Source organism: Cheilinus undulatus, linkage group 6 (genome assembly GCF_018320785.1).
Source record: "Cheilinus undulatus linkage group 6, ASM1832078v1, whole genome shotgun sequence".
Classification (NCBI taxonomy): domain Eukaryota; kingdom Metazoa; phylum Chordata; class Actinopteri; order Labriformes; family Labridae; genus Cheilinus; species Cheilinus undulatus.
The window spans coordinates 32056058-32128146 of record NC_054870.1 but is presented as its reverse complement, the minus strand read 5'-3'; the positions used below and the strand labels follow the sequence as shown (position 1 = coordinate 32128146).

Sequence of the window (72089 nt, the reverse complement as noted above, 5' to 3'; positions counted from 1 at the left end):
TGGGCACACTATAGCAGTGAGAGAGACCCAAAAAGTAATCATAGGGCGTGACTTTAAAGCAATGAGCTGAAAATCACTAAAATGTTCAAAACAACTGAGGGAAAAATCTGGAAACAAACAATTAAGTTCATTTCAAATAGAATGTGAAAGTAACTTTTAAAACCATAGACACAAAGTAAAGAATTTCCCTTTAAATAGAAAGAAAGAAAAAAATCTAGGCATAAACCTTCTTGTTGACTGTCTTGCATTCCCTTGGGATTTAAATCTCAAACCACGGTTCTTCTGAGGAGATAGATCTCACTCTGTTGTCATGGAAACCGCTCATATGCCATCACAACCTGGATAACTGAGCGAACTCCAACAACTCAAGACTGTGGGATGTGATTAGAAGTCATGTAAAGAGATTGTAGGCGTACCTTGAGTTAGGACTTTTTCAGTGTTAAACACATTTCTGTCCCTCTCGCTTCATTTTTCCAAACATTCAAAGAAGCTTACTATTTATCCAAAGAAAAAACAAATGAAATAGTGCATTCCCTTCACATAAAAGCATTTATAATCAATTTGAATAATTTCAACAACACTACATTTTTACCTTCTAGACTTTCTCTCTGTCAATACTCAGAGCAGCTCCTTTAGTGGTGGTGAGAATCCAAAAGGCTGGTTTATATATAAGCCAAAATGGCAGCAGATCAGGTTTGCACCTACACACTAAACAGCACATACTCAAAGCTCTGCTTCGTGCTCTTTGAAAATCATACATTTTTATTATAGTGGGGTGTTCTGAGTAGATGATGTGGGCTGTTTACTGCAAGGAGGATTTAATTCTTTAGAAGCCATTCCATTAGGTGTCCCAGAATTAAGGGAAGTCAGTCACAAATCTGAAAGTTTACAAGCCAGATATATGTCTTTGCTTGTTTCTGTTATACTTTTTGCAAATTAGTTGAAAATGAAAAAGTAGAATTTAAAAATTGATGAAGTTAAACAGATGGTTTGCTTTAAATAAGCTCTCACTAAATGAAAGTAAAACAAGATTTGTTTGGTGGTAAAAGGGCAGACGCTGAGGTCAAACTGAATTTAAACAATGTTGAAATTGAAAGAGTTTATGAAACTAAGTTTTTGGGAGTAATAATAGATGATAAACTTTGTTGGAAGACCCACATAGAACATGTAAAGCTGAAATTATCCAAATCTATTTCTATTCTTTACAAAACAAGGGATTTACTGAATAAGAACTGCCTTCATTTACTGTACTTTTCACTTGTGATGCCTTATATGACATACTGTGCTGAAATTTGGGGAAGTACATATAAAACTAACTTAGATCCAATAATTAAACAGCAGAAAAGGGCTATTAGGATAAAAAATAAAGTTGGATATCATGATTCTACCAATCAGCATTTTATATGATCATCCACATTAAAATTTCTGGACATTATATATTTAAAAACATTAGAAATTATGTTTCGTGTGGTGAATAAGAGCATTCCTGTTTGTGTTCAAACAGTGTTTTAACTAAGAAAGGGGATTTATAATTTAAGGGGGCTGCTAATGTTTGAAGTGAGAACTAATGTCAAGTACAGATGTGTGTCAGTTTTGGGAGTGAAGTTATGGAATGGAATAAATGATGAACTGAAGATGTGTAATTCTATGTTAGTATTCGAAAAGACTTTAAGATCTAAAATGATCAAAGGTTACAATGTGAACTGAAACTTGATTTAATTTGATTTCCACTTTAAACTATCATGTATTTAGTACTGATGTACTAGTACTGATGTTGTATTCTGATTTACTAGATTAATCCTGTGATAGTACAGGATAGGCAAAAATAAGCCATTGGGCCTATTCCTTTTTGGGTTGCTGTCTGATAAATTATTATGTATAAAATGATTTTATTTTTGTTTTGAAACGGAAATAAAGCATTCATTCATTCATTCATTCATAGAATTTCACATTGACGTAAGTATTCAGACCCTTAACAAAAACACTTCCTCCCATTTCTCGTGATTGTTGCTGAGACATTTCTACACCTTGTTAGGGTCCACCTGTGGAAAACTAAATTGATTGGACATGATTTGGAAAGGCACACAACTCTCTATAGCAGGCCTCACAGCTGACAGTGCATATCAGAGCAAAAACCAAGTCATGAGGTCAAAGGAACCGCCCGCAGAGCTCAGAGACAGGATTGTTGTAAGGCATAGATCTGGGGCAGGCTTCAAAGAAAGACCTGCTCCACTTAAAGTTCCCAAGAGCACAGTGGCCTCCATAAATGGAAGACGTTGGCACAACCAGGACTCTTCCAAGAGCTGGTTGCCAGGCAAAACTGAACAATCAAGTGAGAAGGACCTTAGTAAGAGAGGTGACAAAGAACCCACTGGTCACTCTGACTGTGTTTTGTTGACTTTAGCTAAAGCTAACATAGCTACATTATCTTTAGTGTTATGCAAGCTTTAGCAAACATAGCTAAAGCTAACTTAGCTATGTTAGCTTGGTAGGTGACATAGCTACAAATTTAAGTTAGCCTGAGCAAACATAGCATAAGCTCATATTGCCAGAGTAGCTTTGTTTCCTTTAGCTATATTAGCAACATAGCTATGTTACTTGGATAAAATATGGCTTTATGGGATTTGCAAAAGTGTACTTCAGCTACATCCCCAATGTAGCCTATGTAGCTAATGTAGCTTTGTTAGCTCTACCTTGTAGTGAGGGGAATTATGGCTCTTTTCGGTGATCTGGATCATTTGGCTCGGTTCAGTAAAAAGAGCTGGCTCTTTCAGCTCCCAAATGGCTCTTCATTTGGGCACCAGTTTAGCTTCATCTGACCTGCCTTTTTAGCAATATCATAACATATGAGTGATTTTTGGCGGGTATACTCGAACTATGCTCAATTCTTAAAATTGATGAAAATATCATGTAATTATTTTTCAAAATGTACCGTCTTCCCAAAACACCTAGCGGATCAGGAGGAATCTGCTCACTGGCTGGGCTGAATGACACACCTGAAATAAAACATTAATGTTACACCATCAAACATGAGTCCCTAGTGCATGGTGTACCTGTGGTAGAGGACAAAAGATTCTCCCTACTAATCAATCAAATAAAACACACACACACCGTCTATATAAAAATAAAATTGATAATAGTAATAATGATAAGAAACGGCTCTCAAACAGGATCCAACTCTTATCGTTCATACGTAAAACGTAAAAGGGCAGGCTCTTTGAACCGGCTCATTCACAAACAACCCATCACTACTACCTTGAGGTCCGCTTGCTGCATTAGAGTGTTTTAACCAACAGAGGAAGCTTTTTTCCTGTAAGCAGTCTGTTAACTCTGCTATATTGAACATTTTATAATCAGGTTTCCAGGTCAGTTTTTTTTTTTTTTTTTTTTTTACTTTTTACTTCTGGTATCCTAACCCTTTCTTCAACCCTTATCCTAACCAGAAGTTGAATCTTATTCTGTTTTGAATGTTTTGATGTGTATTTCTGTTCTGACAGAGACAGCATCTCTTCAAAAGAAGTCAGACTGTCTTGTGCAAATGGCAACCTTTGGCTTTGAAAAATTAAGCTTACGTAGAGCAAAAACAGCAGGCCCTTTAAGCGTCCACTTGCAGTTGGCTGAAAAAGCCCTACTAGTTGTAATAACACCTGTGTTAACATGCTCATACTGACAGCAGACAGGTTTACAGCCGAACAAATTTGATCTGAGTGGCTCATTTCTTTATCAGCACACTTTACAGGGTGATGACATCTGTTGTAACTCAACCATTTTATGATAGTAAGACTGAGAGTTATGCATGATTAGGGGCAATAATGATGGTAGTGTTCAGCCTGGAGGCACAAGTCCTGCCTTAGCACCACCTTTTACTGGTTATTAGGCCAACCCATGGTTGATTAGATCTGACCTTGATTGGAAAAGAATAATGAAATTTTTTAAGTATTGTTTTTTTATTGTTATTTCTGTATGGTATCACTGGTGGCATTTTTGGCCACTTACAACCTGAGTGTAAAAAATAATTCAACAATAAATCTTAAAATCTTAAAAGATAACACTGTATAAAAGTCAATGTTGTTGCTCATTATAAACATACTAAGGTCTGTAATAATCCCCTGAAAGGAAATCCAATTTGCATGTAGCTTATAAATAATATTCATTTTTTAACATACAAACATCAGGGTTTTGACATTAACCTGGAATTTGAAGGGTTTAATTCCTCAAAATCTCTTAATATTTGATATTTATAACCAGGTCTAATCTTGGTTGATTATTTTTATTGTTATGTATGTATGCTGAGTTAGCCTGGGACAGTATTTCAGATTTGCTAACCACCATCAATAGGCTTCAAAACTATATTTCAGAGATAAATGGGTGACATCCCTGAGACTCTATCCATGTTGTTTTTAGTCTGTTGAATGCAGGCCATTGAAAAGTAGAAAACACTAAAAATCAGCTCCTCCTGCAGAGGTCTGCTTGAGCTGTTAGAGTATTGCCTGACATCTCTCATAGATAGTTTGTATTTCAGCTGCATCCTTCAGCGCAGCAGGGACGCAGGCAAAGGCAGGAGGAGATAAAAACTGATTTCTTGAGCACCAAGTGGTAGAAGGAGCCAACTTGTAATGGTGTTTTAATCAGCTGTGGAGAGTGAAAGTCAGGTGGAGGCTGAAATAAGGAGGGCTGAGTCCTTGTAGGCTGGGGGCTTGTTGCCTTTTTGGGGATTCAGAAGAGATACGCTCAGTAGCCCCATATCTCTGGGTGAGTTCAATGGCTGACCTTGAAATGAAAGTCATAAAAACTTAAACAGCCTGTTACAGAGAGAAAAAATGTGTTGAACTTCTCTGCACATTATTTCATACCTCATGCCCAAATATTTACATTGTGTTTATAATACCAGCTGTTTGCTTGTATTAATTCTGCCTAAATCCTTGAAGCTAAAACACAAACAACCCAGACGTCAGGCAGCTTCTGTGTTTGGAAAAGAGGAGATTGCCAAATGCTTGACAATCCAAACACTTCCTTCTGTCTGCCTGCAGTCTGTGATCATTTATGCTGCTTTCTCCAGCTGTTAACCGCCATAAGGAAAGACTGCAATGAAAAGAAATTTCCATGTGTTTAAAGTCAGTAAGTATCCTCTTTTCCATATTCAATGTTAAATCAAAGTTTCCTTCTGTTGTCATTGGGACAGTCAGAGGAAGTATTCAGATTTCCATAGAAGTCAGTGTTTGTGTCCTGCAGCTGTTTTTCCCCTTTACTCACTGAGTTTCTCAACTATGATGAACAAGATGGTTTTAGTAAAGGAATTTCTATAGATAAGGTCTTCAAAAGGGAAAAGAAAAACACTGGCTGTGTGTGGCAAAGCAATTAAAGCAGCACCATGGAGCTAAAACAGCAGTAATCATGATTTAGAGTGAGACTTCAGGCCTGATCTGACTTCTGGGGAAAATTTGGAGAACTTCCCAGTTTGGGCTTTTGCTAAAGACAGTCCGGAAATGGCATGCCAGCAGTGATGAGAGCGATGTCTTGGATAAAACCCTGGCAGGATATGCCAGTGAAGCTCATCTGGTGCATCTTTTCCCCTAACTCACAAATCTTTTCACTACAACTTCTAATCCTTGTGCGCAGAAGCTAACACTGGATGCACTGATGTGATTACAGGACCCCTGGCACAGAAGGCAAGTGCTGGATGAAAACAGATTTTCCAAGGAAAAGGCTCTGCGGCTGGGGAAATGAGCATAATATGATTTAATCGTGAGGCAAAATGAGGGGGGATTCCAGACCCTGGAATCCACTTGAACTCTGGTGGTGGGAATTCTGTTCCTTTTTTTTTTTCAGTAAGTCGGATCATTCAGCTCGGCTCAAAAATAGCTCCTCATGATGTGGCTTCTGGATGTGACAGTTCAGTCAAATTTAGCTGTTTTTGACCAGGATTGGTTTGTGTGCATGTCACTTAAACTTAAATCTTAGGATACATTTAATGAGAAAATTTCCTGAATTATACCATAAAACCTGAATAGAATATTGCTAAAATTAAAAAACTCCAATAACTATTAGACTAGAAAACAACTCTACTTAGTTCAGAGTGCCCTGCAAGAAATTTGCATGTGAGGTTCTAAGTTTCTGAGGTATTTACCCCACAGTCTGATGCACAAGATGCACTTTTACTTCCTTTTATTTTACCCAAAAAGTTTGCTTGGACCTATATATCAGTTCAAAATACTGAGACATGCTGTCATTACCATACGTCCTGCCACTGCCTCCCACTGCAAGTTATCTGACACTACAGAAAACTGGCATCCATTCACTGTGAACTGCAAGGAGCTGCTCCACTGCTTAAATCATGCATGGCACCGTTAGCTCAGCTGGCAGAGCAAGGTACCCTCATACACTTTTTCACTTAAAGCACTGAGTAAGACTTACACACTGCCTGGCCAAAATAAAGTCGCCTCCAAAAAAAGGTCACACACACTAATATTTTGTTGGACCGCCTTTAGCTTTGATTACAGCATGCATTCGTTGTGGCATTGTTTCGATAAGCTTCTGCAATGTCACAAGATTTATTTCCATCCAGTGTTGCATTAATTTTTCACCAAGATCTTGTATTGATGATGGGAGAGTCTGACCACTGCGCAAAGCCTTCTCCAGCACATCCCAAAGATTCTCAATGGGGTTAAGATCTGGACTCTGTGGTGGCCAATCCATGTGTGAAAATGATGCCTCACGCTCCCTGAACCACTCTTTTACAATTTGAGCCCGATGAATCCTGGCATTGTCATCTTGGAATATGCCCATGCCATTAGGGAAGAAAAAAATCCTTTGATGGAATAACCTGGTCATTCGGTATATTCAGGTAGTCAGCTGACCTCATTCTTTGGGCACATAATGTTGCTGAACCTAGACCTGACCAACTGCAGCAACCTCCCAGTTAAATCCAGCTGGTGACTTTTTTTTGGCCAGGCAGTGTATTATTCTGCAGCAATATAATCATACTTAGATTTACAGTTTCCAAAACACTATCATTTAGCATACAACATTTTCCATAAAGCCTCCCAATATGGTAATAAATAAATACATGAAAATTTGAATGTCAAACTATCAACGGTCTGCATTGTATTGTTTTTGTAACATTGCATTTGTTACTATAAAGAAATATGTAGGAATCTACATTTTGCATATACAGCACCTATAAAAAGTACTCACTCCCTTGGATAGTTCATCCTTTTATTGGTTTTCTAAATCAATTATGGTGAATACAATTTGACTATTTTTGAACCCCCCCAAAAAATATCAAAGTGAAAACAGATTTCTAAAAAAAAAAAAAAAGTCAATTAAATAAAAATATGTCAAGTAAAATAAGTGACAGCATAAATATTCACTCTTTAAGGTCAAAGTGAAAACAGATTTCTACAAAGTAATGCCAAACAATCCCATCTGGACACAGAAGTTTTACTCCTTTTTACTCTTCTTTGCAAAACTGCTCAAGCTCTGTCAGGTTGCACTGGGATAGGCATAAACATCCCATTTCAAATCCAGCCACAAATTCTCACTTGGATTGAAGTCTAGGCAAAAAAGCCACATTATATTGACCATGATTGATTTATAAAAACAATGAAAGGGTAAAACATTCAAGGGGATGAATATTTTGTATAGACACTGTTATCCAACACAAAATAATAAAAATTATTTTGTATAATCTGCAGAGAAAATGTATTCTTTATTTTTAATATTGTTATTATCTAATAATGCCGTTTATTGTGGAAAAGTAAGGTTAGGTGAACTGATAGATAACATAAGCTCAGAGAAAAAAATGTAAAGAAAAGAATTTGGTGCTCACCCAATGGGGAGCCTGAGATGAGTTGATTCTTAGAGCAGAGTGCTTTCAGGACAGCACTTCACTACTGACAGGAGTGCATTTCCGATCTTCACTTCTAGAAGATGCTTTTCTTCACTCATGTAACGACGGACCTTTTCTCATAAAACCATCCTACTGCGTGATCAGTTTGTGCCAGTGACAGAGACATCATTAGTTAAACCTTCGGCTGAACTCGCAGCATAAAAAGATTCTGTGATAAATTGTGTATGAGCTCTTATATAATGGATTTCTACGAGGATAAATATGAAAAATCCTCAATAATTGATGCCTAAATCTGGATATTGATGGTGCCTCTAAGAAAAGAAGATGCAACAATAGTTTGTCGTGCAATAATTTGTAAAACTTGCTCTCACTGATGATCTCTGTTTGATATTCCCTTCACTTCTCTGCTGCCCAAACAACTGCAGCTTCACCAGATGTGTTGTTTCACTCATCCAAAGGTCAGCAGTGCTAATAACACAGAGGAGGGAAGCGTGCTGCTTAATTACAGTCTGTCTCAAAGTCAAAGACCGCAGTGCTGCAAGAGAGCTCATCCTCCCTCACACACACAAACACACACTCTCACACATCCAAGGCTCCAGCACACTCATTAGAGGGCATTATCTCACAATGGCTGCAGAGTGAACTAACAGCAGTGTAATGAACTCTGTTGCTGCTGTCAGATTTGGAAAAGAGATCCAACAGTCTGCCTGCCTCTCAGCTTTCGTGCAGTGATACTGAAAAGAACAACACTTCATCCAAGGTTAACTATTCAAACCTGGCTGTCTACGTGAGGCGACATCCATGTAGGTGATTCAGCGTCTAAATGCCGGAGAGTTAAAGATGGAGAGTCCAGAGAAGAAAATTTAACAGGATTTAATGAGCCATGTTTCCCTCAAGCATCTCCAATAACTGTATTAAAAGCAACATTTTACCTTATGGAATACTTCCACAGGCTTTTGAAGAAGGTATCACTTTCCAGAGATGGCAGAGGAAGCTTGCAGGCCTCAGCTGAATTGTTGGGCATCTGATTTGTATACAGCTGAAAATTACTTTTCTTCAAGCGGACCTAAGAACAAGAACAGAATTGAGTTCAGTGAAAGGGCATTTAATTACACAGCCTTTGGAAAAAAATTGTTTGTATACTGTTTGTAATTCATCCTCCTAATTTATCCTATGATGATGAATTAGGAGCCAAAAGTAATATAGTTTAAACAGCCTTTTACAAAACTCTTAAGAAAATGTTTGGTCATGATTCTTAGTCAAAGGTCAATCTTGACGCAGCATCAATAAAGAAAGGAAAAAACGTGTTAAAAGTTGCCTTATGCTTATCGATGCAAGAAATCCAAGCATGATTTGCGAGTACAGTGCAAACCAGGAGGGCTACTTTTAAACCGCTTTTCCCCCTCATTTTGTATTATCAGTCATGAAATGAAAACTAAGGATGCACAGAAGCATCAGTTTCACATCAGCCAATATTGGCGATTTCAAAAAAGGCATCAGCTTTCTGCAAATAAAGTGGGCATGAACTGATGTCAGTAGCAGATGCCAGCAGTAGATTTGCTGTGTTGGATCTGTTTAATGCTGGCATGTGGCACATAACGGTTGATTCAGAGAAAAAGCAAAAGATGTGGCCTCTCGGACAAACTCATCTGTATTCATGCTCAAATGTTAACGTAGTAAAAGTTTTATACTAAAACAAGTAATTAAAAAAACCCATTGGCCCTGATTTTCACTGTTCAGTGTACAACTCATGTATTGTAATTTTATTAAAAGACTTCTAGTTATGAGGAAAAAAGACGTGAGCAGCAGAGGGTGGGCAGAACAGCACATTTCTACACTGTAAAACCAACAAGTGGAAAACACTGAGATATTTGTCATAACTGGGGCGCAAATGGCCAAGTGGTTGGATCGTCCCCATCTATATCGGCAGCCCAGGTCCAGCCTGTCTGCTTCAAGAATCGGCATGCCACGTTTGACTGATCTGGATAGGGCCCATGCGATAGGGCAACTTCAAGCTGGTGTTCTGCCAAACCAAGTTGCGGCATTGTTTGGAGTGAACCCTAGTACCGTCTCCAAACTGAAGGCCAAGTTCCATATAAAGGGAATGTCAGAGACAGCCTGCGAAGTGGGTGTCCAAGAAGACGACACTCCAAGAAGACCATTTTCTCACCCTGTCAGCACTTAGGTACTGAAGGCTGTCTTTATAGATTTGCAGTCAAGGTTTGCAGGACGACATGGCCGATGGCTCTCAGCCCAGATAATCCAGAACAGACTGCACGCAGTCAGTCTCTGGTCTGGAAAAACGAGGCTTGTCATCATTGGAGGCAATCTCAATGCAGAGAGATATTGAGATGAGATTCTGCAACGAGTGGCCATCCCATATCTCCAAAGTCTGGGACCGAACTCTATCCTCCAAGATGACAACACTCAACCCCACAGAGCGGGGTTTATCAGAGACTACCTCCAGAATTTGGGGGTGGAGAGGATGGAATGGCCTGCCAGCAGTCCTGACCTTAACCCCATTGAACACTTGTAGGATCAGCTTTGGTGTGCTGTTTGTGCCAGAGTGACCTACACAACCATGTTTGCTGACTTGTGACAAATGCTGGTTGAAGAATGGGATGCCATCCCACAGCAGTGTGTGACCAGGCTGGTGACCAGCATGAGGAGGAGGTGCCAGGCTGTTGTGTATGGTTCTTCCACACGCTACTGAGGCTCCTGTTTGTTAAATAAATAAAAAATTTCAATCATCCAATCCACCAAATAAGGGTCAAAAGTAGAATAAGCTGTTTGGCATTGGCAGAGAAGATTTGGCAAATTTTTCATGGTCGCAACCCACATACTAAGCTCTGCTGCTCATCCCACGAATGCATGTTCCTAACAAATGTGGTAGCATTCAAAAGAGTAATAAACAGGCTTTCCAATGGTATAAGATTTATTGCCATGAAGCATTGTTACAACAAAGAAATAATGTACCAAACACAAATTTCCTTACTTTTTGTGCTAAGTTTATATATAAATGTTAAAGATGACTTACTGAAGTTCAAACCGAGCATCAGAATAGGGAGAAAAGGGGATTTAAGTTACTTTGAACATGGCATGATTGTTGTTGCCAGACAGGCTGGTCTGAGTATTTTGGATCATTATCCAGTGAGCAGCAGCTGTGTGGATAGAAATGCCTTGTTGATGTCAGAGGTCAGAGGAGAACGGGCAGACTGGTTCAAGATGATAGAAGAGCAACAGTAACTCAACCAATCGCAGAAACCAAGGTATGCAGAATACCATCGCTTAAAGAACAACACGCCAAAACTATATTGTGTATTTTTATGTCATAGCCCAAGTGATGTAAAGAAATTTTCAGGAGTGCATAAGTGTAAAATGGCACCAGACTTTGTCTATGGAACATGAATGTCTGAGCTAAATTTAATGACAGACTGGCATTGCTAATAATTCAAACATTTAAAGTAGTTGGTGATTGAATGTGAATTTATCTAATAAAATAAACTGGATTTTAACTGATCAGCAGTGATTCAGGTGACTCTGTGGGGAAATCATTCTTTTAGACTCACTTCTTACACAGCTTGTGCTTCTCTGTGAGATTTGAATAAATCACAAACAATTTAACAGGAATTACCCGCAATTAGACTCAGAGTCTCATGCATATGGAAATGCTCTGAAGGGAAGGCAGTTTATTCAAATGAGACTTTATCTTTATAGAGCAGCATCAGTTTCCACAGGCTGGCTCTTTCACTTGTCACAAATGAACCATCTCATGTCTTATAAGTTGCTACCGGTGGGAGCTCCAAAGATGAACATCGTGGCAGCCTTCAACATTTCATTTCATTCCTCTTATTTTTTGTCTGTTTATTCCCTGCAAGAAACAGATGTCATGACGAATATGGAGGGAGTTGACTTTCGACAACTGAATTAAATTCCTTCCTTTAAAGAGAAGGAAGCGCGCCAGATTCATAGAGTTATAGAGAATGATTTTCTTATGGTGAAAAGTGAACTGAAAGGATTTCATCTCTTAATGATTAGTCTTTTCATGGGGTTGAAATCATCCATGCCAGTTTGGACTGTTACTGACAATAAGTGCCAAGTTGTTGAAAAAATTGTGTTTGTGCTCTGTTTGGACAACATTACAACATCCACAAACTGATCATGTTCCATTTAGAATGAACAAAACTGTTGCAATGGATTTTTTTAAAGGTTAACTACATTTCCAGGTACATGAAACATTTAATTAATGTCAGTCTTTTAAGATCAAAGATGGATAACTTTTAGCATTAATTAGCTGTGTCTCATTTCAGGGGTAGCATTCTTCAAAGGACCCAGCTTAATGAATGACCAAACCATCACAGCTTGTGTAGATTGCTCAGGTTTTTTAACCTCAGTACTTGAAGCTATTTGAGGGAGTGGAAATTAGTTACAAACATTTGAATAAGGGAAGCACAATATTGGATTTTTGCCAATAATATACTGCATATACGAGCCTATACTGATATGGATAACAATAACTACAATGCTGGGAAAAAGTATTCGTCCCCTTCCTGATTTCTTCTGATTTTTTCTTTTCTTTTTGGTTTGTTAGTTTAGTTTAGTTTTTATTTTGCAAAAATGCTTCGTTTTAGTTTCGTTTTTATTAGTTTTAGTGTTAGTTTTTTACAGATAGATGTCGGGGCTGAGGCAGAGTCATACATTTTTAAAAACATATTAAAACAGGCTACTCTTCATTTATCATTTATTTATTTAATGATGATGTTTGAATACAACTCCACACATAAAACTACCACTGGGTGAACTCTTAACCAATCAGATCAGGGAATTTCCTACTCTCCAGACTTGGTTGTCAGTGCCAGTCAGTGTGGTTGTTTCAAAGACTAAAACAAAAGATATTTTGTCTCCATTTTTATTTTATTTTAGTTAGTTTTGTATGTGCATCATACAGTTTTGGTTAGGTTTTTTTTTTGGTAAAGCTTAGTTTTTATTTAGTTTTAGTGAACTAAATTGATTTTTGAATTTTAGTTTTAGTTATTTAGTTAGTTTTAGTCAGCTATGTCAACCTTGAATAGGACAAAGGTTGAACACACATACAGAGAAGAAATGAAGCTTTATAAGGCTTAAAGTGCTGCTATACATTTGTCACACTCACATTTTTCAGATCATCAAACAAATTGTAATAGCAGACAAAGATAACCCGAGTAAATACAAAATGCAGTTATAAAATGATGATTTAGTTTATTAAGGGAAGCCATCTAAACCTTTATGGCTCATTGTTAAAAAGTAGTTGCTCCACCTTGTTATAACACGAATTAACAGTGATTAACCACATTTCTTGTGAAGTTGAGTTCAGTTTCACAAGCCACACCCTGCCTGATGACTGCCAGACCTAAATAGAACCTGTTTGACAAAGTGAAGTAGGCTAAAAGATCTCAATAAGCACCACACCATGCCACAATCCAAATATATTCAAGAACACATGAGAAAAAACTTCATTGACATGTATCAATCTGGAAAGGGTTACAAATTCATTTCCAAGGCTTTGAGATTCCAGTGAGCCATGATGAGAGCCATTACCACAAGTAGAAAAAATTGGAACAGTGGTGAACCTTTCAAGGAGTGGCCGGCCTACTAAAATTACTCCAAGAGCGCATCAATGACTCCTCCAGGAGGTCACTAAAGAACCCAGAACAACATCTAAAGACCTGCAAGCCTCACTTGACTCAGTCAAAGTCAGTGTTTAACAATAAGAAAGAGGCTGGGTGAATCCAAATGACATCCATGGGAGAGTTACAAGGTGAAAACCACTGCTGACCAAAAAGAACACAAAAGCTCATTTCACATTTGCCAAAAAAAATCTTGATGATCACCAGTACTTGTGGATAAATATTCTGAGGACTGATGAAACAAAAGTTGAACGTTTTGGAAGGTGTGCATCTCATTACATCCAGTGTAAAACTAATACAGCATATCATTAAAAGCACACATACCAACATTCAAACATGGATAAAGCAAAACAAAGGTGTTGGAGCAACCTAATTAGGATCAGGCTTAAATCTGATTGAGATGGAGCGGTATGATCTAAAACAGGGCATTCATGCTCGAATCCCTCCAATGTGGCTGAATCAAAACAATTCTGCAAAGAAGTGTTGGCCAAAATTCCACCACAGTGGTGTGAGAGACACATTGCCAGTTATCGCAAACGTTAGCAGTTGATGCCATGAAGAGGGGCAACAACCAGTAATTAGATTTAGGGGTCAGTTAAGTTTTCACATGGGGCCAGGTAGGTTTGTATGGCATTTTTCCCTTAATAAATGAACCTATTGTTTTAAAATTGCATTTTGTATTTACTCGCATTGTCCTTGTCTCATTTTTTTTTGCAAATATATAAAAAAGGAAAGAAATCAGAGAGGGGCAAATACTATTTCACAGCAGTGTATGTGTAATTTAGACCAAAAGCTTTAGTTCTTAAAACACACTTTAAAATATCTGGAATGAGGATGAACAAAGACAAGATTTTAGCTGACGTAGGTTTGTTGGTCCAGCATTTAACTCCATAAACATATTAACTTAACTTAATATATCGCATGTCAGTATTAGCAAAAATTAAATTAATAAGATAATATCTGTTGATACTGGTATCATGCCAATGATATTTTTCAACCCTAATTTAAAAGTATAATCAGACCCTTGTTTGAAAGTTGTGCTTAATGAATCTTTGGATATATTGGGTCAGGAAGCAAGCACAAGATTGGTCCTTTGTTGGTCAGTAAAAGAGGGGCACATTTGAAGAAGGCTTTGAAATAGGACTGCCTGTGTACAGGAACACCACCAAGGGATGCAGACCCTGAATTGGGACTTGGTTATTGTTAACCAGCAATTGTAAGACACAAGTAGAAACATACAGTACAGTATATCCATTTAAGAAAAACATTAATCTTTTATCATTAGTTTCTTGTGTGAACAATGTGTTTAAAAGATAATAATGCATAAGACATGTTGTGTCTTAGAAAAAGTTGACACTGATCAGTGTGAATGTGGTTGGTGAGCTGTTTTTTAATGCATATCTACACGGATGATAAATGTATGCCTGTACTAAAGAAAATGAAGTGCATTCACTAAAGTAGCAGTTATTAGACCTACTTAGACTTGCATAACATGGGTTCTTCTGAAGCACGTCAGATAAGACAATTGCCTCTCTTGTGATGACAAAACCATATGCTTAAAAAAGAAGCCACAGATGGTCTTAATTAATCATCCCAAAAAATATGTTGCTTGAAATGTGTAAATAAAAGAATCAATACCATTTAGACATATTTGTGTGGCCTAAACTTAAGTTTTGGCAGAATAAGTAGTTCTATCATCATTCCTACTATGAAGTTGGGAAACATCCCATCTGACTCCCACGCACTGAGTCATAACGACTAACGAAATAAACATTCGCCTTTAGTAAAAAACATTACATCATTTAAAACAGTGATAATCACTCATCATGTGCATGAACAGATCTTTTCCAGTAATAATTCTAAACATTGTGTAACCTTGGTTGCACAATGTTGCATGAGGGAACACCAGCATTTGTCAACCCACCGTACACAATGTCCTTATGATTTAAAGTTTAGTAAGGTAAAGTTAACTTCAAAGACACCTAGTCATCATTTAGCTCAAGGCCCTGCTGAGCTTTGCTTCAATACCTTTTCATCGCTTTTATTTATAAGTGGATCAAGGTTACAATAGTTTTGGATTTTTCATTGGTTTGTATTTTTATTTCATTTTCACTTTCTGTGTTTGATTTCAGTTTAGTTTTTATTAGTTTTGACTGCTGGTTTGTTAGTTTAGTTTAGTTTTTATTTTGCAAAAATGCTTCGTTTTAGTTTAGTTTTTATTAGTTTTAGTGTTAGTTTTTTACAGATAGATGTTGGGACTGAGTGAGCGTCATACATTTTTAAAAACATATTAAAACAGGCTACTTTTCATTTATCATTTATTTATTTAATAATGATGTTTGAATACAACTCCACACATAAAACTACCACTGGGTGAACTCTTAACCAATCAGATCAGGGAATTTCCCACTCCCCAGACTTGGTTGTCGGTGCCAGTCAGTATGGTTGTTTCAAAGACTAAAACAAAAGATATTTTGTCTCCATTTTTATTTTATTTTAGTTAGTTTTGTATGTGCATTATACAGTTTTAGTTAATTTTTTTTTTTTTTGGCAAAGCTTAGTTTTTATTTAGTTTTAGTTAACTATGTCAACCTTGAAGTGGACAAAGGTTGAACATACATACAGAGAAGAAACGAAGCTTTATAAGGCTTAAAGTGCTGCTATATGCTCAGAGAATCTGGTTTGTTCATAGAAATTAAGCTATTATTCCTTAGCCAAAGTCAATAAAACGCACCATTAGAAGGAAATGGTGCACATAGAAAGGCATGTTACTGATTTATGTAAGGCCTCATGAGTACACTTGGACATTGTGAACAAAATTTGACTTAAAAATGATGAGACTGTATGGCACATTTTATATCTAAAAGGTAGCTCAAAGTACTTTACTATTTGAAGGCGAAAGCTTCAGCTGGGGTAGTGATACTGCCAAGAAACTGTTACTGGGGGAGCAGTGAAGGCTGATTATCCTGGGTATAGTGCAACCATAATGATCTTGGCTAAACAAATTAATTTTACAGGACAAATAAAACAAAAAAATCTAGCTACAAAAAGTTCTGCTGGCTAACAGCCGACAGACAGCTAAAGCTATCGTAAGCCAGAGCAACACAACACAACAAAGGTAACTTTCCTTCAGCTCAGATGCTAACTCTCATTATTATGGTGTTCATTCAGACAATCTCCTTCTGCTTCATCATCCCCGTTGTTGTCATTATTCAGTATCATAGAAAACAAACAGAATAAATTCCATAACCTGTTGGTTAACTTGAATTTAGTGTACACTATATTATGGAATGTATTCCCCATTTTTCACACCTGTGAGTCTAGAAACTGTGTGTTGTACCAAACTAGTGATGTGTTCATGAGCGAGCTGTCTTTCAGTGGGGGCTCTTTCATGTAAATTATCATAGTAAGCTTTTGTTTTTTCCTCTCAAGTGTTGTAAATTTATACATGAAAAAATGTGGGTACAATTTTTTTTCTCTACACTTCCCAGCCGCAGGCCCACCTGATGATCTGTGACAATGTTTCAAACCAAACAACATTAAACGGTGGAAAAGTGTTCACCAAAAGTAAACCCTTTTTCTAACCTGGCAAAGCAGATGGGTTGGCTAGATTCCATGTCTGTCATTAGGCCAATATACAGTTGAAACCAGAAGTTTACATACACTATATAAAAAGGCACATAAACTTTTTTTTTCTCACCGTCTAACATTAAATCAGATTAAACTTTTCCTGTTTTTGGTCAATTAGGATTACCAAAATTATTTCTATTTGCTAAATGCCAGAATAATGAGAGAGATCATATTTTAGACAATTTTTTTATTATTTTCTTGAGAGTCAGAAGTTTACATACATTTCATTAGTATTTGGTAGCATTGCCTTTAAACTGTATGACTTGGGTCAAACGTTTTGGATATGCTTCCACAAGCTTCTCACAATAGTTTGCAGGAATTTTGGCCCCTTCCTCCTGGCAGAACTGGTGTAACTAGCCATGTTCGTAGGCTGCCTTGCTCGCACATGCCTTTTCAGCTCTGCCCATAAATTTTCAACGGGATTGAGATCAGGGCTTTGTGATGGCCACTCCAAAACATTGACTTTGCTATCCTTAAGCCACTTTGTAACCAGTTTGGCAGTATGCTTAGGGTCATTGTCCATTTGGAAAACTCATTTGCGCCCAAGCTTGAACTTCCTGACTGATGTCTTGAGATGCTGCTTCAGTATTTCCACATAATGTTCTTTCCTCATGATGCCATCTATTTTGTGAAGTGCACCAGTCCCTCTTGCAGCAAAACAACCCCACAACATGATGCTGCCACCCCCATGTTTCACAGTTGGGATGGTGTTCTCAGGCTTGAAAGCTTCCCCCTTTTTTCTCCAAATGTAACGATGGTCATTATGGCCAAAAAGATCAATTTTAGTTTCGTCAGACCGCAGAACATCTCTCCAAAAATTAAGGTCTTTGTCCCTGTGTGCATTTGCAAACTGTAATCTGGCTTTTTTATGTTTCTTTTGGAGTAATGGCTTCTTCCTGGGAGAGTAGCCTTTCAGCCCATGTCGGTACAGGACTGGTTTGACTGTTGATAATGACACACTCTGACCAGCTTCAGCCAGCATCTTCACAAGGTCTTTTGCTTTTGTTCTTGGGTTGAGATGCACTTTTTGGACCAAAGCACGTTCATCTCTGGGACACAGAACCCGTCTCCTTCCTGAGCAGTATGATGGCTGGACATTCCCATGGTGTTTATACTTGGGTATAAAGGTTTGAACAGATGAACGTGGCACCTTCAGGCATCTGGAAATTGCACCCAAGGATGAACCAGACTTGTGCGAGTCCACAATTCTCTTCCTGATATCTTGGCTGATTTCTTTTGATTTTCCCATGATGTTACCCAAAGAAGCAGTGTGTTTCAGGTGTGCCTTAAAATACATCCACAGGTGTGCCTCTAATTAACTCAAATGTTGTCAATAAACCTATCAGAGGCTTCCAAAGACATGACATCATCATCTGGGCTTTCCCAAATCGTTTAAAGGCATAGTAATCTTAATGTATGTAAACTTCTGACTTTGAAGAAAGTAATAAAAATTGTCTAAAAAAAATCCTTTTCTCATTATTCTGGCATTTAGCAAATAGAAATAATTTTGGTAATCCTAATTGACCAAAAACAGGAAAAGTTTAATCTGATTTAATGTTAGACGGTGAGAAAAAAAAGTTTATGTGCCTTTTTATATAGTGTATGTAAACTTCTGGTTTCAACTGTATATTGTAAAGCTCCAATCTACAGCGTTAGCCAGACCTAAGCAAGGTAGTTTTGACCTAATGTCTTCCTTAAGATTAGAGCAAAGAGCCACACTGAAAGCTTTTTTATGACAGAAAAGATGTTTTTGCTCTTCTCCTGAACTGTTTCAGCATGAACTTGCATTTGTTTCTGGTGGGAAAAGCAGCCTTTTAATCCTCAACCACATTTCATTCTTAAAACAAGAGCAAAGAGCTACATTGAAAGCTTATCTTGGCAGAGAAGATGTTTTTGCATGTCTCCAGATAGGCTTCAGCATGAATTTTGAGACTGGTCTGGCTGCAGCCCATTCATTGCTGATGGCCACTCTCATAGACCATTCATCTGAGGCACTGTATATCCCAAAAAGGTACGACATATCTGCCGTTTTTTAATTCAACTTTATCAGTACACAAAGTATGGCAGTTACATTCACGAAATACCAACATTGCAAACATTACAGACTGAGAAACATTTCATAAAACAGTGAAAACGGTCAGGGGTCTAATCTGAGATTAAATTAAGATAGATCTGTTTCAGAAGTAGTTGCACAAACGGTGGCCTGCGTTAGCTCAATTTGCTTTACCTAAAGCTAACATAGCTATGCTAGCTACATGATTAATGAGGCCAGAGCTGCCCCGTAAGCTTAGCTTTTGCTACATTAGCAAAATAGCTATGTTGGCAATGTAGCTACATTAGCTATAGTTAAGTTAGCTTTAGCAAACCTAGCTAAAGCTAACAGCTATGAAGATTGCATAGATAAATAGCTTATGTAGCGTCTTTGTGACCCTAGCTTTAGCTACCTTAGCTATATAGCTCCTATAGCCAAATAGCTACATTAGCTATGCAGCTCAAGCCGCTAAAGGAGCTATGTAAGCAACACTGGCTGTGTTGAAATTTTTTCATTGAGAACAAACTTTTGTCCTGTAAGCAGACTGTTAACTTGGCTTTATTGAAAAATTCTGAAGGTCAGGTTTCTAAATCTTAACTTTCAGTATCCTAACCCTAAACAGAAGTTTTATCCAATTTGATTTTGAAGTTTTAGAGAGTATTTCTGTTCAGAAATAGCCTACTTTGTCTCAGATGAATGATCATGACAGTCACCGTCAGAAATGAAGGGGCTGCAGCCAGACTGTATTGTGAATTTAACCACTGACAGTCTCCATTTATATACTGCTGCATTAGCCTGTAGCACTCAGGTTAGTACTGGAGTTGCACATGTGCACTTCTTCTTTTTGTCTTGTTGCTCTGATTGGCCTGTCATCAGTGTGACAGACAGACGGTTCATCCTTCATCGCCCTTTGAGAATTTTTTGAGAAGTCCAGCCCAAACCAAACATTTAGAGGTTTCCCAGATGAATGTCATAGAATATAGAATAGAATATATCTATGCAGTGGGTATAAAAAACAGCCTTTCTGGCATGTCAGATTACACTTTTCGTGCCCTTGATATGATAGGAGTTGCACAAGTGGCAGACTTTTTTTTTTTTTTTTTTTTACCTCCATGAATCATCCATGACTCAAGTTGATTAGGCTAAAGATATATCAAGATAAACCGAGTCATTCCACATAACTGAATCCATAGATTTGTACGTTTCTGGATTTTTTTCAATTTATTTGTCATTTTAGCATAAGAACGTTTTATGAGATAACAGGTGGACAGTTTCCCCCTCCTCTCATCGACAGTTGGGTAGCTGAAGAAACGAGCAACATTTTGGCCCATTGATCTGCTTTCTATATTTTGTCATTCATTATAACGGTACGTCAAACGTGATCAATAAAGCATTACAGGCTGAAATTTAGAGTGAATTTATTCTGCTGCTGTTTCTTGCGCCACTCCAGCTCTCTCTCCTTCCCTAGCTCCCTCCTCCTCTCCTCGCTCTTTCCTCCCTCCTCTCTCCTCCCTCCACTTCACTCTCTGTTGCGCGCGCGTGGGAGCTCTGTCAGATGAAGACTCCGGAAAGTCGCTCATTTCCGCGACAAAAGGCAGCCGGCGTCAGTAAACATGAGCACGGATGATGCCGAGGGTACACTGGCGTTTATTTCACCCGGCGGTTCACCCAGACACCTGTCAGCTCGTTTAATTCATCTGTTTGACTGGTGGTCATCATGGCTCGTGAGCGGCTACACGAGGAGCGAGAGGATTAAAGCGACTCAACTCCTGTGTGAGTATCTCACTTCAGCAAAATTGTTTGAGGTTAATAAGAGACAGTTCCTCTCTGGAGTTATGTCTTTTACTATCCTGACACTAGAAATGCTGCCTGACTTGTTACAAGTTCACAATTTTTGTTTTTGTCGTCCCAGATATCAGCTATCTTTCATAAAGATTTTCATTGTCCTTTGAGCTGAGTTACCTACTTTAAATGTTTTAAACAGAAAAAAATCCAGCAGAAGGCTGTAACTTAGAATAAGGAGGTCATAAACAAAAGTAAACATAACATTTAAAAAACGGTGCTCAAAAGCTGCCTAAAGGCTTTATTAAACTTTAAATTCTTTCTGGTGAATATTTTCTGCTTCTCTGAACAGCTGCAGAATATCTCACTGTCATGTCTCTGGGGAGTGAGGGACTTATGGTTTATCAGAGTCTGAACCACAAACAGGGCTGTGTTATGAAGGACAGATAAACTGCTGTAAACATTTGTACACGCTCTCTATGTTATTCACTTCACCAGCGTTTTTCCTGTTTACTGTAATGTGACAAATTGGAGCAAACTGCCTTTATCTTGTTATGTGTCTGATTAATCCGTCCATAATGCTTTCATGGTTTCTTTCACGCATCCCGTGATACAAACTGTGAAGAAACTCCAGCTCTTTGATGGGTTTCATCAGATATGGTTGATCCATTAAGAGTTGTTTGACACCATCCCTCCCAAACTACCCAATTACATCAATATAGCACTGCAGTAAGATCATTTAATAGCACCAAAATCATTCCTCTTTCTAAAACATTATACCCAGCATTTAAAAAACTGCAAATAGAGTTAAAAAGAAGAACTTAAACTCAACAAATCATCCGTGTTTTAGCAAACAACGAAAGTGTAGCTACTTCTTCTTTTAAGTTAGCTCCCCTGTATCACACACACACACGTATCACACACACACACACGCACACACAGCATCACTAACCATGCCACTGGAGGCTTATTTCCTGCTTGTTTTTTCCTTTATTATGAGGGGTGGCATCAGAAAGTTATTCCTGCTGTTTTCATGGTAATTTGTGACTTTGTCTGACAATTAACAAGGGAAAAAATGCCCCAAAGTTGAGGATTCTGCTCGTTGTTCTGCTCTCACTGTAGGAGTGGGAGCAGTTGTACAACCAAAATATCAAACATGTCAGAAATCCGTCCGACCTGTCTGTAGCAGCTGGTCAAGCGGTCACTGGCTAGTGGTCGGCTGTCGTTTCCCCTTCTATACTGCATGACATATGATGCCCTATCCGACTGAAAGTCTGCGCAACTTCCAAGACTCAAAAAACATGTCTGAATCAGAGGAAATTTGCCCAGTGTACGAACATCTTTAGGCAGCAAAATGTTAAGACGGTTTTCCAGCAACATACTTTAGGACTGGATGTTTTAATTTTATGACAACAGACCAAAATAATAGGAGCAATGGTGTCCAATGCCTCCCATTTACTCTACACCTTAAACAGAAGATGGAACTAAATTCCTTCTTCTGTGTTCTCACACAGAGCTGTTGCTCAGCAGCTGAGATGAACTAAATTCTCTGTTCTCTCAGGAAAACACTTCACCTGCCCTGGATAGCCACGTGGGGAATAGAGCAGTGGCATATAGTGCCACCATTCCAGGCGTCAGGTGGGGCATATTGCCACATGTCTGGCTACTACCAATGTGGGTTTGTGTATAGAAAGTAATTGGGGTGATTGTTTGGATGCATGTTGGATGGTGCCTGTGTGTTTCAAGCTGTAGTTTTGAAAGCTCAATTCCAAATTCTCCACAGGTTGTCAGGAAAATTTGTTAGCTGATCTTCCACTAAAATTAGCTTGGCTTGTTTGGTAATGGGACATTTGGCTTTAGTAATCAACAAGAACTGAGCAGTGCTAGCTGAAAGTCATCAGGTTACATCAGGTTGTCCACACACTAGATTATTAGTGCAAATATGCATATGAGGCATTCATTTGCAGTTATTAAAGTTACAGTTAATAGATTAATGAGTTCAAATGTGGTGAGCCTTTTACCATAATGGAGTTTCTTACAGTATTTGAGATACAGTTAAGCAGTAGAGATGTAGACAATACAAAAACAATTAGAGTTAAATCACTGAAATAGGGCAAGCAGAAGACAACTGCTGACAAAACTGAAGTTTTTTCTCACATGCTCTGCTTATTTATGCTATATATATCACATTTGTATTAAAGGGACTCTCAAGTAAAAGCATCCAAATTGGTAGGAAAAAAATCTCTTTTTAAATAATGTGTAAAATAAAGAATCTAATAAAAAATATAACATTTCTCTAGTAGTGTGAGATGATTGTGTTCAATGTGTTTGACATTTAGTTGCTTCTTTTTTCATTCTGTTGTAGTACAGGGGCTGCTGCTCTGCTCACAGTGCAGAGCGGAGGTCCTGACAGGTAGGCAGATGACCTTTGGACAACACCGCCTCAGTGGACAGTGTAGTTCTAAATCACTGAAGTTGTATTTTATTGTTAATTGGAATGAAAAAATGGGAGTTGAGTGTGAATGGGAGAGAGAGAAGGAAGATAGATTTGGTTGGAGCACCTCTCCATGCCCAGTAATTCTGTGCAAACTAAACCATGCTGGTTGCTGCATACAGAGCTGCGGTCTGTCAGGTCAACTGCACAGGAAGGTTTTAAGTTGCTCCCCCCCACGTTTGTGGAAGAAATGTGTGTAGGCCTCTAAGATGTCCAAGCTATGCTTCTCTTGGCAAAGACTACTGATGGAAGTCTTAGGTAATGCTAAAAGTATGAGAGCGGAGAGTGAGAGAGTTGTACCAAATCAGATTGTTTAGACTGGACTCTGGGGGTCCAACATAAATGGAAGAAAAGGATTCTCTAACTCAGCACATTAGGAATGTGGGAGGATTGTATGATCCTTAAGTGCTCTGGCAACAGCTCCCACTTTCTATTTCAAGCACTGGTAGCTTTAAACTTGGGATGACAACAATCCTCAGTAATGTACGATCAGCTCTGTGTTATTTCAGACATGAAATATGTTTAGGGAAAAGGTGGATCCAGTGTAGTCAAACTTTAATATGCATCCGTCACTCCCTTGTTCTGCTTAAGTGGCCCGGTGATGAGTAATGCTTCTGATTAATGCTGCTTTCTTTCTTTCTTTTTCTTTCCTTTTCGATGAAGTGTTTCAACATCCTCACTTTCCACAGTTGGGCCCAAGACCTTTCTGATTAAACATAAAGACTTTGGTTGAATTTGTTTTTATCATTGTAAAGTAAAACTTTTTTGTGTATATATATATATATATATATGAATAAATGGATTGATCCATTAGAACATCATACACATATACACAATCGTAATACATTGATTTACATGGTAGCAAAAGAGCAAAAACATATTCTGCCCTAGAAATCAAGGTTCACTTTCATTGAAACACACTACTTATTTTTTAATTTAAGCAGCTAAAATCAGAAGTAAAAGTTCCTGAAATGCAACAGATGGCTTTTGTAAGAGCCCCACTGTAGCTCTGGTTCAGCTCCAGTCTTGGTCACCAGCCAAGACAAATATTTATTCGAATGAAAATAGCATTATAATCTGGGCCATAATAAACTGAAAAGTAGGAATAGAAGTCACAAGTGATTCATAAGACTAAATTATGCTCTTGCTGTTCAATACAATAGATCAAAAACAGTCACTCATTGAATCTACCACAAGTATAAGCTTAGCTTTACTACTGCCTCCTGTTTTAAGGCATATTGAGAGTGTGAGAAGCTTTCAGCTCATAAGAGCTATAACAAGCTCAATCAAGCTGCTACATGTCGTGTTGCAACGTTTTGTGTGTGCAAATCGGATTTACCATAAGAAGCTGTCACACAAACAGGACTGTCAGGATCTGTCTTTAAGCGTTTTTCGTCAGTGTAATTGGCAGCCAAATGCACTCCTGGTGCCAAAAACAAGATACAAGTATCAGGTAGGAGGAGAAGCCACGTTTTGCACATTAGTTAATCATTAAAAAAAAATAAATATTAAAGGGCATGATAAGGCAGAGTGTCCTCGGCTGGAACTTGCTAGAGTCTCTGTGAGCTTTCATTTTTGAGTATTTTGGATCATATCCTTGTATGGTAGGAGTAAATCTGCTATCTTTTTTATTTACTCTGGCAGATTCATCAGGTCTCTTCTTACATTCAGACTTATTTCAAACTGACCTGATTCACATCGGGCCAACGGCAGCTATTAATCATATATGGGCCAGTTTATTAAAATGGCTGACCAAGGCAGGCCAACAACCAAGACTGCATCTTTTAAATAACCATGATGGCTTGTAAGCAAATGGTAGGCATGTAATGTAGCTCTACAAGTATGTGAATTTTGTTAAACCTTCTGGTGTGTCACATGTTTGATCCATAACCCATCCATAGTCAGCAAGAAAGCCCAAAGTTTTCTATTTGAAGACTTAATTGGATCACAATCTTAGATTGAGATTGTTTAATTATCTGGTCCCATCTATCGATCAAAAAAAAAAAAAAGTCATTGATCACAAAGTTTTAAAGGAGTCCTGATAATGAGTTCCAAGACTGATTCTGTAATGTTCATGGACAGGATCTCAAGGTGCAGTTGGGGGAGGAGGGTTTTGGGTTTGGGACATCAGAATTACAGACAGACTCTTTTGCAGGATTTTCTTGGATCCCAGGGTTCCTGAGTCATTCCACGGGGGAAAAAAACATCAGCCAGCCACCATAACAACAGACCAATTTTTATGTATAAATATGCACAGGCAGTTTTTATGTTCATTTGATTAGTTGTTTTTTTATTGGAAAAAATGGACAGAAGCACTATGTTGACAAAACGTGGCAGCCTTTTTGCCTTTAGTTTCTTTCAGTGAGCCTACACCTCAATGCAAGTCAAAAGAACTACGCTTCCCACACTGGAAAAAGCACTGCTTCAGCCGACACTCCAACAATGCAAGCAACAACCCTTTTTGAAATGGAGCAAGTTGAAGATGGTCAGACAGATGAAGCAAGATGAGACTTATAACAAGTATAACAGAACAATCCGCCTTTCAAGCTTACAGAACTTGCGAGTAAGTCACAAATTTTAGTTAATTCAGTCGAGCAGGAATGAAAATCCTCTCGTGTGTCACCCTCTACTCAGGAGTTCAACTCTGCTGTTTGCAGATGATGTGGTTCTGTTGGCTTCCTCTGCGGGAGACCTCCAGCAGGCATGGGGGCAATTTGCAGTTGTGTGTGAAGCGGCTGGTATGAGAATAAGCACCTCCAAGTCTGAGTGCATGGCTCTCGAAAACGTTGGATTGCTCCCTCCGGTTGGGAAGTGAGTCTTCAGTTCAAGTATCTGGGTCTTGTTCATGGGTGAGGCTAGAATGGACCATGAGACTTACAGATGGATTGGTGCAGCATCAGCAGTATTGCAGGTCCTGTACTGGACTGTTGGTGAAGCTGAGCCAGAAGGCAAAGCTTTCGATTTACGATTTGATCTATCTTCCAGTCCTCACCCATGGTCATGAGCTTTGGGTAATGACTGAAAGAATGAGATTGTGGAGACAAGCAGTCAGTTTCCTTAGGATGGTGGCTGGGCTCAGACTCTGAGATAGGGTGAGGAGCTCGGACACCCTGAGTGATGTCAAAGTAGAGCTGCTGCTCCTTTGCGTTGAAGGGAGCCAATAGAGATGGATCTGATCAGGATGCCTCCTGGTTTCCTCCCTGTGGAGGTCCTCTGGGCATGTCTAACTGGAAGGCAGACCCAGACCTTGCTGTAGGGATTATATATTCCATCTGGTCTGAGAGCACCTTGGGATCCCTCAGGAGGTACTGGAAAACATTGCTGGGAGAGAGATGTCTGGGTTGACTTACTTTGTCTGCTGCCACAGTGGCCCAATCTGGATAAGCAGAAGAAGATGGATCAATAATTCCAAGACCAATGAAAGAACAAATTCTTACTTTGTCTTAGCCATGCTTGTCAGTTATTGAAAATAATCAGTTGAACCCAAAATGCTTTGGGTCATTTTCCTCAGATTTAGACCACTTCTTATCGGTAGTCTCGAGAATTCCTTCAAAAATCTTACTATTGCAGCAAGACTGATTCTCACAGTACTCAAGGTTGGAACACACAGATTTGATTTTATTGCTCAGCTCTTTGTGTTACATTTACAAGTTGTAAGAAAGTGTTTTGTCACCTTCCATCTGGTTGTTTTGTTTGCAGTGGCATTGAAGATCCCATCATACAGTCTTTTATTAAAGTGTCCCTGAGTATTGGGATGATTATTGTGTTTGTGAAATTCACAACAAGTAATCAAGCTTAACCAGGAGATAGTTGGCTTGGCCTGGGTTATTGAAATAGATTGAGGAAATATTTCCAGCAGTGTCCTGGCTAAAAAAGGCAGCAGCAGTCAACAAAGTTTCTAACAGACAGTGAGCAGACATACATACAAACATGATAAAACCTTGAGGTACATGAAATGATTAAATAAGCAAATATTTATCGAAATTTAACTGCAATAAAAAAAAAAAAACAAATAAAGCAGAACATCTATGACTAGATGTGTCAGCCTTAAAGTCATTCTGCATCTTCTTAAGATCATTCATTCATTCAGAGCAGCTAATTAACTTTTGGGTCTTTTGTTCTAAAAAAAACAAGGAGCAAAAGGATGTTATGAAACCTCACTATGTATGAGTACAGTTCCTACAAAAAGTGTTCACCCCTTGGGTATTTCACCCTTTTACTGATTTTATAATACAATCATAGTCAATATAATTTGGCTTTTTTGACTAAAAAAGAAAAAGATAAAAATATCTCTAATGTCAAAGTGAAAAAAGACTTCTCAGAAGTAATGTCAACTTAATAGAAATAAGTAAGGTAAAAGATGTGACTGCATAAATACTCACCCCCTTTAAAGTGACTGACCTACTTTAACAGAAGTCCAGCCAATTGGTGCTAGTAGTCTCACCATTACTGAAATGGGGATCACCTGAGTGTGGTTACTGTACATCAAGTCATTGTAGTATAAAGACACCTGTGTCGAGAAGGTCCTGTTACTGGTTAATCAGTATTCCTGGCTACCATTACACCAGAAAGACAAAAGAACACTTCAAGCAACTCAGAGAAAAGGTTACTGAAAAGTATAAACCTCCCCCAGAATTCAGTGAAATCCATCATCAAGAAATGGAAAGAATATGGCACGGGTGTAAATCTGCCTAGATCAGACTGTCCTGACTGTGCGAGAAAGAGTCTAGTGTGAGAGGACACCAAGACACCTATGACTACTCTGAAGGAGCTACAAGCTTTAGCAGCTGAGATGGGAGAGACTCTGTATACAGCTGTTGCTTGGGTTCTTCACCAGTCAAAGCTTTATGGGAGAGTGGCAAAGAGAAAGTCCAGATTACTCAGAAAGCTCATATTAAATCTCAACTAGAGTTTGCAGAAGGCATGTGGGAGACTTCATGGTCAAGCAGACTGATGAGACCAAAATGTTGCTTTTTGGCCATCAGACAAGATGCTATGTTTTGCAAACACCAAACACTGCACATTACCACAAACAACATCACGCTGTGGGGATACTTCTCAGCAGCAGGCCCTGGAAGGTCACTTATTTGAGTGCATATATTTTTGTTCAGTTTACATTACTTTGTAGATATCTGTGTTCACTTTGATATTAAAGAGGTTTTTTGGGGGGGTTTTTTTGGTCAAAAAGTCAAGTTATTCCAACCATGATTGCTTTATAAAATCAATAAAAGGGTAAAACATGCAAGGGGCGAATCCTTTTTATAGGCCCTTTATGTCAAAAGACAGTTGATTTGATTCTGTAAATAGAACACAATCCCAGTTCAACCTTTTCAGCAGAGAAGTACGCTATCTATTTTAAACTGATAAGTCCTAACATCTCTTTACGTTTGTATTTACTTCTATTTTTTTTTAGTCTTGCAGAATTTCATGTTTTGTCCATTAAGATTTAAAACACATTATCATTAAGCTTCATGTAAGGTTGTAGAAAAGGCAAAATAAAAGCATTATGATGGACAGCTTTTACCAGGCAATCTTTTATCTAGAGCTCGGACATAACTGGGTTACTTAAACCCACACAAAATTTATGAAAAAAATCCCTGTTATGAACCTAGCATTGTGAAATACATCATAATCTGAGTAGAGCATCCCTACAGAATGTCATCCAGTCTGTTTTTGACTTCCAGGTTCACAGACAGATGCCATAATCCAGCTTTGACTCACCGTACTTTAGTCTTCTTGTGCACCGGTTAAGTTAGCATTTAAATTATCACCATTCTGAGTTTAAGCTCCAACTCAAATAAAGAAAAGCTTGAAGTGAGGATGCAAAACTAAAGTAGATCCCTCTAATGATCAGGACACCTGTTTCTTGTCCTTTCCAACTGTCTTGCTGTATTCCAGCCCTCATCAATCATTTTAATCAAACACGTAGGCCAAAGCTCTTAAACCAGACTCAAGTTTTATAAAACTTAAATAACCCCATACTGTATGTGGAAAAAAGCTGCACTGCCGCCTGGGCTGACCTCAGATCTACCTTTAGTGTTCAGGACTTCCTTTTCTCCCTCCTCACTCCCAGTATAAACAGTAGGACAGACGTCCCAGGTGTTTTTTGCTTGTTATTAATGTCACATTGGGTTTAAAGTGCTGCTAATGCAAACAGCCTGCTGCTGTTGAAGAAACATCTGCATGCAAATATATACACTTACATGCATGGGCAAACACTTAGTTTAGCTGAGGACCACATCTGCACTCCAGATGTTACGATGAAGTGTGGTGACTCGGTTGATGAAGGCAGACACTGTTAAACAAGCGGCGCGCTTTTCTTAGAAGGCGTCTATTTTGTTTGGACTGTACTTTTTCTCCGGCAGCCTGCTTGTTTAACAGATTAAGGAGTCAGATTCCTGCGAGGGCAAACATCGTTCTTCAGTGACAGAAAATCAACCAGCTCATCTTATTCTCTTAGTGGAAAATGGAAAGGAAAGGGAGGACTAATTCATGATGAAGAGAGCGATGAAGTTCACTTCCTGGGACATTTGTGCTCCCTGAGAGCTGTCAGATTTCCTGCCAAGGGTTTATCTGTAATCTGACTGAAAACAGTCTGGAAAATAAATAAATAAATAAATATATTTTAGTTCCCCCCAACAGGGACTATTTGTTGTTTTCTGTTCTTCAAATTGCTCTGACTTCTGATTTCTTTTTCATCCAAGAAGAGAAAGTATTATTATTTCTGCAGTTCTGTGTCTCATCCGTCTTTGTTCGACTCTCCTGTCAACAGGGAGGCCGGCCTATTTCCTTTTGTGGTGTTGCTTTTTTCTTGTGCCTTCCATTTCTCAGCACTGGGATTAAGCCAAGTCCCAGTCACAAAGCGTACTGTACAAGGTCAGGATGTGTTTACACAGTTCTAAACATGTAGACATGATTAAAAAAAGTCTGCAGGAGAAGCAGGAATATGTGTGAGTAGCACTTCTCTTCTTGTTCTGAGAAGTGAAATTACTCATTTCAAGGTGTCCTAAATCAAAGCTGTTTCATGCTAATATTTTAGCATTTTGGTACTGAAAAGAACTGAAATACAGCATGCATCATTTTCCTGAGGAAGAGATCTGTGCGGAGGCAGATTCTCTCTTGCTGTGTAGTTGATATCCTGGTTTATGCAGCACAGATTGGGTTTAGGCTGATTGGCGTCATTATCTCACAAATACTAAGTAGAGATGTTTAAACTAGAGGACGTAGGGAGACAGGGTGTTAGGATCAGGTCTTTTTCTGCCTAAAGAAAATTTCACAGAGCAAATCAAGCAGATGAATATATGCTAATGTGAAAACTAAAATGCAATCAAAATATGCTCGTCATGTCTTCTGTCTGAAGCGCATAGGCTGAACTCACAGGCCAGCATTTTGATAGAAGTGGTTGTTTATGAATGCAGTGGAATCTGTACAGCTGGTCTTATTAGAAATAATGAGTGTTATGGTTTGTCCATGTATCAGCCACAAGCTACTGATATTATTACAGCTGAACATATTGAGGCTGCAAATGAAGTGGGGTAAACATTACAAGATGATCAGGCAGGTTTTGGCCCAGATTTCCCACCCTTCTGACAAATGTCTGCGAAGTCTTGATTCTAAAGACCAGAATATCCTGTGGGGTGAGGTATGTTCAGACTGGTCCCACCTGCTCGGGAGAATGCCGAGGCCGCATCAATTTCAAATGGTAAATATTAAATATGTTCAATATTTATGATTTGATCACTTGTGATGTGGGGGAAACCAAGGGGCCAGCTGAGCCTGCGCTCTGTAGGGTGTCTTAAAAGACAAACTGTTGCAAATCAGGAAGCAAGATGTCAGAAAAGTCAGTCTGAATTCAGGATTTTTACTTCTAATGAAGTAATTTTATGGTATGGTTAAAGGGCTTAAAAATCTCTCTGCTCTTTAGAACACAGAAAAGCTACAGATTTGCTCTCAGACTGTTTTAATAAATAATTCTAGTTCTGTTCATAAGCCTATATTATAATACTCTACAGAGCTCACTCACCCACTGCTTTACTCCCCTGTCGCACACCTGCCTCTGCTGCTCCACTGTATACAGTATCAGACAGTGTACTTCTTGGACTGCAGAGTCTTTACAACTTTTGCAGCATCTAGGACACTTGTTGATATGATGATTATTTACATATCCCATCAATTGTTTGCACACTTTAGTGTCATCTTAATGCTTAACTGGAGCAGAGTTAGGAGGGGAGGTGTTTAAGGGCGCTTTCACATTAGGCCCAGTTGTTTCGAACCGTGCCACGGCACGATTCCTCCCCTTTCCCCCCCACTGGCTTGCTTTCACACTTGCAACATCGAACTGTGCCTGGGCCCACATACATATTTACTCAGTCTGAACAGCAGGTGGTGATATGCACGTAGCTGGTTTACAACCCCGCCAAGGAGGAGAAAGAAGAAGAAGCTACCATGGCAACCACTCGGGTCATGACCTGAGCGAAGATTGTTTTTTGTTTTGACCTGGCAAAAAGTCTATCCTGTAGCCATGGATGATTTAAAATCACTTTTTAAAATGCCAGCAACTTTGCTCTTCGTATCTGCACATCTACGCGCTGCTTAGAGGATTAAATGGGCTCGCGCTGCGCAGATACAGCGGTTATCGAGGTGACAGGAGACTTTTATTGCCTTTGCACCTCCTCTCAATGACAACTTGTGTTTATCTGTAAGGTGAGTCACAACAGACCGTTTATTGACTCGATTCTGATGATTTCCGCACTTTATAGGGGAAAAATTTGGACAAACTGCCGCGCTGTGGAAAGAAGTTTAGCTTTTACGACGACATCATACAGCTGATATGGTGCTCTGTCCCGTATCAAGGCGCAGTTGCATTCACATCTCATCCGAACCAAGCCAGAGTCCACTTGAATCATGTCCGAGACCACCTCCCCAAGTGGGCCCCGGCGCGTTTCGTTTGCATTCACGCTACCAAAACGAACCGGACTTTTGGCCCGAGGTCCCTAATGTGAAAGCACCCTAAATGAACCTTTAGGTGATGAGATGGGGCTAGTCAACTGCCGTTATAAAGAACAACTAATGGGCCAGTGCCTCATGAAAGGGCACTGGCCCACAGGGAAAATGCCTGGTAAGCCAGGATGCCAGTGTGAGTCCAGCCCTGGAAAGATCCATCATTATGACCAGTGATGAGCAAATTACTGAAAAATAGTAACTCGTACAGTTACTAGTTACTGCTAGCAAAAAGTTAGTAACTCAGTTACTTCACTATAAAAGTAACTAATTACTTTTAAAAGTGACTTGGGTGTTGCTGTTTTTGCTTCAACCCTCATTATTGCACACATCACATTAATAAGTGTTATTGTGGTAGTGTGAGAGGAATCAACTCAAATTTCATAGAACATTGTAGCCATTTTCATTATGGTGGAAAGTGGTGAAACAATACTTCACAGTAGACATGTTTCTAAACTTCTGACAGTGTTTGAACCTTTATGTCAAGCCAAGCATTTGTACACTGTTTCAGAAGTATAAAATATCTGTACTGCATTGACAGTGTACAAATTAAGTCCCAGCTGCTCTCTAAAAGTCTTTCTGCCTATCTCTCCTCTTGTCTGTGTTTTTCTCATTATTTCACTGAAGGCAGTGGATTCTAAAGTTGATATTAGAAACATGTCTGCAGCAGCATACCTTTCTTTCAGTCTGTTTAGTGCTTCCTTGGTGACACACTGTGTAGCTGGCAGGGATTTAGAATCAAGTCTTAGTTGTTTGGACATGCTGCTCCTTGGTCTGCCGAGCTAATGTGAGCTGTACCTTGGTTATTGGTGTTTGTAGTGCTGGGCTCTCTGGTAACTAGTTAAACTGAAGCATGTTGTTTAATTCAGTACTTTATGAGGTTAGAATTACTGATCATGGTGGTGGAAAAAGTTTTCTTCCCTGTTCTATTCTGTCCTTTATCTTGAGAAAAGAGAGCTCACGCTAGAGTGCTCAGCCATTGTGTGCATGTGTGTTTCAGTGCCTGTGTCTGTTAGTGTGTCTTTGCACCTGCATTAGTCTTTCTCCCAGGATACTACTTTGCTTACGTTGGCATCATTCCCAACTCTGACAATGATTGAGGCTAAATTGACTGAAGTACTAAAGCCAAACTTTCTTTTTATTGGTGGACAACTGGAGACCACATCAGTTGACAGGGCGGTCTTGATATGTGTCAGACAGTACTACACTATCAAACCAATCTGGATGAAGGTATCCCAGACCACCTCCATATGCAGTCTGAGCTATCAGATAGCAAACTGTCTTCAGTATGAATTGAGGTGCATCAGTGCCCAGCAATAAGGATCACCACCTGGCATCTGAATACTTAAATTGGATGCTATCCCATCTTAATGCAAGGTTTAAACAGGGTCATTGTTGGACAATCCTAATATGAAAACAACTGGACCCATCCATTCACCCTGCCATAAATAAACATGAACAGATAAAGGAAGAAGAGTAACTTTTATTCCTTTTCACATATGAAATGCATAACACTTTTATTAATTTCAAATTTTAAGTAACATCTGATCGAAGATTGCACTTCATTTTGCTTGATCTCAGATGTTCTGTGAGTTCCTGGTTAAAAGAGAATAATTTTCATGACAGTTTTTGTATACAGGAGTGGATTGGGGATTAACAAGCCTTTAAGTGTTTTCATCTGTAATTACTAACGTAGAAATCAGCAACTCTTGCACTCCTAACCCCCTGGATGAAATCATACCAAATGGTTTTATTCTCTCAGCCTGATTCAATTCAGAATTTCACAGTGGGCTGCAAACTAAATCAAGTTGATATTTTGACCTGCAGATGAGGAAAGGCGAACACTCTGTGTTCAAAACGGAAAAAAGTTTTTTTCCTGTGAGAGCTCTCTGGATTCCATGGCTGTCTGCCATTTAATTTCAACATATCTGAACAAATAGGGAATATTGGCCTGATCCTGGCATTGTAACAGAAAGGTCAAGGGCTTAGCAAACACATCAGAACTAATTGTCTGGAGACTAATTCATCAAAAATCTAGCTAGCAGATATTGATCTGTGCTGATTTTGGGCCAAGAGTTTGAAGAATGAACAACTGTCTGAACAACATCAACGTCATTAGGCCCCACTATCAGCTGCTTTTGACATTACTGAAGAGCAAAAACAAATGTGTGTGCATATGTGAATCACTTCATCTAGTTTTAGACCATGCCAGTGGGACTGGTGGTAATAGATGTCTGTCAGCGGGTCTAAAATGAAGGATCTCAACAGCTGTAAGATGGATTATAGTGGAATTCTATACAGTCAATCTTGGCATTTTTCTATACAAAAAAAATATCCTGACCTTCATTCTCTAAGAGCAGTAAAAAAAAAAAGATCAATTTTGGATTTACGTAAAAGTATCTCAATATTTATGACCTGTTTGACTATGACATGTTACACACATATCCATCTCCCCTATAAGATGAATTTTGATATCTTTATTGCGTTTCATCCAGCACCATCATGTCAAAATCGACTGTATATTAATGTGGCCACCTGCTCTGTCTCCTTCTTTTGTATAAAAGTGAAGCCAAAATATTGGTGCTGGCATACTGCACTGTTGACATAAGAGACTGGATCTGGCTGGTCAAGTTACGCCATCACCCCATACAAACTGAAGTACGTTTTTAAAGTAACGCTAGAAACTCAAAGATCCTGGAGCACCAGTAGTCAGTTGTAATGTACAGAGTGTGTCGTGTTTGAAGTGGGTTGTAGTTTTCAACTCTATTTGCTGTCCTGTTTTAATAACGACATTAAAGCTCAAAAATAAACCTTTAAAAAGGTCAAATATCCTCTAGGTCTACAGCAGAACAGATTCTTTTGTGTTTGAAGCATACTCCTTTAGATATTCAGTATCTGTACTGATGATTTCACATATTTTTATCTGGCCTTTCTCCCTGTGCTCTGCTATTCCAATCAAGAACACTGCAAAGAGCCACATTTGTCAACAGAGATTTTGGTCCTGACATTATGTATGCTTGTTTTTGCATCAAGATTACAAAAAAAAAAAAAAAAAGAAGATGAATACTTTATTTTCCAAGGTCAACAAGAAGTTATAAGACCTACCATTAGTATGTGGAATGAATATGCATATTAAACAAGCTGTTAGTACGTGATTAATAAGTTCATTTAAGTTATAAATTTAAAAAAATGTGATAGGATGTAAACTAGGGCTGGGCAATTAAATGCAAATGAGATTAAATCGTAATATGGCCTGCTGCAATTTGAAAATCGCAGAAGTTGCAGTATTTTTTTAACTTGGAATGTGTCAAAATAGCAGTCTAATACTCATTTTTGCAGCAGCAGATATTTATGCACATTATGCAAACATTCAAGTGTCAAATTTTTAAAAATGGATATAAAAATCCTCCTTTTCGTGTTTTATGTATGTTTTGTTTGAGTCAAAATCAGTGGCTTAAACATGATAATCCCCTTCAATTAAGCAGTTGGTATCAAATTTGCAATATGAGCAAAAATAACTTATTTATTCTATCTAATACTGATGAAGCTTTAGTTCACCCCCAGCAGTGGTCAGCTAATAGCCAGCTTCACCTCCCCCTCCTTTACAGCTTACAGCTTGTTGCACCCTCATATTCAGACCCATGCTACTATGGATTAATGGCTTCTGAAATTAATTGTTTTCAAGACACTTTGTCATTTATGTATCCATCTATATAAGGGTTTATAGCCATGCGCTCCTGGAAAGTCAAAGCATGCTGCTTGACTAACCCTGGGAGCATCTTTTGAGAAGAGCTTTCCCTGACAAGTAAAACTGTAGATCCATTTTGCAATAAAATGGAAAAAATGTATGAGTGTTTCTGTTTGAATGCAGGTTACAATATACAATGATCTGTTGCTTGAATTTGTTCCAAAATGCATAAGGTGAGTAACCTGATAATAATTATATCGCGATCACAATATCTGGGAAAAAAATTGCAATTAGATTATTTTTGCAAATTGTTCAGCCTTAATGTAAACATGCCAATAGATAAAGCTAGGCTAAAACATCACAAGGGATGAATGTGTACAACAGCAATAAAGGTGAGTGAAAGACACTGATGTTATAATGTTTCACCCGTGACTGCGTTATCCTGACATTTACTTGCCAGGTGGAAAGGCTTGTAAACAACTCGGAAAATATCAAATGAAAGCAAATGTTGGCTGTAACACTTACAACAGTAGGCTATCTGCCTCAGACACACTTTACGCCGCTGAACCGCAGTATGCTTCATCTCTCTTCCCTGTTTGAACCTTGGCAGACTGGAGGATGCTGCCTTTAGAGCTCATCTAAAAAACATTGATAAGCTTTGTGTAGATTGTGCAAATAGATATTTTTTTGCACACTGATGGTTCAGAAAACCAAGACGAAGCTTCGTATAAGAGTTAGAAATCGTCATGAGAACAAACAATTTAAGTTTCACTTTCACTTTTAGCATGAGGCTCTGCTGCTCCGGGGAGCGGGGGTGGGGCAAAGAGTGAGAAGTAGTAGAGCCGATCCTACGATAAAACAGATAAGCAGATCGCCAATACATTCTATTTCTTCACGATCTGAGATTGTCTTATCTTGCACCCCTACTGTGTCATATTCATTCATTTAAAGAAAATAATGAAATACTATTTAGTAAATTAACTTGTGGGGTGCCTAACTTGATGGAAAGGCTATGTAAGTAAAACAGACAATAAATTGAAAATTATGAAATCACTAATTGTTGTATTTAATTTGCTATATGTGTTTTCTGAGAATGTGACTACTTCCCTTTGCTATGGTTACTCCTCTCACATAACGGCTGCGACACATTAATTTGGAACAGTGTAAAGACTTTTTGATTGGAAATACTGGAGAAGTTCCATAGATGTGCAGATATCAAAAGTTAATTGACACTGATGGAACTTCGATAGCCAATCAGAATCAAGTATTCACTGAGAACATGGTTGAAAAATGTAACTGACTTGCATTGTAACTGTGACCTATATCCCATCTGTTAACATGGATGCGGTGGGGTTTATGACCTATACTGTTACCAGTTGGCAAACCTTTTGACCTCACTTAGAGGCAGCTGTTTTTCTGTCCATCTTAATATACTTACTGTGGTCAAAATTGTATTTTGGTATGTACAGTGATTTAAGAAACACGAGTAAGCAAAGCTAATCATTCTCTACTTAGCTTCATTCTGAAATACTTGTTCTGCTATTTTAAAGAATGTAGAGTAATACTAGAGTGTGGAAGATGAAATATAAAATGATGTTTAAATTACAGTGGCCTGCAGTGGAAAAAACAGTAAACTCTGCAGCTTTACTGTGTTCTCCTGCCACACATATTATTGTATGCAGAACTTTTAAATACATTTCACTTATGTAGTGTATTTTTACTGTGAAAACTGTGAAAACTCTGGTTGAAAATTACATCATTGCCTATCATCAGATGAAAAAATCTTAAGTCTGGCAGACCTCAGTAAAATAACAGATTCAGAGTGTAAACAACTCTGCACTTTGTGCAAACTACATGAGAAATTACAAGTCCAGGCTTTCATAACCGATTGAACTTGACATTTTCGCTCTACAAACAACAAAAGCATCTGATGCAAAGATTGATGCTGCCCATTATTTGGAGTCAGCAGGATTTTGATGATGTCTTTTCACCTCAGTCAATCCCACCTGCTGTTTGCTTCCAGCTATGGATCAATTTTTACACCAAAGGGGTCTAGAGGACTCTCTCTCCTGCTCTTTCTCACACTGTTTTTTTGCTAATCTTTGCTGCTTTATTTCTCCACTCTGAGTCTTACCCTTGACTCACTGTCCTCTTTATACTCTGTCACATTTCTAAATCTCTTTTCTCTCACATTTTGAATTTTGCAGGAAGCACACATTAATCTTTAAAGGTGAGAATAAACCGCTAGTTACAGAGATCAGAGGGGAAAGCAATTACACAGATTTGTTGAAATAAAGATACGCAGTGCCATGAATAAAATAAGAATGGATAACAGTATGGAGTTTATTGATATGCGTGTCAAAACACAGCTTGGAGGGCTTTAAATATTCACATCATTAAAACGTATTAATGACATAAAACATGGACATGTAATACATTTAGAGGTGAGGTGGAAGCTGAAAAAATCCCCAATCCCTACTATTAACCATTGCAGATGTATAAGAGTCACACTATGGACCTTTAGCCTTTGAAAAGAACTCAGATATTTGATTTAATAAGGCCAATAACTGCTTTAGAAGTATGAAAAATAAGTTATTTGCCCATCAATAGCACCAAGCAGTGCATTCTTTGTAACTTATGAAATATTTGTGAGGGCTTACTCTTGGACTTAGCTAGACTGTTGTGCACACATTCTTCAAGTCTGTACTGATGAAAACTTATTTGAGTCAGCTGAAATTTACACACCTGTTACAACATTTCAGCGGAGATTAGGTGTAGTCTGCAAAAGAAACAACAGATGCAGGAGGCGAGACGGAGACTGACACACAAGCTCTTTCTTAGTTTTTTTTTTTGCCTCGATATCATTTTGAAAATCTCTTTAAGGAGAAATCATATTACATTAAAATGTTAGGATACTTACAGTAGATGGGATAAAACAACAACAGTCAAAACAGAAGCAGGAGAAGACAGGATATATCAGACCTTGAAGGTAAGATAAACAACTTTAAGTGGAGATGTCCAAGAGATGTTACACTTGAGCACCACTCACTCAGACCAAAACAAAGCTGTCCCTCAGTGCACCCATTTGTAGGACTGCTCTCAGATAATCTGACAGGCCAGATAGACTGTTTCATATATCCATTGCATTGGGATATATTTTCACATCCATCTGAACAGCCCATACAAAGTGTTTGGGAAGGGCAAAACCTTTAAAAAAAGTCTTCTTCTCCAGGGAAGATGGACACAGTTCATTGGATTATGTTTAAAAGACTAGGTTAAAACCTAGTATATGGCTAACTGCATCTGTCTGGGATGTCTGTTGAAAAGCCTGACTGAATTGTGTGTTCTGGCAGGGTGACTTTATGTTGGGGTGTAAATGTGTTGGTCCTAATGTCTGTGGGTTGAGAATGGAAGGATCCTGATTCCTGCTCTGTTCAGAGATCTAGATCATATGGTTCAGTTCAGCAAGAGGAGCTGGCTCTTTTGGTTCTCAAATAGCTCTTCATTCAGTACCACTTTGGCTTTGAAATTAGAAACACTTTGACCCAAAGTAACTGTATGTTACTTTTGTTTCCAATAACTGTTGGACTAAATACTTTTGTTCTCAGGATAGAAAAACATTTTACATAATACTTTATGTAAAACTATATTTTTTACAGCATCAAGCACCAGTTCTATGACTTTTATATGTTGAATGCTGTAATTTTGTTTTTACATGAAAACATAAAACACAGTGTGAGTGAGTAGTCTTCTGTGATTTCCATTAAAAATAAAAAAGTAATGAAATAATTACACCTTCTTGGTCAAAGTATTTCCCAAATAAATCAAACTCTAAATAGCGCATTGGGACAAAAACTAAACCATAAAACTGAGAGAATGACTACATGAGAATGACTACATTTATCATAGTGTTAGACAACAAGGTCCTTATTTATATGGAAGTTACTGTTTCTGGTTACGTATACGGCTACATTCTACTCCTGATTTTCTTTTGTCAAATCTGATTGGCTACACAGAAACATGGGACCACAACACAAAGACAACACAGTGCTACTGTTAGCTTAACAGTGAGGAGGAAATGTCCTCCCTGTTTTCTGAGCTGTTTTGTGTGTGTGTGTGTTTGTGCCAGAAGGGGACGCATCACTACAGGAAATGTGCAAAAACATCTTTCCTGCCAAGACAAGCTTTCAGTGTGGCTCTTTGCTCCGGTTTTAAGAAGGAAAAGTGGTCCAGACATTCCTAGAATGACATCCAAGCTAACTGCTAACATGCTAGCAGGCCCTGAACATATTGAACAGAAGCTGACAGAAATGACTGGAAACCTATACCAAAAAAGACCTGGAGTAGAGTGAAAACATCTTTTCTGTCATGGAAAGCGTGTTGCTGTCTGCACATGTTTTAATAAAGACACGTTCAGACAAAAGTGCCGCTGCATCTCAGTCCCAGCTAATGACAGCACTAGCAGATGTTATATCTCACAACAAGTAAGCCTGTCCACGTAACTATCACATAATCATGCTAAAGCAGGGCGGCAGAAGAAAGACAACATCGTTTTCTGTCGCAGAAAGCTTTCGGTGTTGGTCTTAGTGCTAAGTGTAATGAAGAAATGCTGGGCATTTCTGACAAAAGAGCTGGTCTGGCTTAGGCTAAGCTACCCTTTCCCCCTCAACTATCACATGGTCTCAGAGTGAGAGTGAAACATCTTTCCCAACATGAAAAGCTTATAGGGTTGTTTTATTCTTTGTCATACAGAAATATGGCCCAGTTCTGGTTAATTAGAAGCCATGCTAAAGCTATATCTAAGTAATTAGAGCAGTGGAGGCAGCCATTAGAGGGCTTTCAGCACAAGTAAACTCTGTCCATAGCGCAACTCTTTATGTATGGCTCTAGTTACCACAGTGGAGGCATCCATTCAATACAAGCAAATGCAACTCTGTATTCTATGGCTTAGAAATTAGCATCACTCACTCAGTCAGTTACTCAGACACAGACATTGCCATGAGGAGGGCTGAACTAAGCGATCAGCCAAAAATACAGATTTTTGGAAATTTTAAATTGGTTTATAATAGTAAAAACTAATATTTGCAATTCTGACATGTACCCCATGTCGAGAACCACTGCATTGCTGAGTCACATCGTGTATTTGCGGTTACACTCCAACAGGCCCCTGTTGTGCTGTCAGTGGTGTAAAGACGTGTGCTTCATGTAGTTCCCATACGCTGGTGGAGGATTTCATTTCCTGCTCTAGAGGGACTTATAAATCAAACAATCTGCAACAAACAAAAAAGAAATGGCTGAGGAAGTGTTAGAGCATTTTACTCTCACAAAACTGGAGTTTCTAAGCAGTGGACCTGAAATAATAATGACTATTATTCATGTGGCAGGAAAATAAAATGAAATGAGCACTTCTACCACACCGAGTGTCCACCTGTATCAATATGTAACTTGGTTTTCTATATGTAACTTGGTTTTCTCTGTGAAAAACCTTGATCTTGAAAATAATATTTCCAGGTTAACAAAACAAAGCTCTCAGCAGGCTTCTCCCTAACAGACAGTAATGGTGGGTTCTAGGTTTGGATTGCAGAGTAACTATTATTCTGATCTTGAAAGTCTCTTGGTGGGGCTCGTCTTTACATGTGCTTTGAGGCCCTCATCTTAAAGCGAGGGATCTCCATCCAGCAGACCACACACAATCTGCTGACCTCGAACATTTTAGAGGTTAAATGTGCTATTGAGGGTAGTAAAGTTTGAAATTGACATACTGAAGCCCCAGATGTGGAATAAAGCTTCCTAAAATACCCTGAGATTAAAAGTGTTCTAGCCACTTTTCTTAGAATCATGGCTAAAATACTTCAAAGCTGCTTTTTTTGGTAAGAAGGAAGAGCATACAAAGTGTTTTAACAACTGTTTCTCATTCACAGGAGGCCTTGCGGATGAAAATGCGCATGCTGACAACAAATGATGACCTGCAGAATGAGAAACTATGATGGATGGACACATCAGGACACACAACCTCCCATGGACACTGCTTTGAAAGAATAATTTCCTGGGCGCTTTTTCTACATGCCAACAGTATGTCACTATCAGACTTCAAATATGGGAGCAACACCCAGACGGACTATAACTACATTCACACCTTACTCCTGGGTGAGAGCTATGGAAAAAGGCCTGTCAGGACATTTTTTGACTTCCGGCACACAAACCTGCCTCAAAATGTGGATTCAAAGTGGGTTATCCTGATGAATTGCCTGCGGAGCATCTCCAAAGTCAAAGTGGTGAGTTTTCTGATGGGCCTGACGTTGATGTTTCTCATCATGGCATCCTACATCCTCACGTGGGACAAGAAAGGACTTTTGTTGACCCCTTCGCCTGATGAGCTCAGACCTGTGTTTGTCCCGCCCTGCACAACAGCTGTTGGCACTTCCTCTGGAAAAACTGTAATAGACATAAAACTGTTGGTGAAGGTCATCCGGTCCAAACTGGAATACACACCCAGGAAGGTGCCGGATGAAACGGATGTCATTAAAACGGACCCCCATGTAAGTCTATGAGAAGTTCTGTCAGGCTCATGTTTAAAAGCTGACATGAAGAGTTTTTTGGTGTTTTTTTTTAAAAATTGGTACTTTTTTAAAAATTGTTTTACAAAAATCTCCTTAATATCAAGCTGTGTCTGGTTGCGCAGGGATCAGGAGTGAACCATATCTGTGTAGCTCTGACTGTATGCTTTGGGTCATTGTCTTGCTGGAAAAAAAATCTTCTTCCAGGCAGTAGTTCTCCTGCAGACTTAATCAGCTTGTCCGCCAGGATTTTCATTTATTTTGTCACATTTGTTTTGTCCTCTACCTTTACAAGCCTTCCAGGGCCATCAGCTGTTTGGAGTTTGGTGTCTGCCAAACATAACGCCTTGTGTCATGGCCAAAAACTACCAAGTTTGGTCTCATCAGACCAGAGAACTTTCTTCCACTTGACCAGGGAGTCTTCCACATGCCTTTTTGAAAAACTCTAGTCCAGATTTACCTTGGGAACTCTTTTTATCCATCCCCTGACTTAAACGTTTCAATAATCTTTTCTCCAAATTGCTTGGAGTGTTCTTTTGTCTTCCTGGTGTAATGGTAGCCATGAGTACTGATTAACCAGTGACTGGATCTTCCAGACACAGGTGTCTTTATACTACACTTGAGACATTCACTGCACTCAGGTGATCCCCATTTCACTAACTGTGAGTCTACCAGCACCAGTTGACAGACAGCTGTTGAATTAAGCCAGTCAGGCTTTTTAAGGGGGCTTTTTTGTCAAAAAAAGACAAATTATTTTGATCATGATTAATTTGTAAAATCAATAAAAGAGTATAACATCCAAGGAGGTGAATACTCTTTAAAGGCACTCTAAACTGCCAATGGGAGTTGGTGACACAAGATATGGAGATCAAACCCCAGTTCTGCATTTTTCAAAACCCCAAATTCAATCAAAGCTTCTCATGTCTCATGGGTTCTGTGATCTAGAATCATTTTCCCATATTACTGGTGCAAAACATACATCAGCCCTGCCAAGGGGGAACATAAGCTCAGAGCACATTACTATTGTGCAACTAAAATGCAGTACCTTTGATTATGGGCTTGAACAAATAAATAACAGCTGCTGGGAGTAGCATGCACTCATAACACCAGCTTTAGCTGTTCCCTAGCTTTGTAGAAAGTCCTGTAAGTTAAAAATCTAATCTAAGTTTATCTAGTGCTGAAATCGTCAGAATAAAAAGTTAAAAAGGGCACTAAACGAGCTGGCAATTATATAATGATGTGTAAAGGTCAGGTCTATAAAACAATTATGAAGCAAATGTATATAAAACATCATGCTGTGTTCACAATTTGACATCAACAACAAGAAATTTGATTTTTGTCAAAATTCAGCAGCTATATTAAATATATATAACAGATGAAATCATTACATTTTTAACTTTTAACTCAAAAACTACTCAGCTTATACCACTTCTGTTAAGAATGTTTTGTCCTTTTTTTCTTCCCTCCCCAACAGAAGTATTGGTAGTAGTATGGAAAAAGACTCAAATTGATAAGGAGTATCAAAAGTATTGATAATAATAAAATTAACAATTTCCATCCCTTGGTGTCACATTAATTGTTTAAATGCATTGTTACTGGAAAGATTTTTACCACATACTTTGCCACTATTCAAACTAAATGTGAGGTTATATGGAGAATCTTGTACATTCTGAATTCATAGTTTGCAACTTTGCATCTGCAAGAAATCCTTGAATGTACATTACATTACAGAGGCCAGAATGATCAAATAGAAAATTAAATGTAACTGCACTGTAATATGTTTTGTAAGTTGTCAGACAACACTGAAGTTACCAGATAGCCGTAACGGATGTTTGTTTTATGTTTTTGAAGTCTATTTTCCAGGCTGGAAGTTGTGCTAGCTTGTTGCTATGCAACAACACTTGGACTGAAAAGATGTCAACAATAAAGTCACTTGATGTGAAGATGATGGCGTCTTTAACTGTAGAAGTAGTATGTAACATATGATCTTCCACCAAGATTTTTCAGCAGTTACATGTTTGATGGTGGAAAAAAAACAGGGTGGAGTTTTAGTTAAAAACACTACTTGTGTGCAAAATCTGCAGTTAGATCAGAGGTTCTGCCAAGGGAGGCAGCAAAATCCACACAAACCTTACAAGACCTTTAAATACTTCCATTGAACAACTATTTCTGTTTCCCTTACATGCTGCAGTCATACAATATTTTTACTCAACAATGACAAAACATAAGCTAGTAAATGATCAGTCAGCCTGCCCTGAGAATGTAAATAGATGACCTCTATTGTTGCTTTATTTTTATGACTTAAATAACACCTAAATCATCCAGTAAATGGCTGTTTACAGACTGTCACAATGACCAGTGGTCATTGAGGCTGACAGAGGCGATAATCCAAGTTACATAGCATTCTAAATGCTGTTAAGGGATCTATTTGTTATTCTTACAATGTGATAATGTTCTAAATATTCTTGCCGTAGGTGCTTGTTGTTATCCTTACCTTACCCAGTGTAATTCTGAGGTATTACACACCTGGTAGTTCTGACAGTTTTACTGTACATCATAATAACAGAGGCAGTAATATGAGTGAGTCAGTAAGATGAATATATACTCATTAGTGGTGTCAGTGTTAGAGATATGACTTTGTTTCTCATAGTAAATTAGCCACCTAAGGTTGTAGTTGGCTTGTTGGCTGTGAGCAAGGTTTTTAATTAAAGACTTGGAATAAATTTAGATGGGAAGAGAAAACACTTAATGTGTATTTATGACAGTAAATAAGATAAGATAATACTTTATTGTCCAATTGCTTGGAAATTTGTCTTGCATCACCAGCTCATCCATCAACACAGTACAATCACATCACATGTAAACAAGCACATCATTAAAAAAAATATATAAAAAGTTTTAAAAAGTCAAACAAGAGTCCGTATGCAATGGCACATAGTGAGTCTTGTGCCTAAATAAATAAGGATGTCCTTAGCCAATGTTAGGGGTGAAATGAAATTACATGTGCACAAAATAAATACAAAAAGACAACAAAGCAGTTTCCTTATTTATATCAGAGCTAACAGGAAACATTGCAACATGCTATCTTGCATGAGAACAGCTCCAGGGCCATACTGTAATTGAGTCAGCCACAGGTCGGCCACTGATGCCAATGCAGTCAGAAAAAACTGATATGTTGTTTTATTTATTTATCGTTTTTGACAAAAAGTTGAATTTTGAAATACACATAGTTTTGTTGGTTCACCTGAAATTGTGCTAAGTTGAGTTTATTAAATTCAGACCAACCTACCTAGATAAAACAGTTGGTGGCTGATTAGCTTGTGCATGTATAGACCTAAACCAGACCCAAACTGGACTAGGTGTTCTGAGCATGCTCCACAGCATCAACACTAGACAGACCAGGAAGAAGGACAGCATATAACCAGTCTCCTGAAAAGGGGGAAACCACTTTTTCTATTAACAACACCTACCATCCAGGTTGTTACTGCAATATAGTGAAACCAAAAGTTGCAGAAAGTTTCTTAATTAAAATGAGACGTCTGTTGGAAAGCAAAATAATTAATGTACCCCAAAAGTAAAGGTTTTTTAAACTATTTTCATCATAAAAATTCTCAACAACTAATGTCCTTTCTAGTAAATAATTTAAAGGGTGAAAGCTTTTGCAGTTTTCTGTGAAAGTAGAAAATCTCGTTTTCTACTACTCGTTACGAGTTTTTCTAGATATCCTCTCAGTGTTTACTGTAGAGAGACTTCTGCTGTTATAACAACAATTCACAAAAAAAATGAATGTATTGCCTTCCAGATCACTATAAGCCTGTACTCTGTTATACAGTGTTTGGTAATTTTCTCATGCTGTCTCCTCTCTGTTTATAACTTCATGTTGTCTCTGCTCCTCTCTGCAGTTGTTCTCTGTAATTCCTCACCATTTCCTACCTGATGTCAAGAGCCCTTGCTGGTACGAGGAGTTTACGGATGAACTTAGCACTGATCCGTATAAGAGGAACCTCTTCACTCTGCGCTCGAAGAGCTTCAAAACAGTCTGCGACCACCTGAGGTCCAACTTTCAGCAGCACTTACACCACAGAGACAATAAAATGTTTCGTCTACGCTGCCTGCCGTACTTTTACATCATCGGCCAACCAAAATGCGGCACGACTGACTTGTTCCACAGGCTGTTGCTGCATCCAGAAGTCCAGTTTAACACCATGAAGGAGCCACACTGGTGGACCAGGAAGCGCTTTGGTAAGACACTAGACGATTGGATGGATGGTGCTTGTGAATGCTCTCCAATTTTTGAAGATCTCTCCCCATCATCGTCCATATTTAATATTTTGTGTTTTCTAAGAAGTTTTAGTAACTTTTGAATGGATGTTTATGGACTAAGCAAAAGGCAGGAAATCAGAAAAATAACAATAATATCAAAAACCACGCTGAGAAGAGAACAAAAAAGAAGAACAAAGTGCAGACACAAAAGTTAACAAGAATAAATGGAGTGTAAAAACAAAAAAGAAGTTACAACTGGCAAGTCTCAAAAGTCTTAGCAATAAAGCAACTCTGTTTAATTTATAAAAGGGGAAAACAATGTAACAGGATGAAAGAATATAAGATAATACAAGTATTTTTTAGTATAATTTTTTGTAATTTTAGTACACCAACTGATTCTAAAATACTAACTCTTGACTCAGAAGTTTCAAGATCAAACCAAAACACAGATTCCTATCGTTATAAAAATGTTCAAACCTTTAGACCATCTTGACTTCCTGTAACCGCTTACTTATGAAATGCCTCATTAATTTTTATTAATGTTCCAGAAAGTTCTTTGATTAACTGCACATGTATTTAGTCATCAAAGGGAAAAATTATGTGTTACTCAACTTTTGTACCATCTGTTTGTTGTCTGCATTTTTTCTCCATCATGTCTCAAATAGATTTAAACCACATAGAGTCTATTAGATTCATTTATGCTGCAGATGTCCATAGAGGAGTTAATAACGAATGGTATTTTGGTGTTCCTTGGAGTGCAGGTTATATCCGTTTTAAAGATGGCTTCCAGGAAAGTTTTCCTGTGGAGGATTACCTGGACCTGTTTGACTTGGCAGCTAACAAAATCCAAGAAGTAATCAGTGGAAATTCATCTGGACACCACCGAGCACTCCAGCTCATAACAGGTGAGCACATGTGAAAGTGTTTGTGTGATGTGGGTGGGTAGGGTTTGGTATTGTTAGCCTACATTGAGCATCAGGTAGAAGAATCTTTCACCCTTTCACCTCTGCGTTTGGTGTTTCCTGAGGTTTTTCAGCAGCCAGACAATTGAATCCTGACTGTGATTCAAATTCCAGCTCCCTTTTACCTCCCTTTCCTTTATTGTTATTCAGTAAGTCAAGTGGCTCTGACCTCAGGAGCACTACAGCGGCATTTAAAAGTAAACATGCCCCAGGGTGCCATCATATCTGCCTGTTTTTGTTCTCTGTGAATCTGAGGTGAAAACACTGTTGACCTAAACCTTTCCCTCCTGGGCCTTGCCTTAAAAGACAGATAATCTGGATATAAATGATGCATTAAAGAAATTTATTTTCATTGTTGGGTGGATGCACAATACATGTGTCCAGAGGCAGTATTTGACATCTTTGTTATGAAACTCCTCTTTAATGGAGATGTATGAACAAGAAAGTGAAGCTGATTTTGCTTTGTGTGTGAGAAAGAACAAAATATGAATATCTTCACAAGATTCACAGAAAAAAATCGTTATGTATTTGTCTTCCCTTGGTGTCAGAAAAAAAAACTTCAGTTTTTGACACAGGCAACATCAGGTACTGGATCTCAAAGACAGATTAATCAGGCATACGTTTGCCCTAATGATGAAAGCCTTTCATGTGTTTAGTATGAATATGTAGCATGCTATCAATATACAGTATGTCCGTCTTTAACTGAAGAAAACAGCTAATTATTTGAAGATTACTGACGAAATTTTACATTTTATCAGTTTCAGTTTCAGCTATGCAGTCATGACTGTGTTTTGAGGCATAAGGTAAAATTTTAATGAAGGTGCTATATATTTTGACCTGTACCTCTATACCTACCTTTAACTTTGCTACACTATGCCTGAGTGTCTGCACAACTCACCACATTAACATTGTTATCCGTGGTGTTTCTGTGAATGGCACTAATTTGACAGGTGAAGCCAGTGCATCAACCATGTGGGACAACCAAGCCTGGAGCTATCTCGACGGGGAGAAAGAGGTGGCAGAGCCTCCGTTCTTGGCCCAGGACTTCATCCACACGGTTCAGCCTGGTGCCAAAATCATCATCATGCTTCGAGATCCAGTAGAAAGGTACGGCAGAGATGTGATTCCCTGACAAATGTAACTCTGTAGTTATAAAAAGTTATGTGGAGATATCTGAGATTAGCTGAAGTACTAGAAACAATGAAATCATGATTTTCCTAAAAGGCTGAATCTTCATCAAGTCATCTACCGTATAACTACATAAAATTGCTCATAAAATAGTCGCACAAGCATGCATGAGGGTCAATAATAAGACACCAGTATCTTTTCACCAATAATAAGATACCTGTAATACATATGGATTTTTTTAGCTAAAAGAATATGCCAATGGATCAACTGTTAAGTGTTAAGTTGTAGAAGAAGAGTTTAGCAACTTAGCTTATACATTCATATTAATCTGGGAAATCCCCCATACAAAGAAAGAAAGAAAATATGGAAAAAGTTACTTCAGACCAGCTAATGGAAAAACTTTTAGTAATTAGTCAACAAGAATGAATAAATAATAGATAAATGATTTCCTAGTGAAATCTATTGGTAAAATGTTGGCTGGATAGTTAGCTCGAAAAATTTGTGAAAGATGTTGAAACAAGAAGTAAAAAACTATGAATTAAAAAGTCAAAAGAGAAACTCTTGGTAAAACCATTGCTAAATTGGGTGCCAGTTTGGCTTAGTGGGTGGAGCGGGTGCCCATGTGCAGAGGTCACAGTTCTTAGTGCACTGGTCTTGGGATTGATTCCTGTTTGGTGCATGTCTTTCCCCTGCCCTCCCTCCCCATGTTTCCCATGTCTCTTTGGCTGTCCTTCTAAATCAAGGCAAAATCGCCCCAAAAAATGATCTCAAGAAAAAAAAAATAAAAGTAATGCATAGGGTCCTGTGTCCCTCTGACTGCTCTTTTTGCACTGGCAGTTCCCACAACCTCAGATTCAAAGCACCTTTCACCTGTGCTTATTCTTACTAGGTTACTTAAACTTGACATCTGCTTTCTGACATAGTATCCTCTCCAGATATCCCAGCTCTTTACCTGGAAATTGTACCTACAGAAAGATGAAATTGGGTTAGTTTCCGTTGTTGTTGAAAAAGGTCATATCTGGAGTCTCTCACCATCTTATTTGTTGTTGGTCTGTGGGGAAGAAATGACATTACCACTGTGAAGCTGTTCCAAAACTTCAGGTCATTTTGAGTGCAGTGACAAATAAAACAGCTGATTCTGAGGGTGATTTGTGTTCAGGATGGGGAGCATTGATAATGCTGGGCTGTAACAGCAGCAGTGGACATTAGCTCTGACTTAGCTGAAGCCTTATCTACCATAAAATATGAAGAAAAGACTGTGACAATGTTCAGTGAGATTATAAGGTCTACCTCTCAGGCCAAAAAGGTGGAACCACTGCTGTAATTCAGTCTATACATCTGTCTGTACTTGCAGTAGTCAGGGTTGTGTGTGGGGAGGACTGGAGTTTGAATTGCTTCTATGGGGCCTTATTCTGAGCAGAACGCACTTGTTGTGAATCATAAACCTGATTTTACATCCATGAAAATGTCATCTTGTAGTTTTAAGTGACCAGTATTGATATCTCTGTTTCAGGCTCTACTCTGACTACCTGTACTTTAAGATGGCCAATAAGTCAGCAGAGGACTTCCATCAAAAGGTCATCGACTCTGTACAGTTGTTTCAGTCCTGCCTCTTAGAGAGGACAATTTGGTCCTGTGCCTACAACACCAGCCTGTCCAACACGATGCCGGTAGGCTGACTCCTCCATATTTCAGTTTAAATAGAATATTTATTTAAGAACTGTAATTTATACTGACAACAGATACCTTTTCTGTTCTTATAGAATTTACTGGGTTGTTATAGCAATAATACACAGGAAAATCAGCATGGTTTTAATTTGGTCATTGTAATGAATAAAATCATCCTAGTGATGATGTTTAGTCCCTTGAGTGCCATACTGCTTTCCTAAAAGAGCCTGGTTTTGGTTGATTTAATTATCAATTTTGCACCACCATCTCCTGTGGGGTTATTCCAAGTCAAGAGCACAATCGTACATAACCCTCACCACAACATATAAGGTGTGTACCACTGCAAAAGTATTAGTCAACCATGCTTATTGAATCAAGAACAGAAATACACAACACCTATGTATAAAATAAATATCCTTGAATAAGACACAATTAGACTGTTTTTGTTTGAACTGCTCCTCTGATAAAGATGTGATAGGGATTTGAGGGTTACAGTCTGATTGATTTTTTTAACTCAGGTTATGAACAAAGGTTTTATAGCTTGGTTTTAGCTGGTGGACTTAGACTTTGGTGCCCTCCTGAGGATGCTAAATGTCATTGCATCTGTATTAAAATTGCGAATGGTTTTGCCATTGAATGAACAGCAGTTTGCACATTTTCTTAATGATGGATTCATTTTTTGCAAAGAATATTAAGTTTTTTATCATATTTGGAACAAAACATGACTGTATATAAAGACAGGGTAATTGTGTGATTATAGAAACCCTAAATTGACATGCATGAATGCATTGTATTTAATTCTGTTTTCCATGATGAGGTGTAAATTTGGGTTTTCTTGATATTTTGAGAAATTAACTTATTTTAACTTAGCTTAATTTACTTGCTTTCATGGAATATCAAAGTAAAATAAAATGTATGGACGAATGTCTGCTATGATGATCTGTATGTCATGGACTCTACACCACAGTTTTTTTCCAGGAACACCCTCACAACCTACTAAAAACAGATCCGTGACCCACTTTCCGGTCTCGATCCATCACTTAGTCAGTGGGTCTATTTCACCATCCTTATCTTTTAAAAGTGACTTTCATTTATTGTCTCAGGTAATTCGTCAATCACCTAAACTTTGCTAACAGCTATGACAAGATACTCTTGCAGCCCACTATAATGACTTCTTTAACATCTTCACAAACAATCCTACCCTTTTCAGAGACTTGTGATGTTGACTCACATCCATTTTTCCCCACAGGTAAGGCTGAATTTGGGGATGTACATAATCTTCCTGTTAGACTGGCTGACAGTTTTCCAAAGGGAGCAGATTCTTGTTCTTCGACTAGAGGACTACGCAGCCAACCTTAAAATGACAATAAAACAAGTTTTTAATTTCTTAAGTGTAGGTAAGTATCTAAAAGAGTTGTAAATGTCTACCTGGCTGTGAAAGTTTGTGGTTAACCCTCCAGTCTGTGTCAGGACTGAAGTCATCCTCCCCTTACTGCAGGTCCTCTGCCTGAGCAAGTGGAAGCAGCAGTGACCAAACGGCCCATGTCTAACACCCGGCGGGCAGCAGACAGAAACCTGGGCCCGATGCTTCCAGCTACCAGAGACATCCTCAGGGAATTTCACCAGCCTTTTAACCAAAAACTGGCCAGTGTGCTGGACAACAAGGCCTTCCTCTGGAGTACTACCTGATGGGACATGAGCATGGCCAAATGTGGCTATACATCCAGAGCTGGAACCTACTGCACAAACACCTACTGATGTAAAAAAAAATTTAAAAATAATAATTACAGTGGGAGAACTTATTAAAAGATGTATATGATATATGGAATTATATAAGGCTCTGGAGAAGTTTATGGGATTGTCTGTGATATTTATTTCTTTTAAAAGGATGTGAAAAACTGATCAAGTCAAGATGAGAATAAAATATACTGAATTTAATGCTTCTGCAGTGTTTAAAGTGATTACTGAGCTGCTGTATGACTACAACCTAAAGTGTTCGTCAGAAATAAACGAAACATGCTGTACTCATGCAGTACTGAAGGGAGAGGTGCTTAGCTACATCGCCTACCACAGCATTGCCACCTTCAGCAGACCCAGGCTGCACACACAGTAAGCTCCAGGTAGTGATAATGCTCATACTGCCCCACCACATGCCCCCTATATGCCCACATAAACAGAAGAACTGCAAAAGACAAGAAAGAAGCTACTCCCCTGTAAATATGCAGAATTTTACAATCTTAGTTTGTGCATGAGTGGTTTCTTGTGAAATCAATATTTTAAAACAGTGCTAACATAAATGACCTGACAGAGGGTCCGAAAATACAAAAATACACTGAACAATTTATATCTCCACCACACATTTTTTATCTCCTATTTTGGATTAAAATTAAACTTTAGGGGTGGTTTGGGCTGTTAAATATACAACCCCATTTCCTAAAAAGTTGGGACATCATGTCATATTGGATAAAAAAACAGAATGTGGTGATTTTCAAACATTATCTCTACATTTGATTAGAAATTAGAACACAACAGGTGATGAAACAGAAGAAATAATTACTGTTGTTGGAGCATTAGATGCCCCAGTTTTGAATTTCATGCAAGCAATACACAGTGGTAACAAAGACTGAAAGTGAAAGAAAACTAACAGAAAACACCAGTTTTAACATTTCACAACGGTTTACTGGAAACAGGGGAGGAACATTACTGGGTTTATAAAGAACAAAACAGAGAGGATGAATCTGTCTGAAGTAAATCTGTGTTTTCTTTGGGCTGTTTTCAATTAAATTAGAGTTCAGTGTTTTGTAACTGATCACTTTTTAGTTTAATAAATATTTTCCCCCTTGTCCCAGTTTTTATTCAGAGGTGTAATTGTACTAAACATGCAGTTTGAGGATGTTATAGTTCCTGGAAAGTAAGATTTGTCCATTTTTAAAGACTATTTTCTCATACTGGGTAAAATGTATGACTAATTCACGTAAAATACAAACAGAATATTTTTTTTGTATCAAAAGTGCTGCCTCAAAGTTTCTAAAGATATGAAAATGTGCTAAATTATAAGGTTAAGGAGCCAGTAGTTTATGTACACTGCCTATCAAAAAGTATTCACCCACTTGGATGTTCTACCCTTTTATTGATTTTATTAATCAACCGTGGTCAATATAATTTGTCTTTATTGACAAAAAAAATCTCTTTGATATCAAAGTGAAAACCAATTTCTACTACGTAATGTGAGTTAAATAAAAGTGTGTAATGTAAAATAAGTGCATAAATATTCACCCTGTTCAAGTCAGTATTTTGTAGATTCACCTTTGGCTGCAATCACAGCAATGAGTCTGTTTGGAAAGGTCTCAATCAGGCTCACACACTTGGACACTGCAATTTTACTAAATTCTTCTTTGCAAAGCTCAAGCTCTGTCAGGGTGCACAAATTCTCTATTGGATTGAGGTCTGGGCTTTGACTTGGCCACTCCAGAACATTCACCTTGTTGTCTTTAACCCTTCTGTGTAGCTTTCACTGTATGCTGCAAGTCATCATCTTGCTGGTAAATAAATCTTCTCCCAAGCTGTAGTCCACTTGCAGACCAGATAAGATTGTCCTCCAGGATTTTCCTGTATTTTGCCATATTTATTTTCAGCTGAGGAGCATCCCCACAGCATGATGCTGCCACTGCTGTGCTTCACAAGGGGGATGGTGTGTTTATGGTGATGTATACTGTCTGCTGTCCACCAAACTTAGTGTCTTGTCTGATGACCAAAAAGCACAATTTTGGTCTCATAAGACCAAAGAACTTTATTTCACTTGACCATGGAGTCTCCCACACGCTTTTTGGCGAGCTCTAGTTGAGATTTCAAGAGTTTTCGTCAATGGTGTCTTTCTCTTTGCCACTCTCCCATAAAGCTTTACCCTGTGCCATATTCCTTCCATTTCTTGATGATGGATTTTACTGAACCCTGAGGGATGTTCAGTGATTGGAATTTTTTTGTATCCATCCTGACTTTTCAATAACCTTTTCTCTGTGTTGCTTAAAGTATTCTTTTGTTTCAAGGGCGTAATGGTAGCCAGGAATACTGATTAACTGGTGACTGGACCTTCCAGACACAGATTTCTTAAGACACAGTCACTGCACTCAGGTGATCCCCATTTCACTAAATGTGAGACTACTAGCACCAATTGGCTGGACCTCTGTTGAATTAGGTCAGTCACTTTAAAGGGGGTGAATATTTATGCAGTCACTTGTTTCACAATACATGTTTTTGTTTCATTGACATTATTTTGTAGGAATCTGTTTTGACTCATGAATTAAAATTCAAAGTGGAACAAGTGGAGAAAGGGTACAGTAATGCCACAATAACACTTTTTAGTAAACAGTAAATTGATAGGTGTTTTATTTAAAGTAAAATTCTTTTTACTGTACTGTTAAGGGTGTGTCTGAAATGACTCCTGGCTTGTCGTAAGTCTTAGAAAGTTAAACCAATTTGGATTTTTGACATGAGACTGCAAAAAATGTTAAAAAACAAACAAACAAAAAACAAATGAAATCCTAGTGAGTCTTAAACTTAGGAAAATGCCTGTGAATTTACAGTTCCCCTGTCAGAAGCACAGCAAACGTTAAAACGGTGGAGTGCAGGACAAATTGGTTGAAAAACATGTTTTAAAATGAACGACAGTTTGGATTATTTGTGCAACAACCCTCTTATTAAATATCCTATAACATGAATACTATAAGCCTTGACTTTTCTATCATACCTCAGTAAATAACGCTGCTTGTTAAAATAGAGTGGCTGGTAAAATGTTTGTGGCAGGTTGCTAGTTAAACCACCAGCCACAGAGGCAGGTAGGTGAAAAAGTTACATTCAAACTCTGCAATGCAGGACAAGAATACTGTAAAAGCACTGACAAGTGATTGCCCATACCTAAATATCCAGACATACATTTAACAAGTTTTTAGAAAGGGTATAATAAGAGAGAGACACATGCATCCTTATGAATAAATCCATTTTAAGGAGTGATCACACACTACATCTTTCAGGGGCCTTGTTATTTTTGAGGACAGACATGCTCTAACCACAAGAGGGCAGTAAAGTATAGATCATGACTGCACTAACTCAACATCCAAGCATTCATTTAATTGATGCTGTCTTTGATATATTAAACTGTTATTTTAATGATACACTAATAAACTAGTACCATTGTTTATCAAGGTCCATGTACAGAATTATGGGTTATTTCTGCCTCATAGTTAAAAGTGTCTCATACAACTGTGATTAAGGGCTGGTAAGGATATATGATAAACTCTGAATTTTCAGTTAAAACCTGGTAAATATGTATAATACATTAAACAAACGAAATCAAAATGAGGACATGTTGAGGTGAGAGGGGGTTCAATACTTGAGGACAATCAGACTAGATGATGATGTCCTTGATGACCTTTCACCCCTTACAATTAAATCCCTCCTGGTGATTATGATAGTTGAACAGCTTTCCAATCAGTCTTAAGTGTTAACATGGAAAATTACACACATTAAATGTATAAACCAACCCCCAGATAGTCAGAGCTTGCTTTATGTTTAAAAAAATAATTTACACACCTTGCATTTCAAATTCACCAAATTCAGACATAAAAAGAACCTTGTTGAAGACATACCAAGAGCACTACAGAGTATGTCCACATAAGGACAAAAAAATGACATTAGCCCACTTTGACTATGATTGCTACTGCTTACAGAATATTAATGATTCTGGGAGTAAAACTTGTGCTTTTAATTACTGATTTTAAACTGAGTTTTGCAAACATGAAAATTGTCATGCAAAAGCATTCTCACTAATTATTAAAAAGAAATAGAACTAAGACATTAAAATGAACAAAGAGGATCAACAGATATGATAGAACAAGATATGATAGAGTAAGATAAAATATATGATTCAATATGAAACAATACAATAATACTATACAATCATATGATACGATAAGATACAATACCATATGATTGGATAGGATAAGAAACGATACGATATGATAAGATACATTATGATTCACTTTTATTGTCCCTTTTGGGAATTTTGTCTCATGCTTAAATTGACGATTTACCTGTAGTGTTTCTGACATGGATATTTTTCCACAATCATGCCATTATTCGCTGAAAAAAAACCCTCATTCTTCAAAAGAGCTACTCATCACATGGGATCCATTTCAAACAGGTGACCCTTGTTCCTGCCATGACACTTACATGGACTAACTAACAACAAAGAATCAGAGCCAAAGGACTGGAGGGGGCTTGTGACAGAGAATCTCCTTGTTAAGCTGTGCTGATTGTACAAATTTACAATGTGGTTGGTCTCTTTAATAATAGAACTCAATGAGCAGCAGGTTGAAGAGGATGGGCTGATTACCCTCTTCATTTGATATCGATGGAAAAACAGAAACGCCTCTTCAGAAAGAAAAAACAGTGATGTTTTCTTTTTAATTTCCATCATTTTGTTAAGGACATAGTATTCTAAGTGTAAGTGTGTGAATGTGTGTACATGTGGGAAACATGCTGTGTTAGGAGCTAGACTTGACTGAGCACCCACACATCCTTCATCATTGCATCATTCCTCTTCACACCAAGTCTCACTGTTCTAACACCTGGAAACAGATGAGAAAAATATCTTTATAATCTCTCCACCACCATAATTGTCATCATCGTCCTCACATCATCTTCATAATCATGAACTTTTTGTAAAAATGATCATGCTATTTTAATCATTTTTATTTCCAGTACTTATCAGATGCTTTGGATGATTTGGTTTGTTTTTATGATGCTTAAAATGCATTTATTTTTTCCATTTTTTGAAAATTTAATCAATAACTTAAAGAGATATTCCCTTGAATTTCCAGGAAATGTTTGTAAATTTTTGAGAATTTATTTGTTGAACTTCTGAGGATTTTTCCAAACATTTTCAGTAATTTCCATAAAAATTTTCAGAAATTTTGAGAGCGGTCTGGCTGCAGACTGTACATCTCTGACAGTTCCTCTAGCAGACTGTTTGTATGAGATGCAGTCTCTGTCAGAATGGAAATACATGCTTAAATTTTTGAAATAAAATTGAATAAACTTATGTTTAGGGTTAGGGTAAGGGTTAATTTAAAGGTTAGGATACCAAAAGTTAAAAATGAAAAACCTGACCTTCAAAACCTGATTACAAAAATGTTAAGTGAAGCTGAGTATGCAGTCTGCTTACAGGAAGTGAGCTTGTCCTCCATCAAAACATTCTAAGACAGCAGACATAACTTACACAATGCTGTTAGCTGCGTAAGCCACATACGGTCATGGATGAAAGTATTAGCACCCCTGGAATTTTTCCAGAAAATACACCATTTCTCACAGAAATTGTTGCAATTACAAATGTTTTTGGAATACATGTATTAATTGCCTTTATGTGCATTGGAGCAACACAAAAAAAAATGGGCTGGACAAAATTATTGGCACCTTTTAAGACTGTGGGTAAATCATTTTATTTCAAGCATGTGACGCTCATTTAAACTCACCTGTGGCAGTAACAGGTGTTGGCAATCTAGAAATCACACCTGAAGCCAGTTAGAATGTATAAAAGTTGACTCAGCCTTTGTGTTGTGTGCCTGTGTGTGTCACACCAAGCATGGAAAATAAAAAAAAGAGCCCAGAATTTTCTGAGGACTGAAGAAGCAAAATTGTAGAAAAATATGAACAATCTCAAGGTTACAAGACCATCTCCAGAGATCTTGAGATTCCTTTGTCCACTGTGTGTAATATACTCAAGAAGTTTATAACCCATGGCACTGTGGCTAATCTCCCTGGATGTGGATAGAAGAGAAAAATTGACAAAAAAATGCAACGCAGGATAGTTGGAATGGTGGATAAACATCCTCAGTCAACTTCCACACAAATTCAGGCTGTCCTGCAGACCCAGGGTGCAAAAGTGTCAGCTCAGACCATATGTCATCATCTGAATGAGATGAAGCGCTATGGCAGGAGACCGAGGAGAACCCCACTGCTGACAAAGAGACATAAAAAAGCCAGACTGGAGTTTGCAAAAATGTACCTGAGTAAGCCTCAATTTTTCTGGGAGAACATTTTGTGGACAGATGAGACTAAGGTAGAGCTTTTTAGAAAAGCACGTCATTCTGCTGTTTACAGAAAACAGAATGAGACCTACAAAGAAAAGAACACAGTACCTACAGTCAAACATGGTGGAGGTTCAAGGATGTTTTGGGGTTATTTTGTTGTCTCTGGCACTGGGTGCCTTGACTATGTGCAAGGAATCATGAAATCTGGAGACTATCAAAAAATTTTGGGCCGCAATGTAGGCCCTAGTGTCAGAAAGCTGGGTCTGCGTCAGAGGTCATGGGTGTTCCAGCAGGACAATGACCCCAAACATACCTCCAAAAAGCACCAAGAAATGGTTGGAGACAAAGCGCTGGAGAGTTCTGAAGTGGCCAGCAATGAGTCCGGCTCTAAATCCCATTGAACACCTATAGAGAGATCTTAAAACTGCTGTTGCAAGAAGCACCCTTCAAATCTGAGAGACCTGGAGCAGTTTGCAAAAGAGGAGTGGTCCAGAATTCCAGTTGAGAGGTGTAAGAAGCTTGTTGATGGTTATAGGAAGTGATTGGTTTCAGGTATTTTTTTCCAAGGGTGTGCAACCAAATATTAAGTTGACGGTGCCAATAATTTTGTCCGGCCCATTTTTTGAGTTTTGTGTAAAATTATGTCAATTTTGTCCTTTTTCTTTGGATTTTTTGTTTTGCTCTAATGCACATAAAGGCAATAAGCACGTGTATACCAAAAACATTTGTAATTGCAACAATTTCTGGGAGAAATGATGTATTTTCTGGAAAAATTCCAGGGGTGCCAATACTTACGTCCATGACTGTAGATACTGTAGCTAGTTAGCTAAGGTAGCTACGTAGCTAAAGCTAAGCCCACAAAGCAGCTTGGGCTTACAAAGCTAGATTAGCTTTAGCTATGTTTAGTTTGTGTTGCTAAAACTAACTTTGCTACACTGGCTCATGTAGTAATGCTACTTATGTAGTGAGTGCAGCTATGTTAGCATTAACTAAAGCGAATGAAGCTAAAGCAAACCCATGATGACTTGTTTTAAAGTAACTACTTCTTAAATGGGTTGAAACATAATTGAATTCTGGATTAGACCTCTGATTTTTTATTTCTTTTATTCATGAAATGTTTGATAGTCTGTAATGTTTGCAGTGTGGTTATTTCATGAATGTAACTGCCACACTTCGTTAATGAATAGAGTGGAATTAAAAAAAAAATCTTAATGATGTCATGGGGGGAGTTAGCACTGCCCCTGGTTCAGTTGGCCCTCCCCTCTTGGAAGAAAGTTCCACCTTGATCCTCCTCTCATCTGCCAGCTGAGAGGAGGATCATCCATTAAGCCACATCCATTTCCTGAGAGGGGCGGAGTCAGGGGTGGAGTCAGACAGCTCACGTGCGTATTGTACAATTGTACAATTGCTGCAATCTCGCGCCAGAATTCAGAGCTTATTTAACTATCTCAGACGTAAATCAAGCAGTACATTGGTTCATACACAACTTCAGAGAATATACTCGTTGCATGAGAGAATTCTCTCTCATGTTACTGAGTCAGCTCTGACACAGGGAGGAGGAGGTGGGGCTCTCTGCTCATTGAGCTTGCTCAGCTCTGGTTATAAAGTCAGACAGAACAAGCAGAACACCAGGACTCAAAAATGACAGACATGCATTCGTATAAACTAGATGAATAACATAGGGCTATTTAGTTTATTTAATAAAGGGACTAGGTAGAGACCTGCTCTGTATGAAAGGTATCCTTAAATGGCTTCTGTTGTGATCTGGCGCATTGTAGAAAATACAATTAAATGGAAATTAACGTGACCTTCAAGGGGGGGGCGGGGTGCCCTCCTAATACAACGGGAGGGGAAACACTGGAATTGTAACAACACGCTACATTCACAGAGCGAGGGTGACCAGATAGCGCCAAAATCTATTTGTGGCGGGCTTAATCTATTTGTGGTGGTCCGCCACAATCCCTAATCCACTACTACTTGCCTCCCCAAGTCAACCGTGCAGACCGATGAGTAGTAAGAGACCCGCACTTCACCAGGGTTGTCAAGTGGGAACCCTCCTTCGTCAGTGTTTCGTCTGGTTAGTCCCGCAACACATCCAGAGGACTGAACAGTGATCTCCAGCATCCCAGAGCCACCCCTTCCATGCCGGCTCTTACCACACACCATGCCAACACGGAGACATCATCTTACCTATCTTACTACATGGCCCACGCAGCCTCAACAGAATGCCACCTTCAACAGACCCAGGCTCTGTACATGCAAGCTCCAGGTAGTGACAATGCTGATACTACCTTTCTTAACACCACTTATTACAGTGCAACAGTTATTGGAATCTGGGGAAATTCATGTGTTTTTCCAGAAACCAGGTTCTGTTTATAATTCTGTATGGCTCAGACCTGGCTCAAATGTTTTGGTAGAAAAAAACAAGGTAAAAAGCAAGTGAAGCGTCACCACATCTTAAGCTCATTGATTAGTAAATCGGTAGGGAACACAATGAGTCAAAATCATTAACCTGGACTTAGAGACCCAGAAGAATACAGCTGCTGAATGAGACGAATAATGGGAGAAGATAAAGGAGAATCCTCAGAGATAGGAATAGTAAACCCTTCATCCTTTCTCAGTCTCTGACCTTCATGTACTATCTTCCTGCAACACCATGACTCTAACAACAAGATTTCACATCAAGATCTACATTTCCTGTTAAACTCGTTTCTAGCTCTTTCACAAAAAGTCCACATCTTGTTTTTTATAATTCTAGGAATGAATTGTTGTAAGTAGAATCCCCAGTAATTGATTTCAGAGCTGTTAAGTGTTAGAGATGTGTTGAATATAAATGTAAATTCCCGAAGCAAGAGGCTGCTCTGACAATGAGTTTAGGTGGAAGAGTAATTTAATGAAAAGTTTCAATGCACAGACATTAAAGCAGGTTTGTATTACTTTGTGAGCTTCGGTGTTGATTTTAATTTCATGCTAATTAACGTTATTTCCAAGGATTGTCCTCTGAGGTACACTGAGGAAACACGGTCAAAACAGGAGCAAAGTTTAATTAAAACTGCCTGGCCTCTAGGGTACCACAGAAAAAAACTGTAATAGACATAAAAAAGTTGAACAACTTATTTTAAAAAGCTGTAAATGGTTTCCTTTTGTAGAAAACTGGTGACGATAACCTGGGACCCAAACCACTGCTGTGTGGGAAACAATCCACCTGTCAGCACACTGGACCGATCTGACTTTAAACCTGGTTTGAGGAGAAAATGTTTCAGGAACACACTCAGGTTTAAAAGCAGAGCATCCCAATGTTTGCCCGTACTCTTCCGTGAATTTTGTGTTACCTGTTTTTGTGTCAAATGTTTAAACTACAGTGTTTGCACTTCACTTAAAATTGTAACATGCAAATTTGAAGCCTACTGCAGTGCTGTGGTCATACGAAATCGACATAAGATAGCCTTGAATCAGTAGATACACAATGGTGGTGTGCACAACAACAACAAAAAAAGGAACTTAGTGAAGAATTTATCAACATTTATGATGTGAAAAAAGGTCATTTTTTTCCAGTAAGCACATTACATCCAGCTTCTAATTTTGTTGTAAAATCAGCTTCACAGGGAACAGCAAATTGCAGACATCTGTAATTATGATTCTGCCAAATTAATGCAATTACATGGCCATTCATTTGAACTCTAACCAGACAGAATTAGCCCTCATTGTGAGGCATTTTCAGTGCTGTAATGGCACAAACACTCTGAGGTTCACCTTTTTTATGTTTTTATTTGGTCTTTTTGCCTTACTGTGATAGGACAGCTGAAAAAAGACAGAAGATAAGGAGGGAGAGTTCAATGGAAGATATAAACCAAACATGCATTGGAATTCAATCCAGTGTACCTGCTCTACAAACTGAACTACACGTGAAAAGATTTTCTTCAAATGGATCCTTGGATAGCACTGAGAGGCTGCATTATGATACAGCCTCTTTTATTATGTTCATTCTGAAGAGAAAGTGTTTTCAGTTGATTCAAATGCATTTTCCTTTAAAATAAACCCTTTTTTAACCTTGTAAAGCTGATGATTTGACCAGCTTCTGTGTCCGTTATCAGGCAGACCCATCTTCAGAAGCTCCAGTCTGAAAGGATTGTCCTGTCTGAGAATGGATGGACATGTCTGCCTGATTTGAGGACAACGAGGCAGTAGCTATGGGTAAATAATGGCGACTGGTGTAGTGATTCTCTAAGAGGCAGCAGCTTTATTCTTTTTTAAAATCAGAACTGAACTGAATTTCTTTAACACAGGAAGAGCAAAGAACTGCACTGAAAGCTTTTCTTGGCGAAAAAGATGTCTTAACAATCGGCTTTAGCAAGAGTTAGTTTTAATTTACTCTTTTTTGTAATAAATCGTTATCTAATTGTTGCCTATCCCTACTCGTCTTGTTTTTGTCACTTTCCACCAGCCAGATTATGACAGCTGGGGGCTCGTCATCTGGTTTTGTTCCCCTTGAGTAACATAGTTTATTTCTACATTTATGTGATACTTTGTTGCAGGTTTGTTTGCATGTTATTAATTTGGGTGAGTTAGAGCTTGGCACACATGGCAAGTCACTCTGATTGGCCAGCACCTAGCGAGCACCTAACAAGACACTTGTGTAAAAGTAAAACACTGTGTGATCAGGAAAGCCACCCTAGTCACAAAGGACCCCTCTCACCCCCTTCACCATTCCTTCCAGTTACTACCATCAGGCAGACGATACCAAGTTCCCCTGGCCCGGAAAAATATCTACAAAAAATCCTTCATTCCCTCTGCAACAATCACCTTGAACAATAATAAATGGATGCTACACAACACTGGTTTTTATCAGTTCACACAAAAACTTGTGTTTTATCAGCTGTTGCTTTTATTACCCCTCCCACCTTATTATGACTGTGCTTTTGTTTTGAATGTGTTTTTAAATGTATTTTTTATATGTTGTTTGAGCCCTGTCAAAAAATAATTTCTCACTTCTCAGACAGACAATAAAGTTTATCTATCTAAATATCTATGTTAATCCTACCAGATTAAAGAATCTAGTCACTCATTTGAAGCCCAGTACATGAAGAACAAGCTATGATAAGAAGCAGCAGAGCCTCAGAAGACTGATTCATTGAGTAAAAGTCCGTGCGTCAACCGATTTGTGCTACATTTTTAACAGCCCAGGAGTCAGATCTTTGATGTAAAGATCCCTTTACTTTATTTTTACACCACTAATATGTTTGTTGTACAATGAAACACACGAGATTGTTACTTCTGTTGTCCAATACATTCTGGATAGTGATGTTGAATGATCACTGTTTTTCTTCCTACATTGTTTCCAATGGACTATCACCCTTTAAGACACTATAGTTGTAGCCATGGTGCAGTTTTGGGGAAGAAGGCAATAATGAAGGGGGCTGCACGTTGGTGCAGTGGTTAGCACTGTTGCCTCACAGCAAAAAGGTTCCTGGCTCAATTCCCTAAGGGACAGGACCTTTCTGTGAGTAGTTTGCATGCTCTCCCTGTGGCTTCTTTACAATACCACAGTTTCAGAACAAAGACCATTAGGCTAACGGATGACTCTAGTCTGCACCTAGTCAGGTATTTTTGAAAACTACTGCAAAAGGAGGTTCCAAAAGTCTTCACCTGCGAGTTAAATGTATTTTAAGTGACATAAGTCAACAATGGCAGCCTACATGTGCATCTACTTTATTTTCTCAAAATTAAGACATCTAAATTTCATTGTAAAAAAAATATTAAAGACACTAATGTTAACTTATAAGGTCATATGCAGCGTTCCCTTCAACCTGACAGGCAGCAGCCTGTAAATGATTCCTCATATGTCATTAACACTGTCTAGCCAGTCTGAACTCCTGAACCTCTATATTGTTGATATGAGCAGAGAAAACGTTCTCTCAGAAAGACCACAGCTCAATGTGTCAGCTCCTGTTTTGTGATGCACACATGAAGAGTATTTGACTTTGATTGAATAGCCAGGCCATAAGAAACATGTCTTGAATATAAAAGCTTGGATGTTTAATGTGACTGATACAGACTTTATAGATGGTATTATCATCTTATTCCACATGTAAAGGGGACAAAAACAACTGTATGTTAAAACAGAAGTTTTATACTAAAATATGACATTTAAACCAGCAGAAAAAGTCAAGATCACAGAGGATAATTTGAGGTCAATAAACAAGAGACAGTGGAGCATCACAGCTGTCTTACTATAAATGGGTATGCATCAGTATGGTTACTATGCCAACTCAACACATAAATCGTCATTATAATGCCATCACTCCAGAGAGGTTATGAAAGAAGTAGGTTAAGAGAAACATAACATCGATTAAGTAAAGCAAAGATAGTCGCTGCAGTGTTGGGCTGTCATGACCATAAGGGCCACTGCCTGTGTCATACGGCATTAGCAACGTGTCACTCACACACTTAGAGATAATCATGAAGCTTCTAAAATAAGCTGTTATTAGCACATGACCAGTCATATTAAGACACGTCAGTGAATCATTAATCCAGTCTTCTACATCAGCTTGCTAAATATAAAAAATAAAGGTAACCAGGTAACAAGCTCTAGATGCTTGCTGTCCTTTCTAAATATATCGTCTCAGACAAAAATAACAAACAAAATGAATCATTTCTTAAACTCATGAAGTCACATGGCTGCTTCTGCTTACACAGTACCAGAAAAATAAATAAATTTGATAGACACTGGGTTTGTCAACTAGATGTACAAAGATGACTGGACACTGTAATTAAGTCCTTTTAGTTGGACTGCTGAGCCACTGAGCTGACAGTGGATAGGAAACCTCAGCCTGTTGTCAAGGGTTAGCTTGACACTGTGAGACAACATGTCACTGCCAAACAATTAAAATAATCAGAGAGCAGAGGACCCACCTACACCTCCTGATGAGAAATTGGGACCTGACTGTAAAAAATTTCCAACCACTCAAATACATTTTAATGAAAAATGTTGCAGTTGGATCTGTTGCAAAGCACATCGTTAGATAAAGATATGCATGCATGGATTTTATTTTACTCCATTTTCCCAGGACAGCATAGAAATGTGGGTAAATTCTCACAGAATGACCTCATTATCTTGGGAAAACCAGCTTTGTTAACCTGATAAAAGAAAACAACTAAGTTGAAATCCAAACTAAGCTGTCAAGATTGACCTTTTTAGGGGAAAGTCTGGTTTTATATTTTCTTCTTTCAGTGGAGCAAACTTGCTACTGGGAGTAAATGAGCGGAGCTAAGAGAGTAAAGGGGAGAATTAAAAAAGATTACAGGAGGAAGGGAGAACAGAGTGAGTCAAAAAGGAATATATCAGATAATATCTATAGATGATAAGACCAATCTTTAAATTCTGTTCTGCTATTTGCTTTAGGAAATTAAAAAAAGACATACATAAGGTCAGAGGAGTATTCTCAACACTTAGGCATTGATTGTAAGATAGTAAAAGGACTTAAAAATTTAAGCTCATTTCTAGCTGACCACTCAAACTGCTTTTACACTGCAGGTCACACCTACCAGTTCATACCCTTTCACTCCATATTCACACACTGATGGCTGAGGTTGTGATGGAGAATTGATTGATTGCCATCAGTATTAGCTAATCCCATTCGGACTTATTCATTACACCAATGATGGAGCAGTGGGAGCAAATTGGGGTTAAGTGTCTTGCCCAAGGACACATCTATATGTGACTGCAGGAGTTGGGTATCAAACCTACTACCTTCTGACTGCATGATGACTGGCCCTACCTACAGAGCCACAATCGCCCCATTGTAAAACAAGGTGTACTCAAAACCCTTAAAAGTCATATAAATTCTTTAAAAAAGGCACATTACATTCTTCCAAATGAAATATGTGTATTCCATGAATATTAATGGCTTAAAATCATTGAAAACAGTGTCTGCAAAACAGAAAAACATCACACAGGGAGAATGCCAGGTCTCCCCTAGTCTTGGGCTAAGCTCCTTATGTCGGCAACACGTAGCTCCATCCCTGAACTTTATTAAACAGATGCATCTAAGCTTGTGGCCTTCATCAGGGTCAGCAAGAAACACAATGCAAACATTAACTACTAATGTGGGTATACGTATTTGCTCAGTAAAATGGGGCTCTCTATTTATCATTCTCTATTTATCCTGTCTAATTTGGCCAAGAATAAAAAAAAACTAGGCGAGGCTACAATTCTCTTGGTTCTCCATGTGTTAGACATGCGTATCAGGTGGGTGAGACACACCACTCACACAGGAAGTCTGAAAGCTCTGGGTTGTTAACATGCAAATGAAATCAAAGTCAAGCCGTGTTGTGGCGAAGACATGCATCTCACTTATGAAGTCTGAAATAGCCCACAGAGGAGCGCTAAAGGTCACATACAGTATTTTACCCCTTTAAGACAAGTTTATATTGGTCTCAGAGGGCACCAAAACATGCCTGTGAAATTTTATGCTGAAAAAAACCCTCCAGTATTGGATTTTTGCATGTTTAAAAACCCTGCTGTTTCAGCCCTGTTCAGAACGAGCCGTTTCTGTGTCTGTGACTTTAAATATTAAAGAGCTGTTTGACTGTGCTCCCTGACAACACCCCTCTCAGCAAATGGATGGGGCTTAATAGATCTGGCTCTCAGCTGGCAGCTGAGAGGAGGATCAGGAGAGGAGGGTGGAGCTATCCTCCAAGAGGGGAGTGTCAACCAAACCTTGGGGTGGTGCTAACTCCCCACATGACATAATGAGGAGAAAATCTGAGAATGGCTTGCTTCAGCACACAATTTCTGAAAGGTGGAGAAGTGGGGGGGTGATGGATTTTTCTGATTCCTTGGGTGATTGTGGACAGGCCAGGGGTACAGAAAAATGTATTTTGCATAATATTTGACCTTTAATACTATCTTAGTTTATCATCCAGTGACAGTCTGCAACAGAGAGAGAGAGGGGCAATCTCAACATAACACTAGAACTGCTAGGGATCTCTATACACCTAAAAATGCCAGAGGGTAAAATGTACCTGTTATTAGAATGCACTGATTATCATTAATATCACTGACCAAGGGCAATTATTTAACCTCAGCTCATTAATTACAGAAAGAGATTGGGATCACAGTTTGATGATTATTTGTCACGTCCAAAATCCTCTTCTTGAAACTCCCCCCCCTTCAGATTCTTCTTTACTGAAAGCATTAAGCATATCTATTGACATTTCACACTCATTCATCTTTTTTTTCTATCCATGTTGAAGGTTTATATATGATTTGTGATTAAGCAGAGAAGCAAAGAGAGTAGGTGTTAAAGAGGCAACATCTACTAGGGTGAAATAAAACATGTCGGTTCTAGGTATAAATGGCCATTTACAATATTTGGATTTATGCAAACAATTTTTATGAGGTGCCACAAAAGGTACGTTTAAGGAAAGATTAGTGACCAACAGACTTTAACATTTAATCAATACCAAGTTAGACACAATTGAAGAACAGCCTCAGGTAAATTTTACCCGATGGCTGTTATAGTGTTAATGTAATCTGAAAAGGTTACCAACAAAGTCAGCAGGATTGAAGAACAGTCATGCAGTCTGTTTAGATGGATAGAGAAACTTAATTGGTGGACTAACAGACATTTCTGCCCTCTCAGCCTCACACATGAAAAATGCATACCATTATATCAACAAACAAAGGCTAGGAGAAAGACAGCTCTAAAAGTCAGTTTTGTTCAGTACTGGGTGATATTTTCAAACTTCAAAGTGGTTCCATCATCCTATTATTCGTGCCCACTTACCCCTGAGGGAGGTTGAGGCAGTATTTACTCTGAACCTGACAGCAGTCTAACAAGTGTGACACATAGACAAAGCAATCACACCCACCGTTTCCAGTTCATCTGACCCGCATGTGTTTGGACCGTGGGAGGAAACCGGGACACTCGCGGGAGGAAATTGAGTAGACACTCAAGGAGCAGTGACATTGCCTATCAGTGCAGCGTTCCAAGAATGTTGACAGTTTCTGAAGTCACTGCGACATCAACAGGTTACTTTCATCCTTTCTTGACAAAACTGTAAAATAAAAAAAAACATTATTATATTGTAATTCTACCTAAATAGGGTCCTTTAAACAGTGTTTATTCAGCTGAAATTCGGGTACTCTATGTGTGTTCTTAATGTTTTTACAAGGGAGGAATCTAAATATCCAGGTCTCCTGGTTATTTTTACCAGTTGGTTTGTTTGGCAGTAATTCTCCTTTTTACAGGGCGTGAGCTTTCTTGCTCATTTGACCTTTGTAAGAGTGTCTTATTCATGTGTTAACACTGCTCTCCTGAAAGCGGCTCCATTGTCTGCACACCTTTTCTCTACCAATGAAATGACTTGATGGATTTTTTACCTAAGCCACAGGCTCTTAGCCGGCTGAGACGATGATTGCGAGGATCAGTTGTGTTTTCCTTTGATTGATTCTCAGTCCCTCCCATTGGATTTTCTCCTTTTTTACACAATGGCAGTCTTCTTACAATTAATTGTGTGATCTCTGCTGTTGTTGAAGGTATTGAATCAGTGAACATATACGGTCACATTCTGTTGCATTTGAGCATCACACTCTACTCAACACAATGTGCCACTCAGTGTTAGCAGATGTGCTGTTATTATCTCCCTGACAGGAGCGTCATCAGGACAAAAGACAGCACACTAGTCGCCCCACTACACAAAAAAAATCAAAATAACAGAGTGGTCTGTGACAGAAAACTGCATGGCTTGAATCCAAGATTTCAACATCTTCTACTCTAAGGAAGGCAGTCCTCCTCTGAGACCACAATCCTTATGACAGGATGCTGGATATGTTCGGTTGTCTCAGTGTCACTTAAGCCCAGAACAGCAGGATCAAAAATATCTACCTGCTGAAAGTATTTTTTTTCACAGATGTCTCACTTGTCTTAAGTTTGCAGTGATTAGAAGAGGCTGGCTGTTTAAAGGTATTCACATGTTGATGAAGAATTCTAACCTCTACCATCTGAGCCATTTTAGCATATTTTGTAAATCAATTTCAAAGTCATTTTATGAGTTTTGAGGGTTGTGGCGTGATATTCGGCCATTTGATGTATTTTTCGGGCATTCTGAAAAATGTCATTCTGCATTGTGTACAAAAATAGTGACACATGTACCCTTAAAGCCAATATAGGCACTATTTGCTTCCATTATGATTTTATTTTTTTGATCCTGGAGCCATCAGAACATAAAAACATGCACTCCAATATTTTTGTATTTTTCTTTTAGTGTTTTTGTTGAAGTTGTGATTTTTACTATTTTACACCAGATGGCACCATTTCCCTCACTTTTTTATTTTTACATTTGACACTGCATCAAAAATATGAATGCATAGTTGCAAAAAAAAAAAAAAAATCGTCATATACCAGGGTCAATGACCAGGAAGAAAAAAAAATCTAGTTTTACTTAAAATAACTCATTTTTTCCCCCACTTCTTCCAATCTAAAACACAGGGAGGCAAGGTGACAGAACCTGAAATTTAAATGCTTAAATTTCTTGAAAGTTATTATTATCATATCTTTTATGAGTAGAAGGGGAGTTGGTTTAACAGATTAACCTAAAAATAAAAATAATAATGTTTTTTTTAGCTTAATTTATGAAATGAGCCATTTTGGTACTTACGGGCTTTTTTTTTTTTTTTTACCAAAAGACTGTTTACAAGGGAAAAAAGGTATATGATCATGTACAATACACATGTAATTATAAAAAAGACCTTATATTAATGGCCATATATGTCCTTTAACATATACAATAACACAAAGGTTAAACCATGTTCTGCTTGTTTTAAAGCATTCAAAAGGGTTTGTACTAGGGGTGTAAAGGTACGTGTATTCGTAACTGCCTCTCAGATCGGTGCAGACGGATACATGTGGATCAAAGCTCATACACAGACGGAAAACCAGAGTGCAACTCACTGTCAAGCTGTCCTGGCAAAAAAACAGCTACAGCCTGAATATTCCCACATAGAAGTGTCCTGTTTAGGAGCACTTTGTTTCCCAGTAAAATACAACAGTGGACAAAGACAACAACAGTAGCGCTGACATTATTCAGCAGGTGTGTTGCTGACAGCAGGTCATCCGACGGACCAATCAAAGCATTTGAAAAGGCTCCACTCAAACAAGAACGTCACTGTACCGAGGAGGAACAACGAAAAGTCTCACCAGCCGGTTATGAATTTCCCATGATTTAAGAACTTTTTATTTTAACAATGGTGCTCTGGTTTAGTGAATCAAATGAATTCTAAACGTGTACCTTCAACTGTCAGCCTCGGAGGAGGGGGAGAGGGGACTCCATCATGTCTGCAGCTGCGTCATAGGTAAAGTTATCCTCAGATTTCACACAGTTCTAACCTCTTTATCCGCCAAGATGGGCTGTGAAAAGTTCTCCCAAACTTTGTAGTAGGTCCCATTGATTAAAAAAGTAATCCGGCACTGAAGTCGGTATTGAAATCGGCAGGATAGATGCTAATTAGCATACTTAACAAGCTAACATATGGCTGTATGATGATGTATTCAAGTTGGCTGGGAAATTTTAGTGTATAAAGAATGGGTATAAATCTGTCAATACAGCAATTTAAATAACCTAGTAATTAAAAAATGTATTTATTTATTAACATTTTTATTCATTGAATACTTTGGAAGGAGGCTGCAGCATTATTAATAATTTAAATGTAATTTATTCAGCCTATTTATTTCAATACAATTAAAAAAAAAAAATCTGTTATTTATTAGCTTTAATTACTGTACCGAAAACATACCGAAACATGACTTCAAAACTGAGGTACACCCCTAGTTTATACACATAATTGTTTCAGGATTCTTTTAAGTCAGCTGCCATGCAAATGACAATCTAGAGAGAAACAGCTCTCCATATAAAGCCCCCCTCCAGTGAGGGCCTGGCTACCCAGTCCCACCTCTCTCCACTACGTACTCACAGGTCAGTAGACTCAGCTTGCTATCTGTTAGAATAAGACACAGCCCAGAGTGGCGTCTTCACCTTAATTCTCTAAACTCAAACACACCTTTGATAAAAGAATATGTCCTCTATGTCAGTTCAGATGTGCCCTCTCTTGCCTCTCAATTACTGTCTGATGGGACTTCTAATGGTATCTCATGTCAGAGTGGACTTTTTTGGCACATTTTTATCTCACACGACCTTCACTGTGGCTGACAGCAGGGTAATGAAAAAGGTGGAATCACCTGTCAGATGTATTTCAAAGCATCAGCTCATAGCCTGAGGTTTAT

General features: G+C 38.4%; 1 protein-coding gene across 1 annotated transcript; it reads left to right on the top strand.

Annotated features, from left to right (window-relative positions):
• Window positions 1-20714: 20714 nt before the first annotated feature.
• On the top strand, window positions 20715-52657 carry LOC121511519 (carbohydrate sulfotransferase 15-like). Its single transcript, XM_041790259.1, has 8 exons — window positions 20715-20950; window positions 42063-42680; window positions 46601-46940; window positions 47723-47866; window positions 48874-49030; window positions 50565-50721; window positions 51969-52116; window positions 52218-52657. The coding sequence occupies exons 2-8, from the start codon at window positions 42132-42134 to the stop codon at window positions 52406-52408; spliced, it is 1686 nt and encodes a 561-aa protein (XP_041646193.1). The 5' UTR covers window positions 20715-20950; window positions 42063-42131; the 3' UTR covers window positions 52409-52657.
• Window positions 52658-72089: the final 19432 nt, after the last annotated feature.

What these genes read in the sequence shown, in the direction of transcription:
- LOC121511519 (XM_041790259.1), top strand. Translation starts at nt 42,132, where the DNA reads ATGGACACATCAGGACACACAACCTCCCATGGACACTGCTTTGAAAGA. An exon ending in TCATTAAAACGGACCCCCAT is followed by an intron (nt 42,681 to 46,600) that starts GTAAGTCTATGA and finishes TCCTCTCTGCAG; the next exon opens with TTGTTCTCTGTAATTCCTCA. An exon ending in GTGGACCAGGAAGCGCTTTG is followed by an intron (nt 46,941 to 47,722) that starts GTAAGACACTAG and finishes CTTGGAGTGCAG; the next exon opens with GTTATATCCGTTTTAAAGAT.